Source organism: Pinus tabuliformis, chromosome X, assembly GCF_031772625.1.
Source record: "Pinus tabuliformis cultivar Carrire ecotype Pingquan chromosome X, CPIR1, whole genome shotgun sequence".
Classification (NCBI taxonomy): Eukaryota; Viridiplantae; Streptophyta; class Pinopsida; order Pinales; family Pinaceae; genus Pinus; species Pinus tabuliformis.
Window position 1 is genome coordinate 231248775 of NC_142308.1, and position 72089 is coordinate 231320863.

Genomic DNA, 72089 nt, shown 5'->3' on the forward strand with positions numbered 1-72089 from the left:
CTGCTTCAATGTCTATGTATTTCGCAATTTTATTGATCCATTACATAAAGTAACATAGGCACCTCCATGCACATGAGTCTGTAATACCTTTAATTCTTTATCCTAGATAAATTCCAAATCACTTGTTAAGAGAAGAACTAGCCAATCTCAAGAATGACACTGACAGTAAAGGTTTACTCAGGGTAAGTGACTTCTGGGATCAGGCGAGGAATAAGGGCAAATGAAGAATATGGAAGGACTTGGTATATAGTGAAGAGACCCCTTTGAAGGCCCAGGCAGAAGCTCTTGCAGTGATCTTGGAACAGAGAAAGATTTTGACATCAACATCGTATGACCAACTGAGATGGGGAAGAAACAACGAAGGAAACTTCAACCTGAAAGAAGCCAAAAGAATGGCCCTAGGGCTTGACTTTCCCAACCCCGATAAGGCATGGAAGGACCTATGGCATAACCCGCACTGGATGAAAATCAAACTGTTCATGTGGTTGGTGCAACATAAAAAAATTCTGACTTGGGAAAACCTTCGAAAAATAGGTGTAGCCGGTCCATCTAGATGCCAGTTATGTGAATTACAAGAAGAAACAATGGAACACCTACTCAACCTCTGCCCATTCACCTCTACCTTGTGGAATTGGGTGGCTTCAATCTTCAGACAAACGGATAGGGACAATTTCAGCATCACTGGCACTTTGAAGAATTGGAGGATAAACTTCTCAGAAAATGAAATAATCAACAAAGCTTGGACTCTGGTTCTAGGATTTTTAATCTGGGATGTCTGGAAAGAACGCAACAATAGGATTTTCAAGAATAGAATTGGCTCATCCTAGAGCATCATAGCTCAGATCATTAGACAGCTCAAAGAGACTGTGGGAACCCTTCTAAAGAAACCCCCCGAGAACCCACCTCAAGACCAGGATGCACAAATACTATTGCATTTGGGTCTCCAGTTGCCTTTCCCCCAGGGCATAAGCAAGATTGTAAGTCATACAATAGCGGATAAGGACTTCTGGCAACCTCCTCCTCATGGTTTTTTGAAATTTAATATAGATGGAGCCTCTAAAGGAAACCCTGGGGTGGCTGGTTATGGCGGAGTCATAAGAGATGAGCAGGGATACATAAAAGTCATCTTTCATAGTCATTTGGGGAATGCCACTAATAATATGGCGGAACTCATGGCCTTAGAGAAATGCCTAGAAATCTTGATTGAATCAAATTTACATAATGCCATCATTGAAGCTGACTTTGAATTGATAATTAATTCGGTCAAGAAGATATGCAATGGCACAACACCAGAAAGAGTGTCGAAACACTGGCGGTTATTGCAGGTCTATCAATGTATACAATCCCACCTGAGAGCCCTGAGAACACTCAACTTTGTTCATGTGCGCAGAACAACTAACAGGTTAGCGGATCGTCTGGCGAATGAAGGAGTACTTTGTTCAAAAAGCAATAGAAGATATGCCTGGATGTCGACACCCTCAAGGAAATTGCACGAGGACTGTCACAGATAGGCTACCAAAGACAGGGAGTACTTTCAAAGTATGAGAAATAAGTAGAGAGAAGACTAATGGAAACAATAGAAAGTGGACCAATCACAGGGAAGAAGCAAGTGGTAAACAGCGGGCAGGTTGGCAGGCAGCTGACCAAAGATTGCCTTGAACTCCATCATCCTATGGATTTCGGGCGGAAAAATGCACGTAGGTTAATTCTTCAAACGGACCCGAAAAAATATAGAGCGATGGCCTATTTACTCTTCGGGTCTGTAAGAAAAGATAAAGAGTGGGCAAGTTGTCGAGATCTCTTTGGAACTCCTTCATCCTATGGATTTTGGGTGGAAAACTGCACGAAAGTTAATTCTTCAAACAGACCTGAAAAACTATAGTGTGGTGGCTTATTTACTCTTCGAGTCCATAAGAAAAGTTAAAGAGTGGGCAAGTTGTCGAGATCTCTTTGGAACTCCTTCATCCTAAGGATTTCGGGCGGAAAAACTACATGAATGTTAATTCTTCAAACAGACCCGAAAAAGTATAGAGCGACGACTTATGTTTCTCTTTGGGTCCGTAAGAAAAGATAAAGTGTGGGCAAGGTGTCGACCCGAAATCAGCTCATGATTGTCGGATCAATGGGGGTTGGATCGCATGGTCATCGGGTTAAAAAGATAACCGAAGGTTAAGGATGGTTCTTGGGTCACTTGTTGCAGTATTGTGGGCCTTCGAATCTGTGGGCCCTCGTCATCAAGGGCTTTCAGGTTATTTGATGCATGAGAGTTAAGAACTTTAGAATCTTTTAACTTCTCCTTCGAGTTCGGATAGCAGGTTTCCAGTTCGCTGGTTATCTAGAGTGACACCTTGAGGACGGTTAGATCATGGGTGTTTTTTTTGGATTCTCTGCACTCTATGTTGGGCGGAATGTTTTGTCAACCATTCTTTTGTAGTCTTGTTGGAGTTAGGTTTGGGGTTTTGCCAACCCAGCTGTCTGTTGAATTTTCACAGAGCTGGTGTTGCCATTCTTGGCTCCGTTAAAGAAGTGTACATTATGTATTTTTTTCTAGATTAATGGAAGGTTCCACTCTTACTTGATCAAAAAAAAGAAGAAAAAGATATTAAATTGATGTATGAATTTTTTTATAAAGGTATATATATATATTTTAATCCTCTTTGAATTTGAACCTATAACATTTTATCAAGAAAACACATACTCTTAACCATTGTTTTATATATATATATATATATATATATATATATATATATATATATATATATATATATATATCCTTTATATTTATACTTTGTTAATATGAAATTGAGATTTATAATTTCTCCATTCCACATACAAAACAAATATATGTAAAATAAACAATTCAATAATGTGAAAATTTTCCAAACTATAAATGCATATCATATACTTAGTAGGTACTCCTTCAAATCAAGAGTGAGGAGTGTTTACTTATTGTTTCAAATTAAAAATGGGGAAAATGTTTACTCACTCATTATTAAAGAAAAGTAAAGCATAATAACAAAATTATTAACAATGTTAACATTCAAGTGATAAAAAAATTATCACATCAATTAAATAACTCACTTTCATTTAAATTAAATAAATCCATTTAAAATAATATATTATAATTATTTTATTTTTTAAATGCAATTACTTTTTAGTTTTAAGAAAAATCTTCAAAAATCACATTGACAACCTAGGCTAGAATTAATTAAAATAAACAATTTATAATTTAATGAATTAATAATATAATATCTAAATATTCATAATCTTATGTATTAAATTATTTCTATTTTTAATTATCTACTATTAATTACTATTATTGTTTAATAAAAATAATACCTAATCATAACCGAAATTTTACTATAATAAGAAAATTCAACAATAATCAAAATTATCTAATAAATAAAAAAATATAAGAGATAAAAAAATATATAATCAAATGATAAAATAAAAGATAAAATTTATTTATTTTTTAAATTACTATGCATCACTATAATATGACATTGAAAATAAAATATAAATAAGCAGGCTCATGCAACAAATCAATTACCGAAGTCATAAAAACTTTTACAAGAAAAGAGTTCTTATTTTATTAAAATATAATGAATTATCTTCATCTTGGAACTAGGAAAGGTACAAGGGTTTTACATAGGTTGATTATGATAAGTGTAATGTGTTTCCAATATTTATTTGTATATCATAAATAAAAACTAAATATATTCATTTTTAGGATGTGGTTATGGAGCTTCATGTTCAAAATCCATGATACTTATGATGTAGTGGGGAACAAACACCTTAAATTAAATTTGATTTAAACAAGTCATTTTCACATGATGTTTTACACTATTCTTGATGCTAGCATATTAATAAATATGATAAGATTTACATTAAATTATGTATTTTTAAATATTTCCTTTAGGTGTTTAAGGAATTTTTTTAGGTAGAATGATATAAAATGTTTAATTGAAAAAAATAAAATTTAATTATTTAGATAAGTGTGTATATTTTGGAATGGTTTTTGGAATTTTAATTTAATTATCAATAATTATTAGGTGGATGGTAAGTATTTGACCTCCATGAAATATTCTAGAATTTTCATAGTAGTAAACACAAATCAATGATTGAGATTTATCTCCAAAGTAAGTTATGTTTTTTTAATCCTTTTAATTAAATTAATTAATTAAAAAAATATTATATGAACAAATGTCATATGAAATGAGTTATGGTTTTCTGGACATGTAGTATTGATAAGCCATAGCAATGACCCATGATATTATAACAAAGCATATTTAAAAATTAAGAATCTCCAGAATAAAATAGGGATATATATATATATATAATTTTTAATATCTAAATTAAAATTAAGTTTTTTATTTGTTTATTTTTAATGTTTTTGAAAAAGAATAATAATAATGATAATTTAATTTTAAGATTATGACTAAAGTAGATATTAAATTGATATATGAGATTTTTGTATAAAGGTATATATATTTTAATCCTCTTTGAATTTGAACCTATGACATTTTACCAAAGAAACACATACTCTTAATTGTTGTTATATATATATATATATATATATATATATATATATATATATATATATATATATATTCTCTCCCTTATATTTATACTTCGTTAATATGAAATTGAAATTTATAATTTCTCTATTCCACATACAAAACAAATATATGTAAAATAAACAATTCAATAACGTGAAATTTTTCCAAACTATAAATGCATATCATAGGTACTCCTTCAAATCAAGAGTGAGAGTGTTTACTTATTGTTTCAAATTAAAAATAGGGAAAATGTTTACTCACTCATTATTAAAAAAAAGTAAAACATAATAACAAAATTATTAATAATGTTAACATTCTAGCAATTAAATAACTCACTTTCATTTAAATTAAATATTTCCATTAAAAAATATATATTGTAATTTTTTTTTTTAAATACAATTACTTTTTAAATTATTTATAAAAAGTTTTTAGTTAATCAAATTCACTTTTAATTAGCATTATTTAAAAAAAATCACATTTAAATCTTTATATTAATAAAAACTTGATAACCTTACTTTTTACAATTATATTACATATTTAAATTATTAAGAAATAAGAAATAAATATGCATTACTATAATATGACATTGAAAATAAAATATAAATAAGTAGGATCATGCAACAAATCAATTACGGAAGTCATAATTTTTTTTATAAGAAAATAGTTCTTATTTTATTAAAATATAATGAACTATCTTCATCTTGGAACTAGGAAATGCACAAGGGTTTTACATAGATTGATTATGATACATGTAAAGTGCAATCGAATATTTATTTATATATCATAAATAAAAACTAAATATATTCATTTTTAGGATGTGGTTATGGAGCTTTATGTTCAAAATCCATGATACCTATGATGTAGTGGGGAACATACATCTTAAATTAAATTTGATTTAAACAAGTCATTTTCGGCATGAAATTTCACATTACTCTTGATACTAGCATATTAATAAATATGATAAGATTTACATTAAATTATGTATTTTTAAAGATTTCCTTTAGGTTTTTAAGGGATTTTGTTAGGTAGAATGATATAAAATGTTTAATTGAAAAATTAAATGGGCTTAATTTTGATGTTTTTCAACCAATTTACAGATAGATCACAACCTAACCAATTATTTTATATAACAGAAAATATCTAAATTTTTTATCAAGTTTCTATAGAAATTTCGGCTTTGTGGATTCTTAAGATAACTCCCACACAAAATTGCTTTAACAAATTATGATAAAGTCCCACCTTAAATCATGTTCAACCTGAAACGTTATTGGGTATTTTTTTGTTTAGGGATGACCATCCTTGACATAAAGACTTCTTAACTATGGTTAAATTACATGGTCACTGATGCAAGTGCATCTAACCCGGGTCAATTGTTTATTAGAGGAGTTAGTTTGTAAAGTTAGGATTTAATATATTAATGTATTTTTCTAATAGTTTTAAAAGATAATGATGATTATTGTAAATCGGAGAAGATTCGAGAGTATTGTGGAAGGTTCGAGAGGATTATGGATTGGTTAGCTCTTATCTAGAGATAAGGGATTAGATAAGATATGTTAGGGATCACGAGAGATATTTTGGGAGTTAGTTTAGGGATCTAGAACCTACCTTGGGTTCTAATCTATTTGTATAAATTGAGATGAACCATGAGGCATGTATGTAGAAGTGTGTGAGTGAGTGTGAGGAATGAGAAGCCAATCATTGGGCCACTTCTCCTGTAATTATTTTGTTTATTAATTAATCATTTTCTGAGTTTTTATGTGCATATGCTTGGTGTGTGATCTTCAATTTAGTTTTATTCCACTTTGTGTGATGACCCTATGGTTAGATGCTATTTGATTTGCGTCAATTTTTTTGTATCAGAACTGTGAAGAAAGTCCTTGCGCTAGCTGGAGGATGTGGGTTCATTGAGTGTTTATGTTGTTGGATTAAAAAGTGTTTTTTATATTCATATGAGAGGAATCGTTATGTAATTGATGAACATTGTCATCTCGAATTGAAGACAGCGAAGGCGGTGCATGTTGAGTGAATGATGAGCTACGTATAATTCAGTCTCCCATGAACTGGGCACATCCATCCTTGGCTAAGTTGGATCAAATTGGCACACTAAATAAATAATTGATAGTGTTGGGCATAGTATGGACTGAATCGAGTTCCAGGTGGCGCAACCATGTTGCAATTACCTTTTGATGGATGTTTGAATTTTCTAGTCTATGGCACAAAAAGGGCGCATTTATATTTCCCAGGAAACGATAAGCTATATATTCTGTGAGTAATACAAGATAGTGGAAGCATAGAGCAAGTGTTGGAGTTGCCCGTGTTATCATTAATTGCGTGAGAAGTCTACATGTGAAATCTTGTTGTGTGTGAGAAGTTTGCATGTGAAAGCCTGTTGAGGGTGTTGCTGAGAGCTTGCGTGTGAGAGGAGTCAACTGGTGTTGATTAGTGAAGAGTCACGTTTGAAAAAGAGCGATCTCGCTTAAATAGTTGCGTGGAGGAATTAATTGAACGCTACAATCCCACCAGAGAACTCACGGTTTTGATGCTACTGTCCACTACATTCAGCACTACGATAACTCAAACGACCGGAAGATCCATAACTACATCAAGCATTGGAATGATCACTTATATTGTCCAGATGCTGATAGGAGCATTATAATTCTGTGTGTTAAGTTTAATAAGAGGAGCCGAGCGACAAACCATCGGAGCAATGATTCTCTGCGTGTAAGAAGCATTCCTACATGAGAAGTAAGTTGTGAAGGTTTTCTTCGTGTTAATGCACTTTGCGTATTCCCTTCTGCAACGTTGGAGCTTTGCATATGCACTCTGCATATTAAATTTAATGAAAAGTGCTAGCTGGACTGCACTCTGCATGTAACATTGAATCGCTCACAAAGATTGTAGATGGATTCCTGAACTTTGAAGCAAAAGTTTCTAGAATTTCTTATAGAAGTAAGAGTATCTTCAAATGGGTTTTACAGAATGCAGAGATAGGAAGGGTTTTTTTCTTGGAAGTTAACTGGGACTCTCAAAATTAGAGGTCTATAAATTGAATGTTCGGTACGTTCTCTTCTCTCATCATAGCGGATTTTTGGAATAAGGTTTGTTTTTAAAGAGAATTTAAGTTTGTTACGAGGGTTTTCTTTAAAAGGGATTCATCTAGTTTAATTGGAAATTTTCCAGTTGGGTTGTTGAGAAATTATATTTACATAGTAGGAACTGAGTAAATTGGATTTAGTTGACATTTTCATTCTAAGAGGAGGTTATGAATGCTCAAATGAACAAAGGTCCTTGTATACGTGGAGTTGAAGTGAGAGAGTCTTTCAATGTAAAATTCAAGTCAAAGGTCCACTAAGGCATAATTGATGTAAAAGTATGGAGTCAAAAGGAAATTTAGAGTCAAGTCAAAAGTGTCATTGATTGTAATGGCTGCATGATTGGCAGAGCCCGACACCCAAAGTCTTGTCAAAATATTGTAAGGTTGAAGAGTTATTGTAGTTGTTGTTTGCAACAAAAAGGAGCAAAGGGGTGCTCAAAAGTAAGGTTCAAGTGAAGTGAACCATTGACCAAGTTCATAGGAGATAAATTGGTAAAGTGATTCAATTGCAGGTTACAGTGAACAAGGTGAAATTCACGAAAGGAGAAGAAAATGAAGATGTGGATTCCAGAGAAAGGCAACGATAATGCCATATCAGTTAGAATTGATGATGAAGAGAAAGAGATCGTGGAATTGAAGGTACGACTTGACATATTAATGGAGTTATTACAAAGATAGAGACATGGATGGGTAATAAAGCCAACAATTAAATGGCCATTTAAACAGTTGATGGAAAGAAGATTGAAGCGTAAACTAAAATTTTTAGAAGCAGAGAAACTCCAGACAAACATATACATTTGTGAACCAGAGAAAGGATCATTGCTTGGTGATGAGGATGATGAATGTATGGATATGGACACTAATAAGCAAATTGAAGAAGATGAGGAAGAGTCAGTGAGCATCTTGAAGGATTGTATGCTACATAAGGAAGGGATGCAAGAAGCCATAAGAGAGACCTCCAGGTCTCATGATTTTGAAACTAATACTTATTTTGTGTTTGCAGGTAGTGGAGAATCACAAGAAACTGAGAGTAAGCTGGAAATTAAGAAAGCTTAGGAACCATTGGAGGAACCTATGCAAGTCTGCAAAGGCATAGATATGGAGTTTGTTGCTGCAGAAATGGATTTTTTAGAGGATTGGTTGGACAATCCAAAGAACAATTGTGAAGCAAATGAAATGATGATGGACTGCAACAATTTCATAGAGGATGAGGATGAGGTTTCAATGAAGAAAATACAACAACAAAGTGGCAGTAATGAGGATGACTTCCAAGAGAAGAGGCAGAGAATGATAGAAGATGAGTGGTATCCTAGTGAATTCATGGAGGACAACAATCATTTTCAACAAAGAATGGGTGATTTTTACCAGCAAGAAGACAAGTTGGACATGGAAATTGAAGAGATTAGAAGATTGATGGTGAAAGTGTCACAAAAGAGACATATTGCAAGAAGGAAAGAAGATGGCAGAAGCTTGTTGATGACAACAGAACAAGCATATATCAACAAGGAGAAGGGAGAATTGCAACATAAAGTTTGGAATCCTGGAAGACATAAAAAGACAACAACAAAATGGAAACAATATGACAAAGAAATTGATCAATGACAAACTAAAGTTTGGGATCTAGGAGGATTTTTATCATCTTATGAAGACTGATGGTCAGGAGACCATGATTTTCTTTTACCTGGGGAGTCTGATGCAGGTGCATCTAACCTGGGTCAATTGTTTATTAGAGGAGTTAGTTTGTAAAGTTAGGATTTAATTAATTAATGTATTTTTCTAATAGTTTTAAGAGAGAATGATGATTATTGTAAATAAGAGAAGATTCAAGAGTATTGTGGAAGGTTTGAGAGGATTATGGATTAGTTAGCTCTTATCTAGGGATAAGGGATTAGATGAGATATGTTAGGGATCATGAGAGATATTTTGGGAGTTAGTTTAGGGATCTAGAACCTACCTTGGGTTCTAATCCATTTGTATAAATTGAGGTGAGCCATGAGGCATGTATGTAGAAGTGTGTGAGTGAGTGTGAGGAATGAGAGGCCAATCATTGGGCCAATTCTCCTGTAATTATTTTGTTTATTAATTAATCATTTTCTAAGTTTTATGTGAACATGCTTGGTGTGTGATCTTCATTTTAGTTTTATTTGACTTTGTGTGATGACCCTATGGTTAGATGTTATTTGACTTGCGCCATTCACTTGTTATTATGGGATCCACATGATCTGTTGCAAAGGCAACCGTAATTACTTCTGGAAAGATGAGAAAGAAAGAATTTTTTTTTTTATCGTCCACAAGGCTAAAGATAGCCTACGAGACCACTTTTAGAGTGCAAAACTTGAAAACAAGTATGCACCTCAATAGATTTAATCCTCTTCAAAATGGATCTATATTGGTTCTATGTATGCATATAACATGTGCAACTTTTCATTTTTAAAACTGTACTTTTGAATGCATAAATGGATACAATGCCTTGAAAGTTTACTTGGACACTTGGATTTTGTAAACTACGCCACATAAATTTGCAATTCCAACAAATCTTTGCTAGACAAAATTTAAATTTAAATTTAAAACTGGAATTAATGGCTCCAAATGAATTTAATTTTTTTAAAAGGAGATAGCTAAAATTTGAAAACAAAGCCCCTTCTTTATGTTGATTGTAGAATATCCTGGAATTTGAAGGTCACTAGAGTGAAAGCTGCTCTTTATTTAATCTCATTATCAACACACATTGACTTTGGCCATTTCCTCTATGCAATTACATTTTTTGTGAACCAGTGTCCACGAGGACCTTTGGTAATGTTTCTCCTCATTACCTTGCATGTTATAGCTTTGATATAATATGCATATAAGATTTTGACATAGTGATATGATTGGAAAAAATGATTTAGCTAGGTGGTGGTTTGAGCAACATATGTAGGACAGATATCGACACAAGTGACACAAGTGTGAGACTATTGCAAGCCTGAACACATTTCCTCCCCTCCATCCTCCACCCTTTAGGTTGTTATCTTTCCTTCACTACAACATTTTTGTAGTAACACAATAGGCATGTTCAATTCCTTTTGTATCTTTGCACCTTTAAGGGCAATTGCTAGATATTTATAAATGGAAAAATCGAATTAATAAACCTTCTATCATATGCCTTTCTACTTAATTGTTAGGAGCACAAAGTTTAAGTATTCATTTATTTTTAATGAAACTAGAATCATAACCTTTCGAGATTGATGGAAAAAAAGGAATTAGTTCAACCCTTAAAAAAATAGTCTCAACTCTTTCTATTTAATTAACTATATCAAACAAAGTTTTTGAGTAATCATTTATTTCTATAGAAAACAAAATAAACAAGTGCTACATAGTATCTAGTACCTACCACTTACTTTAATTATTGCTAAACAAAGATAGAACCTCATATAAAGTCTTGTATTGATTTAGCCTTATATTTGGTAAATGTCTTATGTAAATAGTTCATCATTCATAGTTCATAGACCTGGAAATAAATTAATTGTTAAAATATTAGTCTTTAATAGTAAAAAAATTATGATTGTGTGGTGGATATTTGTTTTCAAATCAAAATATTTTATAAAGATAAAATTAATCTATATTCATTTTATATTAAAAATAAAAACAAGTCTCTTATATATGACATATTCCTTTTCTATTTAAAACAAAAACAACTCTCTTACGACAAAAGTTTTAAAGTCAAATTAAGTTTTTATTTTTATTTTTTATTATGTTTTATTAAGTTTTTAATTTATTTTTTAAATAAATTTGGTCTTTAATTTGAAATTGATATTTTATATATATATAATTTATTATAGAAAAAGAATTATAATTTTAAAGTGAAATTAGTTTTGTAATGTGTTATTAAAAAAAAATTTTAAATTTAATTTTTAATTTGAAATTCAAATTAATTTTAATTATTTATTTTTATATTTTAAACAAATTATTATAAAAAAGGAATTATAATTTTTTTAATTAAAGTATAAAAAATTATTTCAAAAATTTTGAATTTTTCTAATTTTAATAATTTAATTTTTATTATTTTTAAAATATTAATTTTGAAGTATAATATTTTATATAAAAAATAATAATTAAATAAAAATAATTTTAGAAGGTATCGTCACTGAGTATTGAAAGACCCAAAGACCCTGCTAAATGTTAATCAATTTACAGACATTCTTTCTCCTCTTGAATTTGTGTGCAGAAACATTGTTGAGGCTTTTTTTCAGAAGGAAAAACATTATATATTGATATTAAGGTATGATAAACAAGGTACAAAAGGGCAAGAAACATTGTTGAGGCTTATTCATGTGGCCATTTGCTTTTCAAAATTTACTTTCAAAATAAGAATTAAATTACAAGTTTTGAAGGATCAAACAACATATTAATTAATTAGAGATTTTCAATCTACTGTTGCAAATGAATTATGTTAATGTGTATCTAGATTAGAAATAGAATATAGATTTCTTATATATTTCTCATATAATATTTCTTAAATATTTCTCTGGCAAATTTGTCTTAAATATTTCTCTGACAATACTCTCTAACTATCTTGTATACAACTCTTTAGTAATGGCCAATAACATGCCTAACAATTTTTCACTGGCGATGCGGTCTATGTACTGCTATTATTAAGTGTAACATGATCCAATTCCCTAAGCAATAACCAATAACATATAAAAATAAACCATCAATTATCTTAGGAATAAATTTATATAAAATATAAAATAATTTCTTTGAATTAAACTTTAAAAAATTAGAAAATATTTTAAAATATTTGACTAAATTAATAGATAATCAACCCTATTCCCATTGCAATATACCAGCTTATATTAAACTTTCCAAATTTATCCAACAAGCGATTAAGGAATTGGTTTCGTGGTAAAAAAACGCACTTACGAATCTTCGTAAGTTTTGTCGAGATTGTTGCGGAAGAGAGTATAGATTTAGTTTAGTGGTTAAAAAAATTGACATGTAAGGATTCACGTTAAAGTAACGAAATATCGAAAGGTTTTTTTATTTATAAATATTTGTTTTTCTGATTATATGTATTTTAGGAAATAATAATAATAATAATGATATATTTTTTAAGTAGGAGAAGAAAATATTGAAGAGAAAAAAGTTAAATTTTGATTGTATGTAAATGTATTGAATGAAAAATGAACAATTTATTGTTTTATGGTAAAGTTGTTGTAATGTAATGTTTAACTTTAAAAATAAAAATTAGGTTCATGGAGCATGCGACCAGATTGGTGGTCAATATGTGACGTCTTGGCTCTAGCTTAGTCATTGGGTCATTACAGTTAAAAAATAGCGTTAAAATAAAAATAATTTCATGGTATGAGAACCCATGGTATTCATATGGAATATAGTCTATTTAAAAGGTGACATTAAACCAGCTTAGATCCATCTTAACTTAATATCTACCAAGCTCAAAGAGAGATCAAATCTCTTGAAATGCAAACTTCTTTAACAATTCATTTAAAACAAGTGTTGTAGGGTAATGTAGTGCTTTCCACTCAAGTTAGAAATTATGCTTTAGAAAAAAATTGCATAAGAACATTATAACTTGCATTGGTCAATGCTAAATTAATAATGATTAATAGGAAAATGGAACCCTATAGTCTTGCTTTGACAAAAACTAATAAATTAACATATTTATTGTGAGTCGATTAATTATTAATAAATTATATATAATTTATTTATAAATTAAAATATAATATATATAAAATATTTATTAAATTTGTCAAACTTTTAAAAAATATAAACTAACCTAGATCCATTTTAACTTCGATCTACCAAGCCTTGAGAGGGATCAAATATCTTGAGGCTCAAACATCTTTTAGAGTGAAAAAAAATGACCTCTCTGGCGCTTGGTAGATCCAGAGTTAAGATGGATTTAGGCTGGTTTATATATATATATATATATATATATGCAATTTGATCAAGCCAAAATGTTTTAATTAATAATTATAATTATAATTATATTTTTATTATATTTTTAGCTTTATTTGTGTGTAATTTAATGGAATCAAAATGTTTACATAACACAACGTAATAGGATAGGACATGGCAATTTCTCTTTTATAATTGGTTGGAGAATGCCTTTTTATTTATTATTTGAGCTTTGGATTTAATTATTGCGCTTAGAGTTGCCCAGTATAGGGGTAGATGTGTAGGTGCAAATGTTCAATTTTTTTTTTTTGTAAGTCGAAGATTTTTCATTACTCAAAAAGTATGTACAAAGCTATCAAAATGCATGTGGCCTCACCTCGACCAGGTTTGTTGACCAATGTTATTACCATGCTACAGACAAAAATAAAAATACCCAACTGAGAGATCCATAACCTTATAGGCCTTACACCCAAAAAAAAAGAACTAACAAGACACCAATTACCATAATCAGTCATCAAAACTTATAGAAGCAGGATTGTCTGGCCCTGTTCCTCGAGGAAGAGGAGGGCAGTGAAGACAGTGGACATGTTGCTCGAAGTTAGCAATCAGGTTTCAAACTTCTCGAGCTTCTTTGTCAGAACATTTTGTCCATGCTAAACAACCGTGATTCATTCACGAACGTGGCATTGAAAGTAATGAGGTTGCTATAGCTTAGCCATCACTGCCTCGTGTTCTTCCTTCCAGACCCTGTCATGAGATTCCAGTGTGTCCATGATAGATTGGAACATCTCTTGTTGCGTCGGAGTTCCCCTGTTGCGACCAGTAGCTGCATGTCTAACTGACTCCATGCTTCTCGACCTGTCGCCCTGTTCTCGTGCGAGTGGGCCTCGACCACGACCTGTGCCCCTGCTCCTGCTGTCTACTCCACGAATGCCCTGTGCTAGGGCCCTACAACCTTTATTGCCCACAAGACCAGATACCAGTCTTCTCCTGCCACCAACTCCATGAACCCCATGAGCTTTGCCTCACTTAATTTCGGCAGCATGACTACTGCAAATAACACTTGTTGGGATGGGGTCCCCTGGGTCAGTTTTGGGGTTAAGATAACCCAAGTTTTGATACATCTTGTAAATAATGTAAAGTATCCGCGATTTTGTGGATGCGAAGTGTGTAGATGATTAGGAGTCAAAGAGGTTTAGCCCCTTGTTTTATGTAAAGTTTGAGATGGTTTTGAGATCCACTCATGGTCCGCGGACTATGGGATTGCATGAGAAAGGCTATAAATATGTGTGTCTTAGAGAGTCTAAGGCATGTATATGATCCAATGGGTAGATATAAGAGAAGTGATAGCGAGAAGAAGTGGGTCAGATAGGAGAAGAAAAGCTCTACATTTGAGTGCGTAGAGGCCTAGGTAGAATCCACAGCTGAGTGCGTAGACCCCTGCAACTGAGTGCGTAGGGTAGTTTTGAGTCTGTAATCTTGACTGAAGATCAATAAAGACAATTTTCGAAGCATTCTTGCTTATTTCTGTTTACTACTGTTAATATTATATGCTGTCGACGAATAATGTGTTTTATGGAATATTGATTGAATGTTGCACAATTCTCTTTAATAGGTCTTAATAAATGTACAAAATGCATGTTAAGCACTTTCATGAAGACTCTAATGAATTCTGTTATGTTTACTAATAACTTAAGTAGATCTGCACGAACACTAATTTAGGGTTGTTCTCTGATATGCGAAAGTGGATAAATTGACTGTTAAGGGTCAACAAAGACTAATAATAGACCTTCGTGAAGGTTTGAAGGTGGTTTTAGCAGCGTTGCAGTAACAAGCCCTAAGGGCTTATCGATTTGCGTGAAGGCGGATCTTGGGCGCTAAAAGACATCACATTGATCTCTATATGCAGAAACTTGGTTCTAGCATCCCCCCATACTGCTTCGGGTGAGACTACAGCCTGTGCTACATGAGTTCTTGCCGAAAGGGCCAGTAGTGTAGGGTTTTGTTGGTTGGCGCAATTAACTCTGAACCTAGGTCAGTACCCCCTAAGCCAATAGATGGTTTCGTTGCCGAGACCGGGATCTGTTTGAAAGAGATGTGTGATTTCGCATCACTGGAATCCGACCAAGAAAGAAATTGAAAAGTGGTTGGATCGGAAGATTCACGAGTTCGCGGCGCAAGAAAACAAGAATCCACGCCTGTCAAAAGAAGAGTGGTTGAACATGTATCTGTATACAGAGATACACGAGATCTTCTTCTGCACTTTTCCCATTGAAATGCATGAATGGTTAGCTAAATTGACAGACATCCAAGGAAGGTGGAAGCTTGATAATCCTATAGTGTGGACTCCTAAATTAGTGTGATGATTAGAAGCCTCTGAAAACTAGATTGCGCGCTCTGTTGATCATTGGCTCGATTGGATTCTAGGAGGATTTGTTACAGAAATTGCAGTTGATACCTCAGTCAGTTACAGCAAAGCAGAGCGACGATTTTTCAAAGGACTGCAAGGTAAGTATTGAAGATCTTTGAATACCTGGATTAAAATGGTGTTATGTGAAAAATGGGTTATGCCATTGCCTTGATGTTCAGAGCTATGCCAAGTGGAAAGCTCTTTAGAGATCGAGAGAGATCAGGTCCAGAAAAAAGCCAGTTGATTGGACCTCCTTCAAGCGATAATGAGGGAGCCGTATAGGCCTCACCGCAGAGTGTTATCCAGCTAATAACACATGGTTTTCGGCGAACACATCATTCGTCCACTTCGTTTCCACCCCCACCTCTGCCACATACACCTTCGCCCACACCTCCACCTCCACCACCTCCATTCAACATGGTGGATACGATGAAGCTACTGATTTTCAAAGGCATAGGGAGTGAAGATACAAAGCAGTTTTGGTTTGTTGCGAATGTTGTGTGGACAACGCAATAGATTACTGATGACAATATAAAGAAGACACAATGGGTTACTGCTCTGCAGGATCACACGCTAACTTGGTATATTAAGTATTTTTCTGATAATCCTCTTGCATTGCTACTAGAGACTAAGGCTGCTTTAAACCAGAGGTGCGTGTGGAAATCTGGTGTTTGAAGTGAAAGAGCTAGGGGAACGATAAAGACCACTATCCTGTATTCGCGAATTATGTTACAGGAGGGGGACCAATTCCCCTGAAGCCGAAAGCCCCAGCAGGGCCAAGCATGGGGGTTGTGTTATGGTGCGCTATTTGTCAGGTTGTTGGAAAACATGCGACGAATAATTGCCATTTGCTTCAAAAGTTCGTCCAAACACCTCAACAGCTGTTCTGTAACTTCTGCAAATCTATGGGCCATGATGAGCGCCACTATCGAAGCTATGAGATGATGATGGAAAGAACACCTACATACCAGATGCAAGCAGAAACTCGACCTCCAGATTAGGGTTTCGAGGGGGGGGGGTAGAGGTTACCAAGGACAAGGACGAGGCTGAGGAGGAGGAGGACCTAGTAGAGGCTGGGGTCAGGTTATCTGTTACAACTACGGAACGCCAGGGCACTATGCATGAGAATGTCAGAATCAGACACGCCCGTCATGTCAATATTGCAACGAGTTTGACCATACCATAAAAGAATGCTCGGTGCTGATAGCTAAAATGCAAGATAAGAAAGCACAACCTTAACAACCTACGCAGAACTTACAAATGATGAGAGTTGAGCCCTGCGAGGAAGATAAAAATGTTAATATAATGCTTAGAAGTGGAATAACGACTGGCAATGATAAAGGTAAACAGCCTGAAGAGGACGGATGGGTCTGCAAGGCCGCAGAGAAGGAAGTGGGTTTCGATCTGAATAGCGTGAAGGAAACATTTATGGAGGCCAAGAAGAGCTTCGTTGAGGTGTCCACCTCAGGAAGTGAGGACAAGGTGCAAGGAACCAACATGCCTGCAGAGGTTGACCCCTTTGTGCTTACTACGTTTTTGGAAACCTGCATAAAGTTGCTGCGCGATAGCAAAATTGTGGGAGGCCTGTAGGAGTTAATAAAGAAATGCGCCAGCAAGGAGAAAGTCCTTGATGGACACCGAGTGGTAAGAAAAATTGGTAAACATAAGGCAAGAAAATGGCGCGAGATGAGGCTCACCGCGTAGATAGGTGATTATGAGATGGACCAGGTCATCTTGGACTTGGGGTCTGATGCGAATGTTTTTCCAAAACAAACATGAGAAAGAATGGGTAGACCCATGCTGCTGTGGTCTCCGATTCAGCTCAGAATGGCGAAACAACAGAAAATCATCCCTATGGGATGATTATATGGAGTAACCGTTGATATAGAAGGTGCGAGCATGATGGTTGACTTTGAGGTTATATAGATCGTTGATGACAGTAACCCATACCCTACGCTCCTCGGGATTGATTAGGCCATTGATATGAATGGAGTCATCAATTCGAAGAAGAGGACGATGTCATTTGAGAGAAAATCGCTTCGGGTTGTAGTGTCGTTGGACTTTGCAGAAGGGGCGCACTATACTAAACCAGTCTGTGATTATGAAGAAAGTGAGGATAAAATGGATCAAATCTACAAAATAACAGTGCGAGACTAGGACTAGATCAACCCGATGGTAGATGGACGGATTGCATGGGACCGAGAGAGTTCCTGCACCTCTGATTTAGACGAAGAATTGAAGCATTGGAAAAATTGTTTGCATGAAGTATCCACACTACAATGCAATATGATGATGAAGTTGCTACGCTGTGTCTCGTCGAAGGTAAGGAACTTACCCTATTGTGATGGTTTGACTGACGTAGATAAGTTTTTGGATGCATTTGAGCATGAAGTTCCTGAGGATCACCGTTTCCAAGCATTAGATTTGGCACTGCGCGCTATGTCTGCATGATGGTGGTGTATGCATAAATATAGTTTTGATGACTGGAAAGATGACAGAAGAATGACAAGGTTACGGTTTGGGCACCCTAACACTAGATTGACTGAGAAATATAGCGGGAAGGATGATCCGCACGATCACTTAGAAAAATGGACTAAAGCATGGGGAATAGAGTTGCAACTAGAGTGGGTACACATATTTTGCCATACTTTGGATACAATTCTCATGAAGTGGTATATGGAGACAGAGCTCCACCATGGCACCACGGAGTGGGATATATTGAGGGAAGGGTTCCTATTGTTTAGTTTTGAAGACGGCTTCGTAAGCATTGATGAAGCCCTATAGGAGATTAAGGCAATGATCTTTAGAACGCCGCAAGAACCTATGGAATGGGTCCAACCAAACTGGAGCACCCAGTTGCGTCGTGCGCTAGAATGCTATAACGTGACTGCTAAGGAGGAGGATGAAGATCTGAGAAACAATAACATTACAGAGGAAAAAGGGCATCGTGAAGTTGAGGGCCCACAAATAGACAACCTAGACACCACCACGCTGTTGAAGACAAAGCAAGTAAACATTGGTATTGAAGCAGAACCGAAGTTTCCAAAGACTGGAGATTATTGGGACGATGCTACTGTGGATAAAGTTGTTGAGTTACTCTGCGAATATCAAGATCTCTTCCCTACCAAGTTTTCAGATTTGAAGGGCATAATTGGCGATTTGGGTGTTATGAAGATCACTTTGAAGCCGGATGCGAAGCCTATTAAATAGAGGCCATATCGCCTTAATCCTAAATACAAGGAAAAGGTTCACCTAGAGTTGGATAAGATGCTAGAGGCAGGCATCATAGAACCGGTTGAAGAATCTGATTGGGTGAGCCTGATGGTGGTTCAGGAGAAGAAACAAAAGGGTGAGATAAGGATTTGCATAGATCTGCGGAAGCTTAATGATGCATGTGTCCATGACCCATTCCCAATGCCGTTTACAAATGAAGTGCTAGACAATGTTGGAGGGCAGGAGGCCTACTCTTTCACTGACAGGTTCTCTAGATATCATTAGATTAAGATCATGCCCGAGGATAGGAGAAAAACAACCTTCATGATGGAGTGGGGTTGTTTTCAGTACACTGTGATACCGTTTGGACTCAAGAATGTGCCTGCGATATTTTCTCACGTAGTCATCGCAACGTTCAAGGACTTCATTCATAAGTTCTTGGAAGTATACTTTGATGGCTGGACGGTGTCCGGATTAGTAAAACGCCATGACGCAAGTCTGCGCCTGATGTTGGATACGTTTCGCAGATACCAGATCACGCTGAACTTGAAGAAATGCATATTTTGTGTTCCCTTTGGGATCTTGCTGGTCCACGTGGTGTGCAAGCAAGGGTTGATGGTAGACCCTGCAAAGATTGCAGTAATTGTGAATTTGGAGGCCCTGAGGAATGTTAAGTAGCTGTGTGCAAAGCTGGGACATATGGGATATTACAAAAATTTTATCAAAGCATATGCTCAAATTACCATGCCCATGGAGAAACTGCTGAAGAAGGACGCAACATTCTGTTGGGACGAAGAATGTCAGTGCAACTTAGATGTATTGAAAGAAAAGATGGTCACTGCGCCGATCTTGGTAATCCCTGATTAGAAAAAGGAATTTCATGTACATGTGGATGCCTCTTGCATTTTGTTGGGTGTAGTGTTAACGCAAGATGATGAAGGAGAAATGGACCATCCTATAGCCTACGCGAGTAGGAAATTATCGAATGCCGAGAAGAATTATTCAACAACTAAGCGGGGGAAGATCTGTAGATGGTTGCTACTATTCCAGGAGTATGACTTTGAAATAATTGTGAATCTAGGGAGGTTAAATGTGAGACCTGATCACTTATCGCAGATCGAAACATGAGAGGAGCTCAATAATCTGGAGTAAGGGTTGTCAGACGCGAAACTCTTTGCGGTGCACGTAGTGGATAATCATTTTGTAGATATTATTCACTTCTTAACTACGGTGATGGCACCAGAAGGGTATACAAGTCAGCAAAAGAAGGAACTAGTAGTGCGCGTGACAAATTTTTCAGTTATCGTGGGACATTTGTATAAGATGGGTGTAGATGAAATATTGTGAAGATATGTGCTAGATTTTGAGAGGGATAACATTCTCGCTGAAGCTCATGGGGGAGCTGCAGGAGGTCATTACGCAGGAAAGGTGACTGCGTAGAAGATTTTGCGCGTAAGTATATGGTGGCCAATGCTGCATAAGGATTCCAAGGCATATTGTAAGGCATACGATGCATGTTAGAGAACGGGCAGACCATCATGAAGGGATGAATTGCCATTGCATCCTCAAGTATATTTGCAACCATTTGAGAAATAGGCGATTGATTTCATTGGGCCAATTCAGCCCCCAAGAAAGAAAACTGGTGCATGCTATATCATCAGCGCGACAAAATATCTAACCAGATGGGAAGAAGCATAGCTGGTTAAGGATTGTACAGGGGCCACGACAACAAAGTTTTTGTTTGAATATGTCTTAACCAGATTTGGTTGCCCGAAAGTGTTGATGAGTGACAAAGGTACGCATTTTCTGAATGAGATGATCAACGCCCTGATTGACGAATTCTAGGTCTACCATCAGAAGAGTACACTATATCACCCATAGGCCAAGGGAACTGTTGAAGCCTTCAACAAGATTTTGGAGAACGCGCTGACGAAGATCTGCAACATGCAGTGAAATGACTAGGATGTGCGCATACCTGCAATACTTTGGGCTTATAGGACTACTTGCAAGAAGCTGATAGGGAAAATGCCGTTCAGATTGGTATATGGGGTCGAAGTTGTAATGCCGATGGAGTATATTGTGCCTAGTATGTGCATAATAGCTCTCATAGGTATGGCAGATTGTGAGGCCTTAGAGGAACGACTTGCGCAGTTGATGGAGCTTGAAGAGGATCAATTTTTGGCATGATTTCATCAACAAGTACAAAAGGAACGTGAAAAAGCATGGCACGATTGCCACATCAAGCTTCACACGTTCAAGGTAAATGATCTTGTCCTGTTATATGATAGTAAATTCACTAAGTTGTCGGGGAAATTCCAAATGCATTGGATAGGGCCATATATTATCAAAGAAATTACAAATGGAGGCGTAATTCAACTTGCAAAGCTAAATGGAGAACCTTTTCCGGGAAGAGTGAATGGGAGCAGATTGAAGTTGTATACACGAGATCATGCGCAACGACTATATGGTGGCAGGATAGTCTCAATTCTCCAAGCAGATGCAAGGGAGCGTGGGACTATAAACTACATTGCCAATTTGGAGGACAACGCAGCAAGCAGGCTGCGTGGAAAGTGACGAAGTTGCAACCTATGAAGCTACGCACAGGAAGCTGCATTATGAAGGGATGTACCGCATAGCATAATAGAAAAGTGACTGTTAGAGTCACTGTTCATGACTTGATGGCCAGAAGATGGTCAAGAGGAGTGGTATGGCGGCATTTAAGGTGAAAATATTTGAAGATCTGCCACCAAAACAACATTAATTGACAAAAATATGGGGGAACGATTAGATTTGAATTCAAAAACCCCTATAAATTACGCATGCTGGTCCAGCAGAGAACACTTTGCGCTTTCAGAATTGTTAGTGAGATTTGTTGTCTGTCGCCTATGAATCGATCGTATTGGGAAGATTTAGTCGCGAGCCCTACATTTGCTAAGTTGTCTAAGCTAAATTAGAAGTTTATTCTAGAGAAAATGCTTGGACCAAGTCTTGCTGAAATTGTGAACACTGGTGGTGATGTTGGCTCTAAGGGAGCTACCCTAAAAGTTGTAAGTATGGAAGCTTCGGCTCCTGTGCCTATGGCGTTGAGGTTTCCTAGGCCGAAGCCTACCCCTGCCAGAGAAACCCACACAACCAAGCAAAATAAGGACAAGTAGAAGAAGCCAATGTCAGTGCGTGCATCCCCTAGGAATCATATTGTAGCACAGAAACAAAAGAACGATAAGAAGCTAAAGAAGGTAGTCGACTTAGAGGTGGAAGAAGGCCAAGGAACATAAGACATTGATGTTGAAGAAGTAGTACCCATAACCAGGCTACCCAAGTATATCCCTCTGAGGAAGGGAAAGGCGAAGGTCACGAAGGACCTAGATTCTGAGAAATTCACCATTTCCATGCCCCTGCTACCTGAGCAGGTTCCTTTTGAAGGTCCACAGCTCGCGTAGATCCCACTGTTAAAAATGGAGGATTGGGACCTTGTAGATCACGCTAGGTTTCCCCACTTGGCAAAGATAAGTATATGAGAAGGGTTTACTATTCAGAATTAGGTGTAACAACATTAGAGACTAAGGAATGGATCTGCGGGGTGAAGCACTCAGGGTTACTCAATCTGCTGTGGGTACCCCATTATCACCGCACCCCTATTAACACAATCAATGTGCGCCAGCTGCTCACTTTGGTGCATGATGGGTGCCTATGGCTAGGAGAGCCTATACCCATCATAGATATGCTTATTCACAGAATCATGCACCTCCCTTATAAGGACGTGAACCAGGCCAAGGAGTTTGTCGAAAATACAGGGGAAAAGGACCTTGCAGAACGAATGAAGAAATATTACGACCTCGTGAAGAAGTCATGAGGGTATTCAATTCTATCTATATCAAACCCCACAGTTCAAATATCCACCTAGATCTTAGTACCGAAGGTGATGAGGAAATGTCGCGCAGATGAAGTTCTAACGCCCTTAGTTTCCCTAGCTGCGCAGTGCGCGAAGGGTGTACAATTTAATTGGTCAAGATACCTCTCTTAGGAGTTCCTAGCGAACTGCCGAGAGGCCCAAGATGAAACCAAGCCATTCCACTACACTTGGTTGTTGCTGTCGATTGTGTTAGTTGCATGGGAATTGCCAGAGGATAACCAATTTCCTCCGCTTGAGGAAGGATTGTCGGAGGCAGCACAATTCACCTCCTTATGGGCTATAAAGGACCCCATGCAAATTACAGAAACGAAGATATTTTGGGTCCTTATGGAATTAAGTCTCTGCATGTCCATTAACCAGCGTTCGAGGTTGTCCCCAAACTTGTTCACGTAGCTATCAACCTATGCAACATTCAAGGCTGACTTCCACAGGGTGTATATCCAGGCGTGGAAGGATTTAGCGCAGAAGTGGCATGAATTGCCATATTTGGTCACATAAATAGATGTGCAGGAGGTCATTGCGAAGTGGCTTGCAGAGTGGCAGGCCCTGTCAGACTTAGCTGCGAGATTGAGCATGGGTGTGGAGAGTTCTGTCACATAGAGAAGGAAGGAGGCAGCTAAGTAGGTTGCGCATAAAAAGAACGAAGCTGGAGAGAAGGTTTGAGTAGAGAAAGAGTGTGCTGCCAAGGAGCAGGCAAAACAGGAGCAGCACGAGTCACAAAAATGTGACAAGTCCCCTTCGCCGGAGACAGAGGAGGAAGAACTTTCAGGGCAAGGCGGCGGAGGAGATGAGGGGAAGAGCACCCCATTGATTCTGAGGAAACGTGGCAAGGAACAACAGGAAGGTCCAAGAAAAAATCAGAAATCAAACAAGTCACAGGTGGATCCTAGGAAGGCGATCTCGATGAGACCGGGGATAAAATCAGGGATACCACAACCAAGGTGCTACAATAGTTCGAGCAATAGTACAAGCAGACGCTGGGGAGTGTCCAAAAGGATCTGTGTGAGATGCATATCTAGGCAACCAGAATACAGGTGGGCACCAGACAAGCAAGCGCGGAGAAAGCGAGCCTAGCAGCGGGGCCAATCCAAGCAGCAGAGTTAGTAAGGACCATAGACCTCAGAGCCATAACATTACCAGATGGGGCCCTTCACGCGGAGATAACCGATGATCGCATTATCCTAATTACCATCAAGAACATCGAGCTGAACATAGCGAAGCTCCCCAACGAGGCCCTCCACACGCTGCCTATAGGGGTGACAGATGAATTGCGAACTAGGGAGCAGCGTGCCTTCAACCTTATCAGTGAGTACAAAGTGAACAATGAGAAAATGTTCATTGAGAAAACGTAGGCTCTGAAGGAAAAGGAGACACTACAGGTGCATAATTCATGACTAGAGACAGTAGTCATTGAGGCACGCAAGACAGTGCCCAAGCTTCACATCCAGGAGAATGCACAACCAAAAGCAAAGATCAGAAAACTAGTTATTGGTGTGCGCAAAGCTAAAGCAGAGGTTGGCCAAGTCTAGTTTGAACTCAACATGAAGATCACAGAGGTGCAGTTAAAGTTGCAGCCCACAACTTAGCTTGAGGTCCGGGAGCAGCACGAAGTTGCAGTAAAGACAGGCATGACTGCCTTAGATGCCACAGTCGCTGACTGTACGACATTGTTTGAGCAAGAAATGGAGTTAGTGACCAATCTGCAGGAGGATCCAAACCTGCGGACATTGAACACTGAGGTCAGGGAGCTGCAGTGACAATATGATGAAGTCAGGGTGATCGCGTGCTCCATAGCACTAGCACAGCGCCTTGCTAAACTGCAGGAAGGAAAGCAACTCCTAACACAGGTGGAGGAAGCATAGAAAAAGGAGGCCTTGCTAAAGGCTAGGTTAGAGCCATGGTTGAAAGAAGCTTATCAAGTCACGAATACTATCTAGGATAAGATTAAAGGGTTGCAGCAGACACAACAGACGATGAGGCTGGTCATAGAAGGACCAGCCATGGAAAAATTGGTCGATGAGGTTGAAAAGGAAGCAACGTAGAGCGCTGTTGAAGTTGCAGTAATTTAGGTGGAGCTAGGAGGTCTTCGTAGTAAGATCGCATCGCCAGCAGAGTGACTCGAGGGCGAGTCACGATCTTTGTGTTGGGGGCCTGTTGGGATGGGGTTCCCTGGGTTAGTTTTGGGGTTAAGATAACCCAAGTTTTGATACATCTTGTAAATAATATAAAGTCTTCACGATTTTGTGGGTACGGAGCGTGTAGATGATTAGGAATCAAAGGGGTTTAGCCCCTTGTTTTATGTAAAGTTTGAGTTGGTTTTGAGATCAACCCATGGTCCACGGACCATGGGATTGTATGAGAAAGGATATAAATAGGTGTGTCTTAGAGAGTCTAAGGCATGTCTATGATGCAATGGGTAAATAAAAGAGAAGTGATAGCGAGAAGATGTGGGTCAGATAGGAGAAGAAAGGCTTTGCAGCTGAGTAAGCATAAGCCTAGGTGGAGTCCACAACTGAGTGCGTGGACCCATGCAGCTGAGTGCGTAGGGTAGTTTTGAGTCTGTAATATGGACTGAAGATCAATACAGACAATTTTCGAAGCATTCTTGCGTATTTTTGTTTACTACTGTTAATATTATATGTTGTTGACGAATAATGTGTTTTATGGAATATTGATTGAATATTGTGTGATTATCTTTAATAGGTCTTAATAAATGTATGCAATGCATGTTAAGCACTTTCATGAAGACTCTGATGAATTCTGTTATGTTTACTAATAACTTAAGTAGATCTGCGCAAACACTAATTTAGGGTTGTTCCCTGATACGCAAAAGTGGATAAATTGACTGTTAAGGGTCTGAAAAGACTGATCGTAGACCTTTGCAAAGTTTTGAAGGTGGTTTTAGTAGGGTTGCAGTAACGAGCCCTAAGGGATTATTGATCCATGTGAAGGAGTATCTCGGGCGCTAAAAGACATCACACTGATCTTTGGATGCAGAAACTTGGTTCTAGCATCCCCCCATACTGCTTCGGGTGAGACTACAGCCTGCGCTACACGTGTTGTTGCCGAAAGGGCCAGTAGTGTAGGGTTTTGTTAGTTGGCGCAACTAACTCTAAATCTAGGTCAGGACCCCTTAAGCCAACAACATCACCTCCCACACTGCCACCCCGGGCACCCACCAACTTAGGTGGCCAGTCGTTTAGACATGCCAATTTTGGTTTCATCACCACATGAGCATGTGAGGAGCGAGAAAGTGACTTCATGTTGGAAGCATAACTGAAAGCCAGAGTCCCAAAGCAAGCCTAGACTTACACCAACGATCACCCAGTCAGTCCCTACACCATGCCCCCAACAAATAACCACTCTACCAGCCAGTCGATTGGCACCACATGCCCAACACTCCGCGCCACAACCAGGAAATGTGAAATTACCCAAACCCTTCGGGCTCCACCACCCGAATTCACCACTAATCTACTACAGACCCTGGAAAAAACTGCCAAACAACCCCTCACCAGGAGGGTCCAAAGGAAAGCCACCCAACTACACTCTAGAGAGGCAAACACTCAGAATCCCAGAATCCTGAGCAGTGCCAGAGCCACTGTGTTGAGAAATGGCAACAAGAAATTCCAGTTTAATTTGTCCTTGAATTAAACTATGAATTAAAATCGAATTCTATTCTCATATCAACTTGTAAATAGTTAATTAAGTTTACTTAACTTAATTAGATTAGGAATTTCGAGTTGGAAGTATTTCTATAGTCATGTATATGTTCTTCCTAAATTTTAGGGGTTGAGGATGAGTTTATTTGAGTTGTAATTAGATAACTTAGTTTGAATGAGTTATAGATAATTAAACTAGTTCTAACTGTTGAAGGAATTAGTAGAGGTGAAGTAGTGAGTTGGTGCACTGGTGCATCGTCAGTGCTACTCCAGCTAACTGAAGATTCATTCATGAGAAACTCATGCATGTCAGTTCAGAGAAAGACCCAGTTGAGACTAGAGTGGAGGGATAGTGTACTATCAGTTGTAGAATGATCTGAGTTGTACAGATCATGCATGCAATCAGAAGAGGTCCTAGATTTGTACAACTTAGATCATTCTACATGGGCTATTCCTCACATGAATTACACAGGTTTTTTTATATTTTAAACAAGGTCATTTACTGATATATTATAAAACTTCAAGGAGTGAGTCCTATTACATAAGATGGTAAGAACAAGGAGGAGAGGATCCAAAATGGGTACGCAGACCCTTGATCCATGTCAGAGGACTTGAAGATTGAGATTTGGAAAAGATAACGGCTATATTGTCGTACAAACAGGCCTACTAGAAAGCAAAATTTGCAAGACATAGAAAGAGTTACAGTTGCTAGTTTACTGAATCATCGAACTGAGGCTCCTTTTTCTCACTGATCTTTGTTGAGGCCTCTCCGTGCATGCTTTGAGTCATTGCTTTTATGTGAGTTATTGCTTCTTCCAGGTGGTTGCATTTTTCTTTAAGGCCTTCAATCTCCGCTCTCTGTTTCTCCAGCTTTTTCCTCTTTGATTTACTGTCAGCCTGAAATTCTTCCTTGAGGTCATTGAAGTGTTTTACAAAACAGGCGATCATGAAATAGTGGGCTTTGCACAAGGTGCAGCTGCTGTTGGTGATAACTCGCTCCAAAGGATTCTCTGTCATATCGTTTCCGATCTTAGAGATTGCTTGAAGAACTTGGTACAGAGGAAGATACAGAGGGTAGCAGAGGGGAGTGGAATGATGAGAGAGGGAAGTAGAAATGATCTGACAGATAGTGCGGGCTTGTAAGAGTAACGCTAAGGAGAGACAGCCATTGACAGAGAGAAAAATGAAAGGGAGGGGGTAGATAAGGGGAGTGGAAGAGACCAGGGAGGAAGTGAGCGTAGAGGAAAGAGGGAGCTGTTTCAGAAAACTAGAGAGACTGTTAGCGAAAAAGCAAAGGAAAGCACAAAAAACACTGCGATTACCACTGTTGACGGAGGGAGAAAGCCTTCTTCCAGTGCTGATCACAAAGCCCAGTCTAGAACTGAAGAACACCTGAGGCTTTCTGAAGAGAGCGCTTCTGGGACTCGAGCCTTTACTCTTATGATCTTGAAGAACTGAAGCTCTGAACTGAGGGAAGAGTGAAGTTCCCTGATGTATATATAGAAGGTCGAGAGTCTGGGCATCAGAATCTGAGGCATGCGACTCAGAGATTTTGCTGATCATGGAGTCTTGTCTTGGATCACTTATGTAGTCAATATAGATTATGAAGGGACTGGTGCCTAACCTCTGCTTGGAATTGTCACGAGAACTCTGACTGGGCATATTCCCGTACCTGATTATTTGTTTGTGTAGATTTCCTTTGTAGCGTTCATAATGAAGAGGATGACGGTGTCAGAAAGGGAGGAGTCAGCGGACAGCTTGTCAATTTTGGGAGGAGAGGCAGACGAGATTATGGGATGACTGATATGATCGAGGTTCAGAGGAGTTGCTGAAGGATGGTTCGAATTAAGGGATTGACTTGTCATAGATATGATCGTTCTCTCAAACCTGACCAGTAATTCTGTTGACTGCCCTGTTGGCAAGAGAGTCCGCCTCCGTATTGTTATTCCTCAGAACATGTTTGAAGCTGGTGTCTCCCAGATGGCTTAAATTATTCATGGTCCTGAGTTTGATGTTACTGAGAGCCTTTTTTTTGAATTCTCCCCCTGTGGCCAATGCAGCGATCACAATTTCCGAGTCACCCATAATGATTGGGTTCTGAACTTGCATTTGTTTCATGATGCTTGTGCCTAAGAGAAGGCTATAAGCCTCTGCCATATTATTCGACATTTGTCCCAGGCCCCATTCGTAGGTTGCGAGAATTTTGCCATACTGATCTTTGATAATTCCCCCTGTCCCTGCTTTCCCCGGGTTTTTTTTTGAAGCTCCATCAAACTGGAGGGTGGTTCTCTTTTGCTCATGTATCCATTGATTTATGTCTTCCTTAGTGCCCCTGAGTTTCCAGATGTTCCCCCTCTTGACAGCTGTGGGAGGAGGTTGCTTATTTTTATCATAACTTAAGCAGAATTTATTGAACCAGTCTTCCTCATCTTTTTGCTAGCTGGATCCTGTGGGAGGAGGTTGCTTATTTTTATCATAACTTAAGTAGAATTTATTGAACCAGTCTTCCTCATCTTTTTGCCAGCTGGATCGGTCCGGTTGAGAGATAGAATTGACACTTATTATCTCAGAGACAAGGCCCATTGTTTTTGCTAGGGTGCGAGCTGGGTTTGGCTTCTGGTTGTTGAAGATGCAGTTATTCTTGGTGAGCCAAATTTTCTAGCTGAGCATTGAGGGGATACATTTCCACAAGCGGGTGATGATGGCCTTGCTTTTTCTAGAGTGAGGGTAACATTTCTCCCAGTTTTTATGTAGGGTAGGGAGCTGGTCGAAGGTCTCTCTTATTCTCAAAGGACTGATAATTTGATTCCAATAGTTTTGGGCATAAGGGCAATCTAAAAAGAGGTGTTGACTACTTTCCTCCTTAGCGTGGCAGAGACAGCAGATTGAGGGGCCATGTATTCCTCTTTTTTTGAAATTCTCGGCCGTGAGAATCTTACCTTTGAGAAGAGTCCAGTTGAAGAATTTGACCTTTGGAAGGCATTCTATTTTCCACACCGCTGTACAAAGATTCCAGTTACCAAGAGTAGAGCTTGCCTGAAGAAGTTTGTACCCATCTTTTACAATGAAGTTTCCTCCACTAGGATCCCAGATGAACTTGTCGCAAGCCTCTTTGTTTATGGGAGCTGATCCCGAAAGGGAGATCTTGAGGTCTGCCCATTGATCCCTGAGATTATTTGGGAGAGGGAGATCCTTCCATGCAAGCCAACTATTTTGATCCCATAGAGAAATGTCATATAGAGAGTTCAAGTTTTTTGCCTCCATCCGAGTTTTCAAGGTGCTGAACTGCTGAAGAAGATTTCTTGGCTTCGATCCCATAATTCTGTCCGTCCATATATTTGTTTCTTTTCCATTACCCGATGATTTTGAGATGTGGTTTTTGAATTGGGGGAGGACTTTTTTGATGAGTTTCCAAACTGGAGTGAAAGATATTTCTGCAATTACTTCAGAGAGGACATTAGAGTTCAGCCCATTGAGGTATTTCCTTTTCATAGCCTCCACCCACCAGGAGCCTTTTCCTATGAGCATTCTCCAGATCAGTTTAAATCCCATTGCTTTGTTAGAGAGGCTTGGAATTTTGATAGCTAAGCCCCCTTTTTCGAAAGGGAGGGTAACTTGGTCCCATCTGACGAGGCTAAATTTTTTCGAATCTTGCTTCCCTCCTTGCCAGAGGAAACTTCTCATAATTAACTCCATGTGCTTGTGGGCGCTAGCAGGGGCCAAAGTGACTGCATATTGATATATGGGGAGAGCGGAGAGGAGTGCCTTAATGAGAGTTGTTCTTCCCGCCAAATTTAGCAAGGACAGCCCCCAGCTTTGGAGTAGTCCTCTCATTTTTTCTATTTGCTTAATCCATATTTTAGACTTGACGATTTCTTTTGCTAAGGGCAGACCCAAATAAGAGAAGTGACTCCAATTTCTTTGAACTGGGATGTCCATGATCAAGGAGATTATTTGCATGATTTGAAGAGGAACGTTCCATGTATATATTTTACACTTTTTGTTGTTTAGCATTCCCCCTGAAACTGCCAGGAAGGTGTCCAGAGTTCTCTTGAATCTTTTTGCCATTAAGCTTGAGGCTCCCCCATTAAAAGGGTGCCATCCGCAAAGAGCGAGTGATTAATTTCTTTTATCCCTCTCGCTATGCTGATCCTTGTGATCTCCTTTTGCTTTCCAAGGTTTTCCAGATGAATGCTCAAGGTTTCAGCCATAATGATGTATAAGAAGGGAGAGAGGGGGTAGCCTTGCCTCAGTCCCCTTGTGATTCTAAAGTAGCTGCTGGGTCTACCATTTATGAGGGGGGTGGTCCAAGGGTTTGAGATTCACTCCATGATGATGCTTATGAATTTGCTGCAGATCCCGAATTTCCTGAGAACATCTGCCAGGAAGTGGTGGTTGACCCTGTCAAAGGCGTTTGCCATGTCCAATTTTATAATCATACCTCTTTCCTTTCTGTTGATGCTGCTATGAATTGCTTCTTGAATCAGTATGACATTGTCCGTTATTTGTCTTTGAGGGACAAATCCGCCTTGATTCTCTGATATAAGGTAGGGAAGAAGCTTTTTTAGCCTGTTAGCCAGAATTTTGGTTACTATTTTGTAAGAAACATTGCAAAGGGAAATAGGTCTGAAACGGTCAAAGGAGAGGGGATTGAGGTCCTTGGGGATAAGCGCAAGGTGGGAGGATTTAGTGTTTTCTCCCATCTTATATTTTTGAAGATATTTTTAACCATCTTGACATAATCTTTTTTTATTGTGTCCCAGTGATTCCTGTAGAAGGAAACGGTGAAGCCATCGGGTCCAGTGGCCTTGTCCAGTTGCATGCTGAACGTAGCCAACCTTATTTCCTCCTCCGAGACATCCTGGTCCAGTTCTATATTTTTAAGTTCAGAAATTTTTCTCTCAACTAGTCTGAGAAAATCCGTGCTGTTCAAAGTCTGAGGAACTGCTGATAAGAGGGATTTGAAATGGCTGTGCGCTGCTGCTTTAATTTCCTCTTGTTTATTGATTTCTTTCCCCTCTGCGATGATTTTATCAATTTGATTTCCGGCTCGTTTGATCTTAATATTGTTGTGAAAGAAGGAGGTGTTTTTATCTCCAGCTCTGAGCCAAAGACACCTCGATTTCTGTCTCTGTTCTTCTTCCTCCACTCTATTTTGCCTGTAGAGTTCCCTGAACATTTTGTTTTCCTCGGATTGGTCTTCCTTTGAGAGTTGATTATCCTCTTTCTCCTGATTCCACTGTTCCATTTGCCTGTGTAGCTCTGCTCTTTTTTTATTTTCCATTGCTGCGTTCTCTTTGGCCCACTATTTTATTGCTGCTCTTAAGGATTTTAATTTTGTTTCCCATATGTAGTGGTGCGAGCCAATGACTTCCTTCGCCCAATGGTATTTGATGAGTTTTTGAAAATCCTCCTTAGAGTCCCAAGATTTGTTGTATTTGAAGGGAAGGGGCCCAAGGTTTCTTCCATTGTCGAGGATCAGAACCACAGGCTTATGGTCTGAAGCTGAGGCGTGAACTATTTTGCTTTTGACTGAGGAGAAGCCTGAAACAATTCTTTCATGAATTAATATTCTATCCAATCTCTCTTTGATATTGTGGATTCCAGCTCTCTTGTTGCTCCACGTGAATTTTCCATTGTTAGGGGGAATATCAATGAGGTTGTGGGTTTCTATTATTGCTTCCAGGGAGTCTCTTGAAGGATCAGTGAGGAAATTCCCACCTATTTTTTCCTCTATGTTCCTTATTAGATTCAGATCTCCACCCATAAATATGTTCCTGTCTTGAGAGGCATGCAGTTCTGAGTTTATGGAGTCCTAGCAGTAAGCTTTATCCTTGTAGTGGTTCAGGGCATAGATGTTGAAGATGGTGTATTCTTCTTTTGAGACTTTATTTTTAAGATTTGTTCTAACCCACTAGTTGCAAGATTTTTGGCTGGTGAAGTCCCATTTTCTCTTGTTCCATAATGTTCCTATTCCTCCTGAGGCACCTACTGCATCTGTAGCTGTACCTGTGAAATTTTTGTATCTTTTTGAGATGTTTTGAAAGTCTTGGTCAGACATTTTGGTCTCCTGGATGAGGAAGAGATCTAGCTGCTCTTGATTGATTAGATCCCAGACTGCATTTGATTTTAGGGAGGAGCCCAGCCCCCTGCAATTCCAAGAGACCAATATCATTACTTACTGATTTTTTGATGAGCCCCGCTCTTCTCCTTTGGCTTTTCCCCACTTCCTTTTTGTTTGTCCAAGAATGAGTCCATCGGCTGCTGAGTTCCAGTGGCCATTTCTTTTGCTGCTTTTTCTACTCTTATTTCTTTGTTTGACTTCCTACCTGCTTTTCTCAGAGGATCAGAGGTGAGACTTGCTTCTTTCATTTTGTTTCTTGTGAGAATGCGTTCTATTGTTGGAGGGGGGGAGGACGGGGGTAGCGAGGGAGAGGGGATGACTGCGAGTGCAGTGGCCCGGGGAGAGGGAGGGGGGGAAAGAGGTTCTTCAACTGACAGGGATTCGAAAGGGTTGGAGGATGAGGGGAAAGGCTGGGTTGAGATAGGAGGGGGAGGAGGAGGGGCAACTTGGGATTCCGGAGGAGGCTTGGAGCTTGGGCCTTAATGGGGGTTTGATTTCTTCTTTTTTACTTGCTCCCATGAGCCTTCATAGGTTTCAGCATTTTCATTAGACTCATTTGTTTTTAACTTACTATGTCTATTTGCAAAATGTCCATATTCATGACATACCTTGCATTTGAAAGGTAGTTGCTCGTAGTCTAGCTGTTGGATATGTGTCCATTGGTCTGCTTTGATCTTGATGGCTTCCGGTAGGCCTTTCCGTAGGTCGACTTCAATGCAGACTTTCCGTAGGCGTGCATATTTTCCTTTGGTTCGCATCTGTCAATGTATTTTCCAACCGCATTCGCAATGGCCTTTACAGATTCGTCTCCCCAGCAGTGGAGAGGGAGGTGAGGTAGACGGACCTAGACTGAGACTGCATTTGGGATGTCTATTTCCGGATCGAAGTCAGGCGACCATCTGTTCAGGTAGAGACCTCTCGAATCTATGAAGTAGGGGCCATTTCTGAAGATGAGGTTCCGGTCCTCTTTTGATTCGAAAAGAAAAGTATAGAAGCCCCTTCCACAGAATCTGATAGCTATTTTCCCTTGTATTGTCGCATTCCAGTTACGTTCCACCCATTTTTTGACTGCTCTGGGCGAATGCCAGAGGCCAGTAAACTGGCCAACGAGACCCCTCTCAGCTAAAGTGATCGCAACCTTCCTCAGGAGACTGGGAGGAAGAGAAACTTCAGGAATTTCTTCTAGTTTCTTGACAAACTTGGATGCAGAGGGGCGGATTCTTGAGGAGGCGTTCTCAGGAATGAGAGACGCGAAGAGTTTTTCATTATCTTCAAAGTCAGGGGACGAGGAGAGATCAGTCCCAGGCATGGCGGCGGAGGAGGGCCAGCACAAGGCCGACAGGGGAAGAAAGCGGAGGCGAGAAAAGGGGGAGGGGGGGCCCCGAGGCTGGGGCCAGGCAGGAGGCCCGAGAGGGACCGCGGAGCTGGGGAGAGAAGCCCAGGAGGGCCTCCAGGAGCAGAGGCAGACCCAGTAGCAAAGCTACCAGGCGGGGGCCTGGAGGAGGCAGTGAACCAGTCAGGAGTCAGTCGCGCGAGAGCTCCAGTTTAAAAAATCGCCTCCAAAAAATCCCACATGAATTACACAGTTATGGAAGAAGGAATTCCCAATTAAATATGGGCTATTCCTCATAGGAATTGTGCAGTTATGGAAGAAGGAATTCCCAATTAAATATGGGATATTCCTCACAGGAATTGCGCAACAAAATAGGGGCTCAGCAGGCAATAGAAATTGTCTAAGTGTTGGTAAGTGCGGGCTTGTGAGGCAGAGAGTTGATCATACTTGTGCGGAATTGTTCTTGTGAGAACAAGATTTGTATTATCACTAAGATTTATAATTAATGCATTAGATAGTTGGGTTTTTGAGCAGTGGCTTTCCCCAGAGAAGCAATTTTGTTATGTGTCTTTGATTATCTTCCTCTTGTGAATTATTGTTTTCATCGATTCTTGGTTTCCGCTGTTTAAAGAGTACAGTAGATTATTGTCTTGTGTCTTAGTACATTACATGAGCTGTGAATATACAAGAAAATCTACACATTTAGCTTCCCCAAATAGAAATCTATGACCACCAACATCAGGAAAGAAAAACCAGACAATTCAAATTACAGAGAGCTAGATTATGGCCTGCTTCAGAGCCATAAGCCGAGCAATATCACTACCAACAGAACGTCGGGTACCACTGACCATAACGCCATCCTCTACACACAGAGAGCCATCGGACTACCACTCGGAATGCCTACACAAGAAACTACCCAGGCTTGAAACACCTATACCCAGAACCAACCTCTTCTCCAACCAACAGACCCGCTGACCAAAAAATGTAGAGGAAGGTTTGACCCAAAACGACAAAGAAGGAGTTGTTACCTTAATGATCCCGCAGGAGGAGATGTGGTGGATGGAAGTTTGTGTTGGTGAATTAGAAGGAAAAATAGGAAATAATTACACACATTCAGTTATATATTGACCAAGAAAACACCATAACTAACTAGAAACCAAACACACACATAGACACAGGATTTACGTGGTAAAACCTCGAAAATGTGTCAAGGAAACATCCACGGGGCAAGGGACTGGAATATATTATTCAACAATGATTCTCCACACATATACATTCCATGGGCAGTCACCAGTTTTATATCATCGACCTCCGTTACATAACTGACAATTCGGTATAAAACTGACTAATTACATTTTACCCAAAATTACTAATTCGTTGTCAAACTAACAAACTCCACCTTGACAACAATTTTCCTAATCCCTTGTCCATGCCCATTCATCATCTTTTCTGCAAGCCAAGAGAAGCTAAACACCACCACAGCTTCTCTATTGTAACTGGCTTTGTGAACATGTCTGCACAATTTTCTCGTGTATGGACCTTTTGAAGAGCTACTTTTCCGCCATCGATCACATGTCTCAGAAAATGATACCTTACATCAATGTGCTTGGTTCTGCTGTGATAAGCAGGATTTGTAGCCAAGTGAATAGTGCTTTGACTGTCACAAAGTACATTCACTTTCTCTTGTGTCCTTCCAATATCATCGAGCAGACCCTTTAACCAGATTGCTTCTTTACTGGCATCTGAAGCAACTATATATTCAGCTTCGGTAGTGGACAACGCAATTGTTTCTTGAAGCTTTGACATCCAACTAATTGCTCCACCTACAAGAGTAAAGACATGACCTGTAGTACATCTTCTTTTGTCCAAATCACCTGCATAGTCAGCATCTACATATCCGCAGACTGATCCTTCACCACCATTAAAGACGATGCAATGGTCACTTGTGCCTCTTAGATATCGAAGCACCCATTTCACTGCTTGCCAATGTTCTTTACCTGGATTTGCCATGAACCTACTGACATCTCCAACTGCATATGAAATGTCAGGTCTTGTAGATACCATTGCATACATTAAGTTGCCTACAGCATTTGCATATGGTACATGAGGCATATACTGCTTTTCTTCATCAGCTCTAGGACTCAAAACCGAAGAAAGCTTAAAATGGGAAGCTAGTGGAACATTAACAGGTTTCACATTATTCATAGAGAAATTTTCAAGTACTTTCTCCACATACTTCTGCTGTGATAACCAAAGCTTACCATTTTTCCTGTCTCTGTGTATCTCCATGCCCAAGATATGTTTTGCTGCTCCAAGATCCTTCATATCAAACATCCTAGAGAGTTGAGCCTTTAACCTGTTGATCTCTTCCATGCTTTTGCTTGCAATAAGCATATCGTCAACATACAAAGCTAAGATAATGAATATGCCATTGAAACTTTTGAAGTACACACAATGATCACACTCACTTCTTATAAAGTTCTGGCTCACCATGAAGGAATCAAACTTCTTGTACCATTGTCTGGGAGACTGCCTCAGACCATACAATGTTTTCCTGAGCTTGCAAACTAATCTTCTGCTGCGACCTCATACAAAACCTTCTGGTTGTTCCATCTATATCTCTTCGTTCAAATCACCATGTAGAAAAGCTGTTTTAACATCTAACTGTTCTAACTCAAGATTAAGAAACACAGTTAGTGCCAACACAGTACGTATAGAAACAAGTTTTACAACTGGAGAAAAAATCTCATGAAAGTCTATACCTTCAACCTAAGAATACCCTTTTGCTACCAGTCGTGCCTTATACCTTTCGATACTACCATCAACTTTCCATTTCAGCTTGAAGACCCATTTACATCCAACAACACTTCTCCCTTTAAGAAGCTCTACAAGATCCCAGGTATTGTTCTTGGCTAAGGAGTCCATTTCTTCTTCCATAGCCATTTTCCATTTCTTGCTATCTGTATCATCTACTGCTTCCTGATAATAAGAAGGTTCCCCATCTTCAGTAATCAAAGCAAAAGATGAAGCAGAATCTTCATACCTTTTGGGAGTTTTCCTTTCCCTTGTAGACCTTCTCAGAGCGACTGGTTGCTGAACTGGTTCAGAAGCTTCAACGGATTCCTTTGTGTCTTCAACACCTTTTTCTCCAGAAGTCTCTCCTTCCTTTCGACTGTCACCGAAAGGTCTAGCCTCCAACTGAACTTGTTGATTCAGCGATACCTGTTCCTGTTCAATTCTTTCAACATTTGATTTTAACAGAGAGGATTCATCAAATGTTACATCTCTACTAATGACTATCTTCCGCAATGTAGGATCCCACAACCTATATCCTTTCACTGCATAGTCATACCCAAAAAAGACATAACATTTTGACTTTGGATCTAATTTTGAACGCTGATTTTTGGGAATGAGAGAATAAGCATCACAGCCAAATATCCTCAAATGTGAATAGTCACAAGACTGACCTGTCCAAACTTCTTCAGGAATTTTACAAGCAATTGCTATTGAAGGTGATTTGTTAACTAAATAACAAGCAGTAGATACTGCTTCTGCCCACAACTCCTTTTGCAAGTTAGCATTGCTGATCATGCTTCTGGCTCTTTCCATAAGAGTCCGATTCATACGCTCAGCAACACCATTTTGCTGAGGAGTATAAACAACAGTTTTGTGTCTAACAATTCCCTCATCCTTACAGTATTGTTCAAATTCAACTGAAGTGAACTCACCACCATTGTCAGTTCTTAGACATTTAATAGATTTGCCTGTTCTTTTCTCTACCACTACTTTAAATTGTTTAAAGACATTTAATACATCAACTTTCCTTTTTAGCATATAGACCCAAACTTTACGAGAGTAATCACCAATAAACGTTAAAAAATACAATGCACCTCCCTATGACACAACAGGGGATGGACCCCATAGATCAGAGTGAATATAGTCTAAAACATCTTTACTATTATGATTTCCAACTTTAAATCTCTGTTTACACTGGTTTCCATACACACAATGCTTATAGAAATCTAACTTCAAGGATTTCAGATCGGGAAGAGATTTATGTTTCATCAGTATCTGAAGACCTTTCTCGCTCATATGACCCAATCGTTGATGCCACAGACGAGTACCTGCTTCTTCCTTTTCTGACGCAACCGCTGCTTCACTGACCTGAGTACTTCCTTTTAACCTGTAAAGATTTCCGACCTTTTCTGCCTTCATAACCACAAGGGCTCCTTTAAAGACTTTCAAGACGCCATCCTGACCTGTAAACTTATAACCATCTGAATCCAACACTCCCAAAGAAATCAAAATTTTCTTCAAATCAGGTACATGTCTAACACTAGTTAATGTCCTAACTGTGTTATCATACATCTTAATCCTGATATCTCCCATCCCAACAGTCTGACATGACACATTGTTACCCATAAACACAGAACTACCGTTTACATTTTTATATGAAGTAAACCAATTTCTATGTGGGCACATGTGATGCGAAGCACCAGAGTCTAACAGCCAGCTATCAAAACCCTGAGAGACATTACATTCAGGTGAAGTTTCATCTATCATACATAATTCTTCAGCAGATAAAACTTCGTCTATCATACCTGAATCGACCTGATTCGCTTCGTTCTTCGGGTTTTCGGATTCCTTTCGTTTCCAACAGTCCTTCTTCAAGTGTCCAATTTTACCGCAGTTCCAACATTTTGCCTTACACTTCTTGCCCTTCGATTTCAACTTGGAAGAACCCCTTGGTTTTTCTCTTCTTTCCTTTGAGCGTCCTCTAGCGACCATGGCTTCTGATGCAGCTGTTTCAGTGCTGGATTTCCTTCGTACTTCTTCAGACAGGAGAGCTCCCATGACTGATTCAAACTTCAAAGAATTAGCAGTGCTGAAGCTGATTGAAGTTACGAAGTGATCCCACAATTCAGGCAGAGAACACAACAAGGTTATGGCTTTATCTTCTTCCTGTATTTTGACTTCCATATCTGTTAATTGACATATTAGTGTATTAAAAACATTCAAATGTTCTGCAATGTTTGAACCTTCTTTCATTCGAAGACTGTATAGCTGCCTTTTCAGATAAATTCTGTTGGTTAATGACTTTTTCATATAGAGATTTTCAAGTTTTTCCCACAATCCTGACGCCGTAGTCTCTTCAACAATATTGAATAGAACTTCATCCGCTAGGCATAACCGGATGGTACTGAGAGCCCGGGCATCTAAGTCCTCCCAGTCTGAAGTAGTCATGGTTGCAGGTTTCTCAGTTGCCCCATCCAATGCCTTGTGCAACCCTTGTTGCACAAGCAAAACCCTAACCTTTAGTTTCCAAAGAGAAAAATTGCTCTTTCCGGTGAATTTCTCCACCTCGAATTTCGCATTCGACATCTTGGCCATTTTTCCCTTTCCTAGGGTTTTAGTCTTTCTAGGGTTTATATATATATTTTTGTTTGTCTTTCTCAAAAAAAAAATAATAATTCCCCAATTCAATTATTTCAAACCCTTTGTTTGTTTTTCTTCAAACTACATGAAATCTTTCCTTCAATTCACATAAAAAAACCACCTTTTACAAATTTCTGGAAAATTTTTGGGAAAAATAAATTACCCGGATCTAACAGTGACTCGGCGTACCTTCAATGGCTCTGGCATGCAAGTCCTCATGCAGACTCTGCCTGGTTTTAGCAGGCAACATGCAGACACCTCAATGCGACGGCTTCAGCAGCGATTCCAGCAGGTCCACGCAGAGCAGAGAACAGCTCTTCACGCAGGTCACACGGTTCCTTCACGCAGAAAATTCCCAGCAGGTCCATGCAGATCTCAGGGAGGTCGACGCAGGTCTCAACGCCTCCTTCACGTAGCAAATCCGCAGTTTGATTCCCTCACGCAGGTACAAAAAATCTCACGCAGGTCTACCCTCCTTCACGCAGCAAATCCGCAGTTTGATTCCCTCACGTAGGTACAAAAAACCTCATGCAGGTCTTCTCAGGTTGCCTTTCACGCCTCGCTGGTCTTCACACAGCTAAGAACCAACCGCCACGCAACAATGAAATGCCTCACGCAGATCTCAGGGAGGTCTTGATTCCTTCTTCACGCAGACAACATCAATTCTTCACGCAAGGTCTTCACACGGCTTCTCACGCGGACAGGCTCTTTCATGGAAAAAAAACACCTCACAACTGATACAGCTTCATGCCCAATCGCTCGGCCCTCGGAGCTCTGATACCACTTGTTGGTGAATTAGAAGGAAAAATAGGAAAGAATTACACACATTCAGTTATATATTGACCAATAAAACACCATAACTAACTGGAAACCAAACACACACATAGACATAGGATTTACGCGGTAAAACCTCGACAATGTGTCAAGGAAACATCCACGGGGCAAGGGATTGGAATATATTATTCAACAATGATTCTCCACACATATACATTCCATGTGCATTCACCAGTTTTATATCATCGACCTCCGTTACATAACTGACAATTCGGTATAAAACTGACTAATTACATTTTACCCAAAATTACTAATTCGTTGTCAAACTAACAGTCTGCCACCATAACCACCCGTCTCAGAGAAAAATAACCACAAACCGATTCACATCCCACCAGGAGCCAAATAAATTTTTGAGTGTTGCGTGATCGACACTATATAACCACCTAAACACAAGCGGAATGAATCCCCGTATTCACCCTCACGCAAATGAGGTATGATATTTCACATGAACATGGGAAGTGGCATTAACTGCAACATAATGGGGAGGTAGATTGCCTCCCCTCCTCAACCCATGCCAAATGTCGTAAGTCATGCGTCTAACATCAGTGGATTGAAACTGTCAACCACCCCCATCGGGGAGTAATTGTTTAACATTTAGCATTTATATGTCGGCTCAATTAAAAAATAATAATAAAAGGTGAAAATTAATATAGAGCCCACTATGGTGAAGATGTTGTAGTGTAAACATCTAAGTCTTGGCTCAATTAATAATAAAAAGTTAAAAGTAATAAAAATAATAAAATTCAATTTTTTATATTGTAATTTTGTTTGCAGGGTAGCTTAGCCCCTCCAACTCATGTTGGAAATTATGCTTTGGGAAAATTTGTATAAATAATAAGTTATATTGGTCAATGCTAATTTTAATAATGGTTGATAGACAAATCATCCTATAGTTTGATGTTAAGTGGATAAGTAAATTGCTTGCTCAAGTAGAAGAACTTCATAAATTTTGGCGGGTAGTAACCACTAGTAAGTCTACACATTTACAATCTTACTCCTACATAAGTGCTCAAGAAAACATAAATAATGGTGGGAAATAACCCCTGTAAATATATTTTTTACATCATATTCATATCCTTTTTTTATGAAAAGACTTGCTTAAATTATGGTGGGAAGTAGTTGATGGTAAATATATTATTTACTTGAGTATAACTCATTTTCAAGTATTTTATTTTTGGACGGTTTTGTGCAAATCTTAAGAATATAAAATCACTAAACAATAACTAAAATCATGCATGAATATTGCAACCATATCAGTAAATTATGGCATAAAATATGTAAGGCAGGGACCTTCAAGTTATGGTCCAATCAAATATTTGAAAATGATTTTTCTAATAATATTGAAAAATAAATATTTATTTTTCAAAGTTAAACATTCTAATTTGCATTGGTCAATGCTAAACTAATAGTGATCAACAAACAAATCGATTGTTAGTGTCCTGCCTTGGCAGGACTAATAATGATTCCATAAGAATATTTAAATTTAATTAATAAGCACATTAAAAATTAATACTTATAATAAACTTACAATATAACAAGTTTTTTAACCATGGATATTCACCCCACTTTGTTATGGATATTATTAACTTGTAAATAGTTTTTGCTACAATACCATGGCTTATCAATACCATATGCGGAAAAGCCATAACTCATTTCACAACGAAAAATTAAAATGTAAAATATTTTATACATTACATATATCATTGATTACATAAAGTGAAAATCCTTCATCATATGGAGAGGCGGGGGGTGGATGGGGGGAGAGGGAGAGGGAGATGGAGCAGGGAGAGGGGGTGGGGGGGAGAGATGGATTAGGGAGAGGGGGGGGAGAGAGAGAGAGAGTGAGATGAAGCAGGGAGAGAAGGAGAGAGGGAGGGATATAGTGACAGAGTTGGAGGGTAGAGAGAGAGAGTGATGGGGAGGTGTAAGAAAAAGGGAGAGAGAAAAATGAATAGAGAGAGGAGGGGGAGGGAGATAGTGACAGATCTTGAGGGTAGAGAGAGTGAGAGTGATGGGGATGAAAGAGAGAGGGGGAGGTGTAAGAGAGAGGGAGAGAGAGGAGGGGATGGAGAGGAGAGAGGGAGGGAGATAGATAGATGGAGTTGGAGGGGGAGATAGAGGGAGGGAAGAAAAAAGACATATATAGATAGAAGTAGAGCAAGAGGGAGAGTGATAAAGGAGAGATGGAAAGAGAGGGAGAGTGATAAGGGAAGACAAAGAGGAGAGGAGAGAAAGAGGGAGAGAAAGGGAAGAAAAAGAGGGGGACATAGAGATGGAGGTGGAAAAGGGAGAGAGAGGAAGGAAGAGAGGGAGAGAGAGAGTAGAGGAGGGAAGAGAGACATAGAGAGAGGAGAGAGAGGGAGAGATGGATCCAACCTAGATATGGTATGTGTGTATATAAAAACTAGCCTAGATGCATCTTAACTCCGGACCTATCAAGCACCGAGAGGGATCAAATCAATTTTCACTGTAAAATAAGTTTGTATCTCTAGATATTTGATCCCTCTCAGCGCTTGATAGATCTAGGGTTAAGATGGATCTAGGCTGGTTATTATTAAATTATATGGTATAAACATTAGCATTATAACATTAGTTAAAGTTAAAAATAAAAAATGTGACAATGAAGCTTACATTATCTAAATAAATCACAAATAAATTATAGAATCCATCTTAAAATGTGTGAATTAAATGCTACATTTTCTAAGAATATTATAATTAAATTACAAAATCAAATTTTATATAATTAATAAATTGGATAAATTACAATGTATTTAACAATTATTATTGTTTGAATAAAAAAACGAGAAAGTTTGTATTTTTACTTTTTTTGGATAATGTGTATTATTAATGATAAATTATAAAATAGTTGGAAACCTTAAAAAACTTAGTGAGAATAGTGTCTATTACCTCCATAAATATTACATTTTAATGTGTGCGTGTGTGTTCTATGTGAAAATTTCAATCTATCACAACAATTGGAAATTATTTTCCTAATTGTTAATTTGTTTGTAGTTTGTTACGACAAATACCAAATAACTCACTGTGATTTTCAAAAATAGACAGTGGAAGAAAAATAATGTTGGAATATGAGAAAATCTAGCACACACATAAAATTCACACAGTTATTTTTGGAGAAACGTTCCCGAAAAAACTCAACTTGGGAAAACTGGTGCACCAGATGAGGGTTTTATTATTATGCAGCAATGAGAAATTCTAAGCGCAATAATTTGGATGTCGAATACTAGCTATCCAACAGAGAAAATAATGGAAAAAATATCTAGAGGGAAATTGCCTTCTCTCCAGGAAAATCTGACACTTGATTGCTTCTGAAAAGCAAGCCGTGTAATTGGGCCTGCGTAGGCTCAACGCCAACCTGATGCTGTTGCCCAAACTGATTGCTAATCTAGCCATCCTGCCCGTTGCTGGCTAGGAAAATGTCTCTTCGACACTCTGGAATCTTTGCCTAGCCTTTGGAACTGAAAACGTCTGCCCTCTTCAGCAAATCAAACTGCCTTCTTAAGGCTTTGGATTGCCTTTGTGCAACCTCTTGGAGAAATATCGACCTCTCTGCAAATGCACTTGCTGGATCTGAAAATCTTCCTCCAACCTCACTATCCCTGCCCCTCATTGTCTTTGCCTCGATCTCTAGGTCTTCGGCAACTGCTACTGCTCTCTGGAAATCGATCTGCTAAGGAAATCGAACTACTGAAGTGTCTTCTCCAAGTGCCCATCGAATTCTTCTTATAATCCTCTGTTGGAGCACCAACGACCAAGATTAAAACTTAATCAAGGGCTAGGATCATCTTGAAGTCGATCCATTTGAGTTTCTAGACTATTCTCACCTTGACTTAATTAATTCTGATTAATTAACCAATTTTCCTAAGTTTAGACTTAGGAAACATTAAAAAATAGGTTAATAATCTAATTAAGTAATCTCTAGGTGGAATTTCCAGAAACGATTTCTGGGTTTTGGAGATCTCATGCATTCTAGCCTCTCCACCAAATTTCGTGGCTAGAACACATCCAATGCTACAAAAACTAACATTCAATAATATTTGACTACTAAAGTCTATATAAGTGTACATATTATATCTCTTGTTGGATTTAAACTTGTGACCTCTTATAGGAAAGCTCATGTTCTTAACTATTAGAGAAATTAAGTTGTACTATATTACTTTTTGTAATCTTTTAAAAAATAAAGAATAAATGTCTTATAAATTTTTAAAATAAATAATTTTTTTATTTATCATTAGTTTTTCATATTGATTTAAAGGTGGTAAGTGCATAAGGGAGACTCTATGATCTTGAAGGTAATTAAGTAGTTTATTTCACTTGGGGCTTGGAAATGTCTCTAATAATCTCGACGCTGATTCATTATGGCAAGGCCTCTCCATTGCAAAGAAAGGAGGTATCAAATCAATGATATTTGTAGGTGATTCTATATTGGTAATCAAAGCAATAATCAATCAAGCTAACCTTGGGGGAACAAATTGAATTCCCTCACATATCAAAGCAAGCGCTCTCTTCTTGAATTTAATTGGGTCATATTTTACCACAACAAAAGATACTTGGACAATAAAGTAGATCATTAGCCAAAGATATCCTCCTCCCTGGGCCTTGGTGACTTAATAAAAATTGGGACTCAAGGCTATAGCCTAATCCTTTGATCAATTAATTAATGGACTACTAATTGTCCCTCATTTCAAGATGCACAGATTCATCTTCAAGAACTAGAAGTGATATGGGAAGGATGATGGGTTGTGGTCTTCTTAGCTTCCACATTCAAAATGACGAGCCTCATTCATGGTTAATGAACGTAGAGGATTGAATCCTTGCATGATAATGTCAACTCTTCAACTCACTTAGTGTTTCTCACTAGTAGAATTGTTATGGAATTTGTGGAAATGGGCATCTGGGAATAAATCTAGCAAAGAGATCGGGGTATCTCTGGCACTTGGGAACATGAATATTGAGCCTTTTGGTTGACCTATGCAAAGGAAAACAACACTAGATCAAGCTAGTCTCCTTATGTGGCTAAATCAATTCTCTTTTGTTCATTCATATCATACATCGAATTGAGAACAATTATCTCTTTTTGGGGTTTGAATGATAGACAAATTTATGGCATCTTTCCAGTGTTTTTCTTGAACATTTATGTGTGAAAGATTTATCCAATGTAGACATGGATAAATTTGATCTAAAGGATGTTCACAAGGTCCTCCATAAGCATGAAGAAATAAATCAAGTCAATAGCAATGCATTAATGATTATTTCTTCCAAAATCATAAAGCTTAAGTAGGTCAATGCCACCCATAATGCAAACATCATGAATCTTCTCCTTTTAGCAAAAAAACTCTCTAGGAGTTGAGTACAATTGACTTCTCTTTGGTTTTCTCTAAGTGAATGAATGATTTTTCTCTAGCCTCTATCAAGCTTAGCTTTAGGAACTACATGTAGGTGAATTTGTTTATTGGAATTACGACCCAATGGAGATTCAATTCCCTACTATTCCCTAAGTTCCTCAATTTCAATGAAGAATTTAAGGGTTCTACAAGTGCAAGGGAGCAAATTAAAAACATTATGGGAAAATGAATCACAGGTAAAATACGGATTGTTGAATTAAAATCCATGCATATTAGCTAGTTACATATTTATATTCTAACACGGGTCTCCAATCTGTTCTCAGGATTGTCTTTTAATGAGAGCAATCCATTTGTAATTTTCTTATAGTTGAAACACATGAACATTTTGTAGGAACCTTGCAAGTTGCAGGAGTTTGGGATTTAGGCTCCCCTCTCGAGCATTCCAAATTCTATGAGGAAGTTGAAGCGCTTACAACAGATCGTGATTGGTGCTGTCATTGAATATTCATTCGAGGAGGAGAAGATTAATCTGAAAAAATTGCCATAAGAGTTTTGCATTATGCAGTTGTTAAGAGCAATGGACTTAATAGGATGCTAAAAAATGAAGTCACTACATGAGTGCTGTGGTAATGTAGCTATTCTCCAACACATCATCTTGACGAAGTGTAATAAATTGGCAATGTTGGATACATTGCCAAATTCTTTTGGTAATTTAAAAAATCTCCAATAGATTGAGTTGTTTGAGTACCAAGCTTTGAAGAGGTTGCCATATTCCTTTGGTAAGTTAAACAACTTCCAATAGATTTAGTTGATTACGTGCCAAGCTTATGAGATCCTGTTGTTGTAACATATTTTGGTACATTGAAAATTACAATTTTTTAGTGAGAAATTGCCAATTTCTTTCTTGGCCAAATGCTAAGATATATGATTATTAAGTACTTTTGAATGATTTATAAATTTTTAATTTTAAAATACCATGATATTTTTATAAAAATATATTTGAATATTTTTATATAAATATCTCTTTAAAATTAAAAGTTGTATTATTAATCATAAGTCATATACAAGTTAAAGCAACATGTTAAGTTAAAGGAGGAGCCCACAACAACACTAATCAAAGCATGGGAGGAACACGCCTTTACAAATATTGAAATACAATAGCACATGGGATAAATATGGAGCAATTTTTAATGGTCAATATTAGCTCTTATAAGATCAACGACTTTCATTTCACTTCGGACCCCCCAAGGTCATCTGAGCTTTAACAGTTGGGGGGTCTGAAGTCTTGTTTTGAAAAATAAACCACTTTTCCACGTGGCATATTCCTATGCATTTAGGACCCCCCAAGTCCAAAACCATTTACCAGTAGAGACCCCCCCCAAAATCCACTTGTGGTTTCAGGAAAACAATGGAAAAAAATTTCGCGGACATCTACAGACAATGAATTTCAGACTCCATTTCCAGGCAAACAGAGACAAAATTCAAAAATCCGAGACATGGGTTTTGTGAAGAACGACATCAATTATATCTCATGGGGGAATTTAGGAAATTTCGGAAAAATGTTGAGCTGTTTGGGAGATTTCCTCAATTCTCTCAAGGGTATATACCCAGATTTCGTGATGGAGCAATGTCTTCATACGGTTGTGAGGCATTGAAAATGAAGCTAGCCATGGTGAATCATGGGATTCTATTTCCAATTAGAAATGTTAAGATTATAGATTCAAGTTTTGGCAACTTGTGGAACAGATTATCTGCACCCAGTTTATGTAAACGAGAATGAATCAAACATGCCATCTTTGTCGAGTTGTAAATGCCCAAATGCAACTAGAAATCAAATTTGTAGTCCACAATATGCCAATTGCTTTTCTCAAACTTATCAATTGAAAGTATGTGATCACGGAAGCTATTCATGCCTATTTTCATTTTGTAATGGTGAAAATAAATTGGAGAATTTTCTATGTCTTGACCTGGTGGTTTCAAACCAGACTATTTATGCAGATAGGTTCAAGAGTCTTGCTTCAAAATATGATGTGAGTGGATATCCAACACTGAAGTTTTTTAGCAACGGCTTCCCTATAGATTACCAAGGCCCACAGAAAGTAGCTTTACTTGTTCCTTATAAAAAATAAATTGCTCCTCCAGATGTTTTTGTTCTAAGTTCAAATGCTGAAGTTAATGAGTTTATCAAAGCATCTTATAAAAATTTCCCATATTTATTGATTTTGGCGTGGAAGAATCCCTGGTGGTATATTTTGGGAAGTAGTACAAGCAAAGAGCATGGTTCTCATTAGAAAAGGAAATTTCAGATGAAGTTATGGCCCAATATGATTTTGACAAGAAGCCAGCTTTGTTGGTCATTCACCCAAAATACAGGAGCAAGACATATTTTATGGTCCCTTTGAAGGAGAGTTTTTGCAAGAGTTTATCCGGCAAAGTTTGCTACCACTGTGTGTACCTATAAGATATGAAACTTGGAAGCTGTTAAAGGATGAAAAAAGGCCTATGGTCGTTACAATTGTGAAGGATGAGGCGAAAGAGAAATCATTGCAATTAATCAAGAGATTAAAAGCTGTTACATCTGGTAATCGTGATTTGGTCTTTGCATATGTGGGATTTAAATAGTGGGAAAAATCTGTGTAGAAGTAGAGAAGGTTCATAACCAAGCTTCTTATTTCAAGAAAACTATGAAATATGTGGGAGAACCAATGAAACATTTGGAATCCATTGCATCATCAACGATACGTTCAACAATCAAAGTGAAGGCCTCTGTTATAGTTGTTTTCACATCATCTGGACATGTTGCAAGGTTGATAGCAAAATATAGGCCCGCTATACTAGTTTAGCAATTGCCATTCCATGGTTGACAACTAATTGGTTAAAATGGAGTTTTACTGGAGCATTTCAGGTAAGGAAGTGCCTTGCTGTCAGAAGAATTTTTCTTATGTTAGCAAACCCTAAACACGTGGCCGAGTCTACAAGTGTGACAAATGAGTCTATATTGAAGAACGTGTTGGATCATGGAAAAGAAATAGACATATTTAAGCCTCATGATCGTATAACTGTATTTCAAAAAGTTCCTGACTCAACAGTTGAGAAGATAATAGGGCTCAAAGAATTAATTATTTTGAGAAGCTTCTGACTTATGTGAGTCGTAATGAAAAACAAAGAAGAGGAGGTGTATTTGACAACCTCAAAGCTTGATTATATGAATGCATATAGAATATTCGATGAAATAATGGGATAACAAGTTGTAAGCAAAGAAAATGAACATTCAATGAATCTAAGAGCTCTCATATTGCACATAAACTTAAGCAATGGACAGATCTTCAGGAATAGTTTCACAATTCCCATATTCTTGGCACAAAATCAGTAGATAAGGGACCAATTCTAGATTTTAAGGTAGAGAATTTTCAAACAGTTCCAAATTTCATGTAGACTATTCAGAGATTGTTTTATTTTTAGTATACTATTCAGGATTTTATTCCAGGATTATTTTAACAGTTTAGGAAAGATTTAGTATCTATATTATTTCATTTGTAATGTAAAAGGGTTGGCTTTTGATGCCAAGAACCTGTCAGCTTTGTAAAACTTTTATTTACATAATTCCTAATCAAATCCTTCCAGCTCCAATTTATGGAAGAACTTGTGCTTATTGTTGTTTTTCCAGTACTTTCATACTCTCTTTCTGCACATGTTCAAGTTTGCATAGAAGATTTTGGGTAAGAATAGATTGAGTATCAATCTTTTTGAAATCCCCTGCAAAATTATAATCATTTAAAGAGATCAGTTTATTGGACTATTTGTCTGAGATAGCTCCTCTACATATTTACTAATTATTTCCTTCTATCATTCTCTGCAATGTGTTTTGTTGGGCTGTAGAAGTTTTCTACATGCATCCAAATCTCCCTGATTAATTATGTCTTCAGCTTGACTGCTTAATTATCAGGAATATCCTTGTATTCTTTTGTCAAATTCTTTATAAATCATGTTATTCTATCAAGCTGGAAGCTGAAACTTTGAGGAAGGACTCTGTAAGAGGGGTATTTATTCATGAACAGGGATTGTGCAATCATCAACAACTATCCAAACTAAATCATAAATCTGGCCGTTGTGCTTCATAGGTTGTTGTTCAGTGATAGTGAACAACGTTAAACAAGGCCTTGTAACAACATTTGGTTCAAGGGCCAACTTGAACCTAAAGGCTGCTTGAGTTGGTTTCCTGGTGTAGTTTTTGTAGCCAAGGACTGCCTACGGGAAATAGGCACAACATTTGGCGCCGTTGCCGGGGAGCGAAGTAATGAAGAGATATTTTTCCCTGGAGAATGATAAAGATTAGATCTATTCCTTTCTGGTGAACAATGAGTAGGAATTTATTATTGGTTGCATTGTTTTCACTTGGCGACTCCACTTTGTCATATGGCGATTCCATTGGATTACCGATCCCACTATTTCAATATTTCAGTTGCCTTTACTGCTATGCAAGGTTCATTGATACTTGAAATCAGCAGTATATGTCTTTTCCTCTCAGCCATGATCAGAAATCTAATATTTCCACAGAGGATGCAGCTCCCAAAGTTCACTTGTGAATATAAGTTTCCTATGGAATTAGAATTTTATATTGTATATATTTTTTAGTTTTTCAGCTATTGGCCATGTGGTGTGTCAATAAACCCACTCCTCACTTGGTTATATTGGAAAGTAGATTACACCTAATAGTGTAAAGTTTTTCATTTCAGTTAGATAGAGGTATGTGGGATTGAATTGGTTTGAAACATAAGGATTATTTCATTTTAAGCAGCTGGTAAGCAGTAAACGAGTAATTATTTTTTAAAGCAATAGTGTTGGAGGTTTTGGTGATATTTCTTAACTATTTTAAGATTTGTATTATTTTTGCTGGGAATAGTCAACATGGAAAGACATGCAATCTTGTTTACATTGGTCATATGTTTGATGTCATACTTACATCAATTGTCTTGGAAGAAAGCCTATCGAGGTTGGACATCATCATTCAATTTTATTTTGCATCACTATTTGACAGTAAGAGAGATGTTGTTAAGAGTATTACTAATGAAAGTATTACTCAAATTAATTTGGAGGCCTAAACATTGACAAATTCTCAACTAGAACTCTTTCATGTTTTCACAACATATAGATGGGAAAGTTGATGTTTTCAAGGACATAATTTTTAGTTGCAGCAACCTTGAAAATTTGATGTACCACAAACACTTAAAAGTATGGGTTGCAGGTCAAAAATCAAGCTATTTTTAATGAAGCTTTGAATATAACTTATCAAACATCACATAAGTAATCCAAAGTTGAAACAATTGTTGGTGAATCAAAGGGTTGTGATGAGCAGTGGATGGGAACAATGAGCTATGTTGGCAACTGATATAAAAAGAAAGATATATTATCAGATCCGAGAAAAGGATTTGGAATAGGTCACAAGCTGCAGTGGTCAGATTATAAGTTGAGGTTACAGCTAAAGATTGCAGTGTCCAGGAAGTATTAGTTTGATTATAACAGGATATAGCTTAGGTCACAGGTTGATGGCATGACTCCATTGCCCAACAAAAATGCAATTGGTTTACTAGTTCTCTGCATCCCATAGGGGGAAGCAGTCCCCATTGGAGCCTATGTTGTAACATATTTTGGTACATTGAAAATTATAGTTTTTTGAAATGTTAAGATATATGTTGATTAAATACTTTTGAATGATTTATAAATTTTTAATTTTAAAGTACGAATATATTTTTATATAAATATCTCTTTAAAATTAAAGTTGTATTATTAATCATAAGTCATATACAAGTCAAAGTAGCATGCCAAGTCAAAGGAGGAGCCCACATCGACACTAATCAAAGCACGAGAGGAGCACACCTTTACAAATATTTAAATACAATAGCACATGGGATAAATATGGAGTAGTTTTTAATGATTAATATTAGCTCTTATAAGATCAACGATTTTCATTTCACTTCGGACCCCCCAAGGTCATCCAAGCTTTAACAACTGGGGGGGGTACGAAGTCTTGTTTTGAAAAATAAACAACTTTTCCACGTGGAATACTCCTATGCATTTCGGACCCCCAGATCCAAAACCATTTACCAATAGAGACCCCCCCTGAAATCCACTTGTGGTTTTAGGAAAATAGTGGACCAAAAATTCGCGGACATCTACAGACAATGAATTTCGGAATCCATTTTTGGGAAAACGGAGACAAAATTCAAAAATTCGAGACATGGATTTTTTGCCGAACGACATCAATTATATCTCATGCCAAAATTTATGAAAAATGTTGAGATGTTTGGGATATTTCCTTAGTTCTCTCAAGGGTATATACCCAGATTTCGTGATGGAGCAATGTCTTCATATGACTGTGAGGCATTGAAAATGAAGTTAGCCGTACTAAATCATGGGATTCTATTTCCAATTAGAATTGTTAAGATTATAGCTTCTATTTTTGGCAACTTGTGGAACATATTATCTACACCTAGTTTATGTAAACGAGCATGAGTCAAACATGCCAGCTTTGTCGAGTTGCAAATGCCCAGATGCAACTAGAAATCAAATTTGTAGTCCACAATGTGCCAATTTATTTTCTCAGCCTTATCAATTGAAATTATGTGATTAGGGAATGCTATTCATGCCTACTTTCATTTGGCGATGGAGAAAAGAAATTGGAGAATTTTCTCTGTCTTGACTTGGTGGTTTCAAACCAGACTATTTATGAAGATAAGTTCAAGAGCCTTGCTTCAAAATATGATGTGAGTGGATATACAACACTGATGTTTTTCAGCAATGACTTCCCTACAGATTACTCAGGCCCACGAAAAGCAGTTTTACTTGTTCCTTATCTAAAAAAAATCACTGCTCCAGATGTTTTTGTTCTAAACTCAAATGCTAAAGTTAATGAATTTATCAAAGCGTCTGATAAAAATTTCCCATATTTATTGATTTTTGCGTGGAAGAATCCCTGGTGGTAGATTTTGGGAAGTAGTACAAGTAAAGAGCATGGTTCTCAATAGCAAAGGAAATTTCAGATGAAGCTATGGTGTAATATGATTTTTCAAAAAGCCAACTTTGTTGGTCATTCGCTTAAAATACAGGAGCAAGACATATTTTATGGTCCCTTTGAAGGAGAGTTTTTGCAAGAGTTTATCCAACAAAGTTTGGTTCCACTGTGTGTTCCTATAAGATATGAAACTTGGAAGTTGTTAAAGGATGACCAAAGGCCTATGGTCCTTACAATTGTGAAGGATGAAACGAAAGAGAAATCATTGCAGTTAATCAAAACATTAAAAGATGTTGCATATGGTAATCGTGATTTGGTATTTGCGTATGTGGGATCTAAATAGTGGGAAAAATTTGTGCAGAAGCAGAGAAGGTTCATAACCAAGATGTTTATTTCAAGAAAACTGTGAAATATGTGGGAGAACCAATGACACATTTGGAATCCATTGCATCATCAGCGTATGTTCAACAACCAAAGTGAAGGCCTATGTTATAGTTGTTTTCACATCATTTGGACACGCTGCAAGGTTGATAGAAAAATATAGGCCGACTATACCAGTTTAGCAGTTTCCATTCCATGGTTGACAACTAATTGGTTAAAATGGGGTTTTACTGGAGCATTTCAGGCAAGGAAGTGCCTTGTTGTTAGAAGAAATTTTCTTATGTTAGTAGACCCTAAACACGTGGCTGAGTCTACAAGTGTTACAAATGAGTCTATATTGAAGATAATGTTGGATCATGGAAAAGTAGTAGGCATATTTAAGCCTCATGATCGTATAGTTGTATTTCAGAAAGTTGTTGACTCATTAGTTGAGAAGATAATAGAGCTCAAAGAATTAATTATTTTGAGAAGCTTCTGACTTATGTGAGTCATAATGAAAAACCAAGGAGAGGAGGTGTCTTTGACAGCCTCAAAGCTTGATTATATGAATGCATATAAAAGATTTGATGAAATAATGGGATACCAAGTTGTAAGCAAAGAAAGTGAACGTTCAATGAATCTAAGAGCTCTCATACTGCACATAAACCTGAGCAATGAACAAATCTTCAGGAACAATTTGACAACTCCCATATTCTTGGCACAAAATCAATAGATAAGGGACCAATTCCAGATTCCAAGGCATATAGTTCCAAATTCCTTGCAGACTATTTAGAGATTGTTTTATTTTTAGTATACTATTCAGGATTTTATTCCAGGATTATTGTAACAGTTTAGGAGAGATTTAGTATATATATTGTTTCATTTGTAATCTAAAAGGGTTGGATTTTGATGCCAAGAACCTGTCAGCTTTGTAAAACTTTTATTTACATAATTCCTAATAAAAGCCTTCGAGCTCCAATTTATGGAAGAACTTGTGTTTCTTGTTGTTTTTCTAGTACTTTCATACTCTCTTTTTGCACATGTTCAAGTTTGCATAGAAGATTTTGGGTAAGAATAGATTGAGTATCAATCTTTATGAAATCCCCAACAAAATTATAATCATTTAAAGGGATCAGTTTATTGGACTATTAGTTTGAGATAACTCCTCTACATATTTACTAATTATTGCCTTCTATCATCCTCTGCAATGTGTTTTGTTAGGTTGTAGAAGTTTTCTACATGCATCCAAATATGCCTGATTGATTAAGTCTTCAGTTTGACTGCTTAATTATCAGGAATATCCTTATATTCTTGTGTTAAATTATTTATAAATCATGTTATTCTGTGAGGCTGGAAACTGACACTTTGAGGAAGGACTCTATAAGACGGGTATTTATTCATGAACAGGGATTGTGCAATCATCAACAACCACCCAAACTAAATCATAAATATGGTCACTGTGCTTCATAGGCTATTGTTCAGTAACAATGAACATTGTTAAACAAGCCTTGTAACAACTGAGGGATCCCCCTCTGGTTCAAGGGCCAACTTGAACCTAAAGGCTCATTGATTTGGTTTCCTAGCATAGTTTTTGTAGCCAAGGACTGCCTACGGGAAACAGGTACAACACCTGCCATATTCCTTTGGTAATTGAAATGAACTCCAATAGATTCAACTATCTAATATACCAACTTTTAAGAGGTTGCTAGAATATTTTGTAATTTAACCAACCTCATACATATCAAGTTGTCCTGGTGCCTTGCTTTGGAAAGGTTTTCAGATTCCCTTTGTAAATTAATCAAACTCCAACATCTCAATTTGGAGTCTTGCACTAATTTAACCATGTCAAGAGAAACACTAGGAAATATAAGCATGCTTGAGTATGTAAATATCTCTAGCTATAGGAAAATTGAAGTGCTCCCTCTACATATGGCGTGTCAGAGGTTTCTTAAAATGTTATATATGAGAGGCACAAATTTAAAATAATTACCAAGTGCAATTATAGGGTTAATTGATTTGAAAATTCTGGGTGTAGGCCCTTTGTTGGACACACTTCCATATGTAACGTAAAGAACTTGAAGAAATTGCAAACTCTATGTATGTAAGGAACTGAAATATTTTCTAGCTTCGTTGGGTGACTTAATGAACTTGAAGGAATTGAAACTTCATAAATGTAAGGAATTGAAATGTTTGTTGACATCTTTTAGACTATTGACCAAGTTGATTGAGTTGAGGGTAATTGATTTTCCTTTGATATATGAACTACCATTTGAGGAGTTAAAAGGAGAAAGAGAAACATTGAGTGATTTGGACTCTTCTATTCACAACTGCATACTTCCATGGCTGCAACTGTTAAAGGATACAAGGATAGGGATATCAAAGGTATCATTTTTTGAAGGCATTTGCTTCAACCTTAGCGATCTTATAATGTCTTATTGTAATAATGTGGAGGATATTGAAACATTTCCATCTACACTCATAGATTCATCATTTATGGTTTGTGATAATTTGACAAAAATACATATAGTATGTTTTCTTCCAAAACTTCAAAAGCTGGCAATTGTTCGTTGCAAGAAATTGGAGGAGTTGCCATAAATGGAATCATTGTTATCTTTGAGGTATTTGAACACAAGTGGGTGTGTGAGGTTGAAGAGAATACGAGGATTCCCAAAGTTGTCACAACTTCAACAACTATTCATTAGTGGTTATTCCAAGTTAAAATAGGTGGAAGGCATCCGACATTGTATTCCATTGCAAAATTTGTATGTTGGAGATTGTCCCAAATTGCAACAAATCGTTTCAAACATGTCGGGTGTTAGTTGACGTTTAATTACAACGAAGGCATTTTTTAAGGGAGATATTCTATTCAGACCTTCATCGTTTGTCCATATCCACTTGGAGTTTGTCACGTGTCCCACTAATCTGCCAAAACATGCACTTGTGTTCTTACAATTTGTGAGATATTTAATTTGTTCTGCCATGACAATAAATGGATATGAATATGAAATATATGAAAATAATTTCAACTTCAAACCCGTTTTGGAATGGAGGAATCCTTGTTTCATCCATTAATCATTATATAAATTAGATTTTAACTTTACTAATTGTTTATATGCATTTGAAATGAGCTGTATCATTCTACCTTTCTCATTTGATATCACCAAAATTTCTTTAATTAAGTAAAGAAAGTAAAGAAAATACTTATTGACATGTCATGATTAAACATTTCATCCATCATTAAATGTAGAAATTATATTTTAAGTTAAGGAATTGTATATATGCATTTTCTATATGTAATTGAAATGATTCCTATAATTATGCCTTTTTCATTTGATACAATAAATGTTTTTTAATTAAATAAATACAATATTTCAAAGACATGTCATGATTAATTTATTTAAAATGGTGAGTTATGCTTATGTCTTTATCAACCACCTCTTATTTCAATTTTGGAAAAGAAAATATAAGAAAAGTTATAGGAGTTATATCAATGCATTTATAAAGAAAACATATAAAGGTACTTTGGATGTTGGAAATCGTATTATTACTTTTAAAAGACATCAACAAAATTAAATGATCAAAGTTAATTATGCTAAATGCATTTTATATGGGTGACAATTTTATTCAAAGCTTCGTCATCTATCCATAACCACTTGGAATCCACTTTGTGTCCAATCACCATTTATCAAACCATCCACCTATCTTCTTACCATTCACGGGCAAAACAAATTCACACTTTGATTATGTACCCATCCAATCCACATTGCAAACTAATTTGTTTTGTAGATAGCTAAAATGTTTCTAAAAAAATTTGTTGGGCCTTTTCCTATACATTTATGTACCGTCATTTGACCTATTAAGGGGTTAGGAAGTTGAAAGAAAGGAGGCTGACATAGTTGGATTTGAGTTCCTGTGAGAGGGCCTCTACCACCACATGTAGAAAAAGGTTGAGAAAGGTATGATTCCCCTCATCTTCAGAGTGATTTTGTCATAAAAAAGGCTGCTTCTTCTATTGTCTCAAACATTCCAAGCCATATCCACGATTCTTGTCAAGATGAATATATGTTACGAATTCCCCCCATGGATGCCTTTGCACCCCTTTATGGTGTTCCTATGTAGAGAAGGAAGTTGTCTGCCTCTCTTTTTAAATATTTGGTAGTTCAACAATAATTTACTATGATAAAAAACGTCTTTGATTAACATCTTCTTTCCATGCTCAACCATCATCAAAGGCTTGGGAGCCTTTAGAAATTCTTATTGAATTCGTGTGTACTAATTACAACTTCCAAACAATCGACATACATTCATGTCAATGCTCTCTTCCATTGCATTGAGGTTCCATCTAATTTGGGCCTAAGCTTTTCTCCATTACTATTGTTTTCTTCATAATTTAGGGACTTCATTGGGCTCACTACTCTTATGAACTTCTATGGTGGATACTATTTCATTATTCTTCTCTTTATTTGCATGTTGATGTAATCATTCATGGTCATGGCCATTTTATGTTTTTCATGCCATGGAGCATTGAATGGAAATGGATGGATCAGATGGGTCAAATTTCACAAATCAAGGGCCTTAAATGGATACATGTTTATCCAAGTATTTAATGTGGATTTGGTGTGACCCATTTATCTACAACCTATTCCTCATGGTTGGGCATTGCAATATGTAAGTTGGAAGTAAGAGGACATCACCAATAAAGCCACCCACTAGAGTAGCATAGACAAAAACAACACACATGTGACTAATAGAAGGACATGACTCCCGATTTAAAATAAATAGAAATATCAATATTATTGGAATTATGGTCTGCATGGTTCTAGCTAGATGATGTTGGAATTGGTTCATGATGGCAGCTAGATCATGTTGGCACTGATGTCAACCCTATGTAGCCTAACTGATGTGTTGATGCCATTCTCATAGCATGATTACTGTTGGTTGTGTTGACATTGAGATGGTTATGTTGGCATTGATTTCAATCCTTTGATGTCAGCCTTTGATGATGTTAGTATGGTGATCATGGAGGTGTTGTCTTGTGATGGTGTGTTGGCATGTGCATTGATGTCAACCTTATGAGGTCATGCACTTATGTTAACCTCATGATGATGTAGATTGTTGATGGAAGTAGTAGGCTTGTTTTGGCATGTGTTGGCACTGATGTTGATCCTATGCTGATGGAAATGACATGGTTTGTATGCATATATTCAGATGTTATTGATGGTTGTACATTTACTAGTGGTATTCATGACCTAGTCCAGGAACTGATGGTTGACTTGTTGCAGCAACATGTTGTCTTGATGAGGATGTTGCTAAGGTGCTACAGAGGTGTTGTAGGTATGTTAATATGTGTTGCAACTTTTGAGGTGTTTGTGGAGAGTGGAGGACTTGTTGGCACGCTTACCAACCTTGTTTGTTGGCCCTTTAGGTCAACTTGGCAGTGGCACTTGGGAGACATGTTTGGCATATTTACAGAGGTGTTACTAAACTTAGTAGAGGTTAGTAGGTGAGTTTGGATGTCGAAGAAGGTGATCCAACAGGTGGTAGAGGTTCTGAGTTGAGGTTTTGTTGTTTTTCCTTAAGCTCTACCATAGTCACTCCCATGAAGGCTTATGCATGCAACTAAAAGGCTCTAGTCGAAATTTGATAGGCTTGTGCATGCGAATGAAGGGCTCGAGTTGAAATCCACTAGTGTTGTTCCTGTGACAAAGGTTTTTTTCACGAAAATATCTCCACATTCCTCGCTCAAATTGGATGAAATTCGACATGGAAATTCCTAGAGGCTTCTAGATGAATTGGTAAAAGTCAGAAATTTTTGATTAAGTCCTCCAAAGGGTGTGAATGCATTTAGTGCACAAGTAGTGATGGTTGAGGCTTTATTTTTTCAAATTTGTGCACTCTTGATCCCATGCCCAAGATGAATTTCACCCTTCATATTTTATATACATCATTTTGGAGATGAGTATTGGTTGGTTGAGTATGAGAGTGAGTAAGAGAAGGATGCATAGTGGAGGAATGCTTCATATTTGATTGAGAGGTTAGATGATTCAGTGTATGAGTGAAAATGGTAGTGAATGGAGCAGATTGTTGAAGCAGTGAATTAGTATTTAGATCATATTTGAGTTTGTTGTAGTAGAGTTTTTGTTTGGAGGATTGGTGTAGAGATTATGTTGTTGGATTTCCATAGTTTTGATGCATGGATGTGAGCCACTATTTTGCTTGTGTTGAGAGCATGTTTGTGGTGGTATTTTATCTGATTTATTTGATGGTGTATTTCTACTGAGACTTGGATTGCAGAGTTGAATTCTTGTTGAGTAGAGCATCTAGATCCAGTTTGAAAATAGATGAAATGAGGTTTGCATAGTGTAGAGGAGTGGTGACTTCATGAGAGTGGAGCAGTGATATTGAAGCTTCAGCGAAAGGAACAATTTCTCCATCTAGTCGGAGTTGGATAGTCCAACTGGAGTTGGGTGAGGATCGTTGATTATGGCCTTCAACAGATGGTAGTCCGTAGATCTGTGAGAGAATAGAGTCTTTCAAGCTGATCAATAGAATTGAGTCTCCTGGCTTATTGGTGTTGGCCTATTGTATATGAGTTTAAGTATCTAGGTCGATCGAAGTCAGCTAACTATCTAAAAGACAATTTGCTTGACATAATAGAGATTCAGAGTAGAGCAACAACAACAAGGGTGGTTTTTCTCCCGGAAGGGTTTCCACCAGAAATATTGTGTCTCATGTGCGATGATGATTTTTTGTGGTTGTGCTTTAATGGTTTTATTTTAGTTCATGTTGCTTATATGTTTATATGTTTATCATTTACTTGCATGATCAATGTGAAGTTGCTAACAAGTGTGTGATTCAGTAAAAATAAATAAAAGGAAAATTTGATAATAAGACACACTACTGATTCACACACCGCCACCTCTTAGTAGTGCTCAAAGGTTTCCAACAAACATTTTGAATCCTGAAACTGGTTATTTATGGGTTTAGATTTATGCATGGTATGGACTTGAGGGGAAACATGCCAAGGTCAAGGGAAAAAATGACAATTGTGATTTTGGAGACAAAGTTGAGGTGGAGGCCTTCACTTCTATTTCTTAGTAGCAAACCATCAACAAGTTTCAAGGTTGAATTCACATCCTAACAATGCACACTTATAGTTTTTTCTTTGAATAATTGCTTTGCTGAAACATACGGTGCTTGGTGTTCATTTAAATTGATAGTTTCATACATCTATTTGAATTATAATAGTGATCCATGAAAATGTCATGATACATAATGATGCTCTATTTCCTTGTAACCCAATTGCGATTGGAAGATTCTCTTTATATATCACCATTTTATTATTCTTGAGAGCTCATTGAAACAATAATTAGGATTGACTCAAGCATTGTCATAATTGAATGTATACTAAATAATTTTCCAGGAGAAACCATGTTTTCATTTGCAATTAATATCAATTAAATGTTAAACACTGACTATAGTCATGTGCTGTTTGTATTCATTTGAGAATATGGCTGAGAACTTGGTGTGGGTTTTTCAAATGCACATGAGACCATAAAGAAGATTACACATGTTGATCATTTTATGAAAAACAATTTCCAATAGAATAACGATGCCTTGATTTCTATTGGATTACTTGATAATGTATGATCAATTTAAAAAAATATGTCTTCACCAAGTTTCCATTTAATTTTTCTACACTCTAGTAGTTCGAGGAGAGGGAACAATGAACTCTTGGATTAACAATAAAAATGTAGTGATGATACTTTGTGAAGAACATCCATGAAAACTTGTGTTTACCAAATATGTGATTCCTTTCTTGTTTCCATATGGGTCTACCATGTGAAGTCCATGTCACCTCCTAATCCACATTAAAGACAAAATAATTGTATATCAAACATGTGTGGGCTAGAAGGAACCTATTTACTCAATTTTCATTAGTTGGAGAAAATGAATTATTTCCTCTATATTTATAAATGATAGATTTGAAATTTGGAATGGGAACTCTTGATCATCTTTTAGATCAATATTTTTCCTAATACTATTGCTACACCAAAAATTGTGCTTGCTTATGTGGGCAATTACTATGATTCTTAACCTATAGCCTATGCAAGAAAACTTGGGCAAGGTCAAGTTTAAACTTGTTATATGAGGGCATGAATTGATATATAAAGAAGGGAGTGAATACTCAAACAACTTGAAACATGTTAGAAAATGCATGAAATAATCAAAACCATAAGAAGCAAGACATATCTATATGAAATGTGAAACAAAGTGCTTGTATATGTGGGAACCTTCTTCGAGGACTTGTTCCAACATATAAGGATGGACTACTATTGGATGTTCCTTCTTTTTTCTATTATCTTTGGTATTTTAGTTATTAAAATTTCTTTGGCCTGCATAATTACATATCCAAAACAATTTATTTAGTTATATTGGGGTCCTTGTGCTTAAAAATATACTTTTCACTTTACTATGAAAGAGGCTCTTTACATTTTTTGCTACATTTATGAATAACATCAATTAAAATTAGAATAATTTATATGGTTCTAATAATTAAATATACAAACTACAATATATAACATAAATGTTTTGAATTTTGTATACTATCAACAAGTGAAATTTTTTAAATTTTATATAACTTTGCAAGATGGATAATTTTTTTTATAACCTTGAGCCCCTATGCGTGGGTGGTATCAAGGATCTTTGTAGGAATGACAATGAATGTTTGGATAAATTCAATGAACAACTTCTGAATTTCATTAGTCTCTTTGGAAGGAGATAAATTCAACAATCGTTTATCTATCAACTTTGTCTTCCCTATATAGTGAAATGGCTAACTAGGTACGCTAAAACTTTGTATTCCTTGAGAATAATAATGATGGAAATAATTAGTGCTAAGAATTGCATTGGTTACAAATTTTAAGCGAGCTTTGCAAACCATCAAACATAAATGTAAGCAGAAGCAATGGTTGAATTTAAGAGTTTGAAGAAGAGATTTGATAAGCTCCTTATAATAACTAACATTTGCAATATCTTTCAAAATGGATTATAGGATCAGATATTCTATGCCATCTAGTGAAGGAGTTACAATCCTATATGGACCTAGACATAAATGATATAAGACAACACAAATTTAGGACAAAATAACCTTTGTAATACTCCAACGATATCACAATACAATTGTTCAAATCCTACATACAAGGCAACATTATAATTATATTACTTAATTGCTTGTTCATTTCTCATAATCTCTCATGCAAAAATAGTGACAAGTATCCCCACTTAGTTTTTTTGGGTCAAGACCACATTTAATGTGCGTTCATACAACATAAAAGTAGAGATGCCACATAAAGTGTGTTTTCACCTCAATGCATTTAAATAAACATACAACTACCATGATGACTTATTAGTCCCTACCTGGGACTCTTAGCAATCGATCGTGCGTTGACTGCCTATTAATTTCTTGTTTGACCAAAAAATATTGCTATACATCACAATTTTAACCAAAGTTTTCATATTAAAAAATAATATAAAATTTATTATGTAATTGCTGATTGGCCAACAAAGTTGAGGGTCTTATTGCGGGCTTCGCAGGTTTCAAGACGGGTAAAAGTAAGATATCCTAAGTTTTTGGTACCTCTTCTGCATGTCCTTGCGGCAAACTTTTCTGATATCCAAAGTTTTCAGGTGCAAAAAATATTCAACTTTTCTGCTATCCAAGGTTTTCTCGTGCAAATTTTTTTTATATCCAAACTAAATATAACTTTATTAACATGTACTATACCATATTTTCATCGGTCGAAGGGGCGAGCCGCCGGAGAGAGCATCGCCTTGGCGACCAACTAGTGATCTCTGCTCAGGCGTCCAACCAGCGAGCCTCAGACACTTTGAAATGGGTGATATGTCTGTGCGAAACCTTAGCCGATTATACGTGTCTTCAGGGAGTCTACACTTCTCTGTATATCGCACCTGTGCTTCACTTAGCATTCTGTCAGCTTATAGTAGGTTTCTATGGCTACATGCATGAGGCTCCACCTGTCAGCTCCTGGTGCATTAGCTTGCATGTAAGGCGCTTCGAACCATTTGTCATCTCCCCATGTACTCGCTATATTAGCTTACTGATACTTCTTTGGTTTTGGTTCTTTTCTCCTCTGCGCGAGGAGTCCTGAGTGCTCCCTCCGTGTCTTGGCTCACATTTGTTTCAGGGAAGGCTTTCTTCCTTTCGTTTTCTAGTATTCTACCTAAATTTTTTAGCTTTTCGGCTCTTTGTAGACAAGTTTTCGGTCTCTCTGCATCCTTCTGATATCCTGGTCATAGGGAGGTGCTTCCGATTATCAATATATTCTAGTTTCAGTTATGTAAAAGGAAGTTTTTCTATCATCAACTCTTTGGGAGCTGCTATGATGGTTTCGGGCTAGTGGCGTTTTTCAAGCTATTCGGTGCTCTGCTCTCCTCGGCTACGCATTTTAAAAGTTAGTGATATCGTTTTTCTTTCTCTCAATTTTAGTTGATAAAGAGCCGTTTCTCTTCGCCTATTCTGTGTAATGGAACATACAGAATATATGAGTTTAGTTTTGCAAGAATATATATAGCATCTCTATAGATTATGAATTCATATACGTCCCGAATTTCAGATTCGGATTTCAACTGTTTATCAGTGATGTGATCTGGTAGATAGGATGTAATTGTCTTTGAATGTCGGTCTCTACTCTATCTAGTTCTTTCATATGGTCATTATTCATTAGTCGTATTTGGGCTCCCTTTCTGAACATTAAAAATTATATAGTTCTATCAAAACCATGTTCAGATTTTGGTATCAAAATTGGGCCATGGTGGTGTAAATGTGGCCATTGTTATTGTTGCTGCATTATTTTCCCTGAATCGTCATAGTTCTCCGAAGGTCCGCCATTCTATCTCTCTTGATTTAGAGGGTGATTTCCCTCTCGGTGTCTGTAGTCGCAATTCGAATTTCTGATCCCTCTCACCTACCAACTTAAGGGATATTAATCTTATTACTTATTGATAGCCGTCAATATGGATCCCTCTGTCATAGTGACTCTTCCATTTATTATGGATGTCAGAATCAATGCCATCCTAGTAGATCTTTTCTCATTTTGGTCAAGGCATATCACATGCCTTTGGTCTTCTCTTTTCTTTTTCGTAGGCCGCCATTCCTCGTAGAATGCCGCTTAAATCTTGCAATAGATTGCTAGTAAATGAATGGCTTTGATCTCTTGTATTTACTCCAGAAATGCTTCCCTGGAGTTCTGCTTTTACTAAGAGCCCAATGAAATATGCTTACCAGCTTGTATTGCATTTCCATGGAGTTCTGCTTTTATTAATAGCCCAATGAAATATGCTTACCAGCTTGTATTGCATTTCCATGGAGTTCTGCTCTTATTAACAGCCCAATGAATTATGCCTACCAGCTTGTATTGCATTTCCATGGAGTTCTGCTTTTATTAAGAGCCCATTGAAATATGCTTACCAGCTTATATTTTCCATAGTTCGTAAGTAAATAAATGTTTGTAGGTGATGTACTCAACTAAATATAGTCCTACTAATATTATGTCTATCAATCATGGATTCCAACATGGAGGGATCTGTTAAAATACAAACGCTCAGTTGGGAAATGATCTCAAATAGCTAACCAAAATAAAAAAGTAAACGCAATGCTAGATTCAGAAATATGTGTGGATGGCCTAAATTAATTAGGTTGATAGGCATTCTTCCTGTTGGTAAATTAATTTTTTTTTAATTTAAATTATTTTATTTTATGGTTATAAATTAATCATGTCTTTATATTTTATATATTTTATACTTTTGTTGTTTCTTTATAATATTTGAATAGTAATTAGTTTGTATTTCTTAATCAATGTTTATTTTTTCACATTTATTTTATATAATTATGAAATTATTATCTAAATTATCATATTAGAACAAGTAGATTTATAAAATCAATAGTTGTCCTAGAGCCATTAATTTCAATAGATGAATTTTCAAATATTAACTCATTTACATTTTTAAATCTATATTTATTTTTTCATATTTACTTATTACACTTATAAAATAATCCTACAAGTTATCAAATAACAAATAACGTCATATTGACCGATAAATTTGTAAAACAAATAACGTCATATTGACCGATAAATTTATAAAACTAATAGTGAAACTGCAAAACTGAGATTAAACACCGCCAAAAACACGAAAAATGAACCTTTTCAAATGATTTTCGAAGTGTGATGCTTCATATCTGCAAATAGCAGTGCAAGGAAATTTCCTGCTCTGTTCTTCTATTTCTTCGTTAAATAATTCATATAAATTTCTACATGCGTAACAGTGGGAACATTAACTTAACTGCAAAATTCCCACATTGTTAACAGAGGGATCAATATCTTAATTTAGATTGCAGTTGGTAGAAGTATTGACACAGCAGAAATGAGAAAGAGAGGAATGAATATCAAACAGCTACCAGTTATGGCTTAGTATATAGAATTAAAGGCAAATCTGGACTGCAATCATCAATAGACCATTTTGTCCAAGTCCTTGCTACAAAAAATTACTAAGTTATACCATCTGAGAAGCCTAAAGGCACCATGGATGGACTTCAAAACTGATCACCTAAGATCATCCTGTCAGCAAATATTTCAGAGTATTGTTACGAACATTGTTCGTAACTCTGCATTCTTCACAGGGATTGCTACAAAAAATTACTAATTTATACCCATCTCAGAAGCCTAAAGGCACCGTGGATGGACTTCAAAACTGATCACCTAAGATCATCCTGTCAGCAAATATTTCAGAGTATTGCTACGAACATTGTTCGTAACTCTGCATTCTTCACAGGGAAAGCACTCGCTACTGTAGAAACTGGCATGGCATGTTTTCTTGCAGGAATGCCCACACCATTCAATCTTCTTCAAGCATTTAGCCCTGCACTCAAAGTTTTCATGGCCCCCATAGTGGCACTTTCTGGGGCAAGAATGTCCACAGATGAGCCTTTCCCTGCATCTCTTGGTGCAAAAGCCGCCATTGCGTCCTTCACTGTACTTTCTGAAATACTGGCTCCTCTGAGCAACAACTTGCACATCTGGGTGTCTTGGGCAGCATAATCTAATTCCATTTCCCAGACTGCCATTCTTTTCTAGATGTTGGACGATGTCTCTCCATAACGAACTCTTATGTGACAGAAGCTTGGCGTTGCCAAAGATATAGAGACCAATTCTGGCTCTGGAGAGTGCAACACATATTCTGTTGGGAATGCTGAGGAATCCAATGCTATTTTGTGGGGCATCCGAATATAATTTGTCTGAAGAGGAGCTCATACTTCTGACCAGTGAGAGCAGTATTATATTGCTCTCTTCTCCCTGGAATTCATCCACACTTCTCACCTTTGGAATAAACTCATTTGTGTTCACTATATGACATTTCTTAGTACCAGCAAATGACTTTGCCATTTTCGGGTTATATTGTCTCCTTGGCAAAGGGTATGAAGCATTGATTTTTCTCTGGATTTCTTCTGTCTGGGATCTGTACATACTTAAAATACTGATATCTGATGGCTTGTACCCACAGCACTTGGTTAAGTACAAGCAAAATTGAACCACCATGTCTGCCTCCATGGCATTCATCCTGCTGTTTCCAGACTCAGCACGATCTTCGGCGCTCTCATGGTCCATGAACACCACATTACTTGCAACTCCTCTCACATTTTTGAATTCATGAACAGATGGGTGATCTTTTAACATGGGGTAGAACAAATTGGAGAGCAAGGCAGATATTGCAGGCCTCATCCTTCTTTGAACCTGCAATGTTTTGTACTCTGTTCCACTGCTTACCATCCTCTCAAACATTGATACATCTAGTCTGTGAATTTCTACTAGTTTGGGTGTTGCTACAGATGGCCTTAGCTGCATATGATCACCGATGAGAATTAGATGCTTAATGTTGGGATTCAAGCATCCCAGAATTTGGGCCTCTAGTACCTCTGCAGCTTCCTCACTATCATGATTTCTGATTTCAAAGACTTCAATAGTTCATGATTACGAGCTGCAAAGGTTGTGGTCATCCCCAGGACCTTAAATTTACTTAGTAAGTGGGTCTGAATGTTTCTTTTTGCTTCGGACGCTTGGCTACATGCAGAAGCATAGGAACGACTTAAATTTGACAGCTCCCCTTTGGACTGAAACCCATTCAAGCATTTAAAGTTTATGGCATTTTCTTGAGTTTTCTTGGCTTTGCTCGACCTGTATAATTGACCCCGCAGCTTTCTGAGTATGGCAGGTGCCCCCTTCTTTTTCTTCTTCTTCATGAGCTGATCCTCAGTGCATTTACTAAGAATGGCACTGGTGGTTCTGGATCCCATCCTCACTAGGCTTTTCTCGCAGTCGTAGATTCCCTCCAAGAACTGATCTAGGGCTCTGTTAGTGTAACAAATTATCAGGATAGGACCAGCAGAATTAATCTGCAGCAATGTCTTAACAATAAGAAGACCTATAAATGTTTTTCCAGTTCCAGGAGGCCCCTGAATGACCGCCAATTTTTTCGTCAGTCCTTGATTAATGGCGTCTTCCTGGCTTTCATCAACAGAATCACACTGATCCTTACAAACCTCACGCCAATCAACATTATATTCAACATCCTGTACACTGGATTTAAGATATACGAGCTGTTCGTTGAACTGAAGGTTCTCCATTTCCGGCTTTCTTAAAACCTTGAGGGCATGAACATAGGCCTCGTAATAGGCGCTTGTAGATTCGAACATGCAATACGCCGCTCCATTCTGGAGCTCAATTAACTCATGCCCATCCACTGGTGATCTCACCCCTAGATCATTAATGAGATTTTGTTTCTCACTCCCAAATACAACCTCCTATTTTTTAAGGAAACAATTAATTGGTCAATTTCATAACTTCTGCATAGACAGTTTGCTAAATTTTAATTTAAACATTTTATAATCATATTCATTATATAAAATAATGTTTTTTATAAGCATATTCATTATATAAAATAATGTTTTAATTTAAATATCTTAATAAATTAATGTAATAGTTTACGGAAGTTCGATTTTTTGTTTTTAAATTAGAAGTTTTATTCTTAACAAATATTTAGACAGTAAATTATATTACAGTAGAAATATAATATTCGTATCACAAAACACAAAACTAGTTTTATGTTGGATGGAATGTGATTGCCGCACCCACCAAACTCTTCATTAATCACATTTGGTCATCCAAAGGCAAAGTTAAATATGGTTTCTGCAAGGTTGGCACCTTCTCTAAGTTCCCTGCAGACCCGGCAGGGACTACCGCCACGGCAGTGGCTCCTTATTTATTTAAATAGGTAAAAAAATGCACATGATATACAAATAGTGATAAAACATTCACATATCAAATTTAAAAAAATCAATATAATCATAAATGAAATGTCGAAATATAACTCTATAAATTGAAAATTTTAATTTCACACATAGAAACTTTCTCAATCCAAGGTAAGTTTTACAATTCAATGCAGGAGGGAGACGTGAGATTTAAAAAATGTCAATATTAAAAATGTTTGTTTTATAATGTATAAATATTAACTTAGGTTTTTGTCCCTTTTTTTTTTCTTTTTCTTTTATCCAAAGCTTTGATTATGATATTGATTTAAAGATATAAAAAATATGTTATACAACTTAAAATATTCAAATAATAAAATGTGTTATTATAACTGCAGGCATGGTATAACCTATTCAGTTTTTCTTTGACTGTGTATTAGTTTGTTTTTACCAAAAAATTTTGTCGTTTATCTATAGATTAATATTAGGAAATCATTTATTATTATTATTTAAATTTATTTATTTGTAAATTGATTGGTTGAGGTCTTGTTATGAGTTTTTTTAGTAACTTCTTAATTTAATAGTTGCTGATTATTTTTTAGTTTTATTTCCATTTTATTTAATTTTATGATTTTTTATTTTATTTGACTTTTTGATTTTTTAGAACTAAAAAGAAATAAAAAAGCATATAATTTTTTATGATTTTTTGAAAAACTTTTCCTCAAGAAAAACCTATAAAAAATCAATATTAATCTTGATTTTATAAATGATTTATGATCTAATAAAATTTATTACAAAATTGTTATTTTTTAATTTTCTATTAAAACAAAATATATAAAATCCCTATGATATTACAATCTATACTTTCATATAAATGAAATTAAATATAATTTTTTTTTCTAATTATCAGTGTTTTTGGTTTTATCATAGAAATATTAGGATAAGTGGAAGTGGAAGAGGACTCTAGTTAGTCTGAAGATTATGGATTTAGCTCCCCTGGATAAGATCATTGCCAACATTTGGATAGGTTACTATATTTTTAATGAATTACCTAAAAACATATGTAACCTCCAAATCACCATTCTTATTGGGCAGATTCAAGGGTTTGGTGAAAACGTGAAAGTTACAGATCAACAGAGGAAGAAAAACAGAGCAGTAGGGTTTGGTGTTTTATGGTTGCTTCTTGGATGCACATCAGCCATTGATAGTGCTATTCAATCTCTTCAGGCCAGGATTCAAATTTTCAGATCTTTCAATGACTAAATGTTTTATTTTTTGAATTTTCCATTTCAAAATTGTCCGATTTATTTATATTTTCTGGGTTTGTTTTGATTTTGTCATATGTCGACTTGGAATTCCTCAATTCTGAACATATTTTCGATCTTTTGATATCCTGGTTATGTGCATGCGCTGTTTGAATGTGCAACCATTGTCAAACATACTGAAAGCCTATTGAAGTAGCACATCCTCATTCAACTGCTCTACTGTTTTGTAAGAAAAAACTCAATTATCATCTAGAAATTATAATTACCTTAAATAACCTACAATTTCAACAAAGTCAGAATAATAACATGAACGAAGTAGAGAAACCAATAAAAATTAGAACTGGGGATAGCAATTTAAACAAAACAATTATAATATAGTCTATGTATTTGGAAATCTTCAAATTTTGTAGGAGACAACCTTTATGCTTTCAAAGGATAAGTAGGATTTTTTCTTGCGGTATTAACACAAAATAGTTTTCACCTAGCAATCACAATTTATATAATTTGTTTATTATTAAATTTTAACACCGAATGGTATTTCTTTGCTTGAAAATCTTATATTGTACCCCATACAAGGCAAGCCTTGAATAGTTTTATCATATTTAAGTTATTTAACAATAGTGTATTGTATAAGATTTATTTACAATGACATACATAATGAATGAGTATTTTTTGAATTCATGTGCAACAAGCTTGTTTTATATTTGTTATATATTGCCATATAGTAAAATGTCATGTTGGTTTAATAGTATATTTACAATATAATATTCCTTTTATAATTTCAATATAAGTTTTATTTTATATATATTAAAAAATGTGACACATGTAAGTTTTTTAATAATACAATTCAATTTATTAACATATATGTTTATATTTACCATTGTTAATTAAACAATAATGTCTATTAATATTTATTGAGATTCAATTTACATATGAATGAGTGGCAGTTTAAATATCATTTTCACATGTGTACATTATAGGAGAAAACAGGTAAGAGATAAAGTGGAATCAACTAAATTCTATGTAAATAGCATTCAAGGTTATGGAGCTTAGGTTTGTTTGAATCGCTAAACAACCCGATGTTCATGGCAACGCCATGTTGAATAAATTTATCGAGCTTACCTGATGTTCATGGCAATGTCACGTTGAATAAATTTATCGAGCTTAATAGCTTTGTTTGCATTAGTTTCATCAGTCTTTATTAAAGGACAAGGGATTGTGTTGAATAAATTTATCGAGCTTAATAGCTTTGTTTGCATTAGTTTCATCAGTCTTTATTAAAGGACAAGGGATTGTGTCAATCTCGGGGACATCACCACCACCACCTTCCTTATCATCTCGCCCAGTTACAAAATCGTGTTGAATATGGAAGTTCTGTTCTCTCTCAAAATATTTCTGGAGAATGTGAAGATTTTGACTTAATTTTCCTATTGGAGATTTATCGCTTAAGAACTCTCCAAACTTTACTGCAGTGACTTCCTTGCTATCATTTTGCCAACCCCTTTCATTGTCTCAGGATTGGCACCCCACGTTCATGCCACCGGGAATTCCAGCTTTACACAGGGATGGGCATTCGGAGCAACTTCCCCTGTTACTGCAACTCGCCACAGGTTCAGAATGATGTTTCTCAATTTTTCTCTTGCACTGAGTTGGGCTTTTTGCATTTTTCATTCTTTCGTTGCAATTTGTGACGCCATATGAATATAAAAGATCATGTATGGCAACATTCTTGAAGCTTTCGTGATTGTATTTTACTTTTTTAGAACGTTTGTTGTTTTCAGCTGTAACCACGTTTGGAAGGAGGTCATGACGGTTTCCCTGGTCCATATATGCGAAACTTGCCATCAACAGTAAAACCTAACTGCAACGTCAAGAGCTAACTAATATCCACAAAACCCTAGGCCCAAGAACCCCTAAACTGGAAATTCCAAGCTGTCAGAAAATATGAACATAAAAAACCCAATGTCAATTTCCATGCCTCGTTAGCATGCATATTTCTGGAAACCCCAACCTATATCTAACTCAAAACATCAGGTCATTGAAACATGGCCATGCCCGTTACAATCGTCTCGATGAAACTTCCCATCGACAGGAAATCCCAGTCGCAACTTCACGGGATTATCAACATGGCCACCACCAAACCCTAAGCTATGTTAAAAACCTAACTGTCATAAAAACCTAAGATCAAAATCCAAAGCATTACAAGGACCTGACCGATTATGAGCCTCGACTTCGGTTACTACTACTGCTGCCGCAATTTATTTGTCTAGAGCTACATAGACCTGGATGAATAGGCT

At 37.0% G+C, this 72089-nt stretch overlaps 2 pseudogenes; both read left to right on the plus strand.

Moving 5' to 3' along the window:
* The first annotated feature begins 39830 nt into the window (after positions 1-39830).
* LOC149139209 (pyruvate kinase 1, cytosolic pseudogene) lies at positions 39831-48972 on the plus strand (annotated as a pseudogene).
* Positions 48973-53068: 4096 nt separating this feature from the next.
* On the plus strand, positions 53069-53704 carry LOC149139210 (pyruvate kinase 1, cytosolic pseudogene; annotated as a pseudogene).
* The last annotated feature ends 18385 nt before the right edge of the window (positions 53705-72089 follow it).